This window comes from Thamnophis sirtalis, unplaced genomic scaffold, assembly GCF_051295495.1.
Source record: "Thamnophis sirtalis isolate CommonGarterSnake01/CBP01778 unplaced genomic scaffold, rThaSir2_p1.2 scaffold_10, whole genome shotgun sequence".
NCBI classification, from domain to species: Eukaryota; Metazoa; Chordata; class Lepidosauria; order Squamata; family Natricidae; genus Thamnophis; species Thamnophis sirtalis.
Genome location: NW_028261390.1, coordinates 63,109,665 through 63,181,753, shown reverse-complemented (window position 1 = coordinate 63,181,753; position 72,089 = coordinate 63,109,665).

The window sequence follows — 72,089 nt, the reverse complement described above, 5'->3', positions numbered from 1 at the left end:
AATGTCTTTTATAGCCGCGAACGCGTGCGCTTCACGGCTACCCCATTGCCAGGCCGCTGACCGGTCAAGCAGTCGGTGTAGCGGCTCAGCTAGCGACGCCTTGTGGGGAATAAAAGGGGCGTAGAAGTTTAAAAGCCCCAGGAACGCCTGCAATTCCGCCCTAGAGGTGGGTGCAGGTGCGTTTTTGATGGCGGCAACTTTGGAAGGAGTGGGGTGGATGCCTTGGGCATCAATGAGGAACCCCAAGAATTCTACTTTGGGAACAGCAATTTCGCATTTGCTGCGCTTTAGTTTCAGTCCTGCCTCCCTAAAACGTGTGAGAACCTCCCGCAGTATTTTCAGGAGTTCCGAGTGGCTGGGGGCTGCGACCAGGACGTCGTCGAAGTAGGGAACGACGCCTGGGAGCCCGTGGAGCAACCGCTCCATGAGGCTCTGAAAAATCCCTGGGGCAACCGAAACGCCGAATTGGAGGCGGCGGCAACGGAAGGCCCCGCGGTGGGTGACGATGGTCTGGGCTGTAGCCGCATCGTCGTCTACGGGAAGCTGCTGGTAGGCCTGTGCCATATCTAGCTTGGCGAAAATGCGGCCTTGCCCTAAGGAGTGGAGTAGGTGTTGCACTACGGGAACCGGATATGGATTTGCCTGCAGGGCCAAATTGATGGTCGACTTATAGTCGGCACATATTCTCACCGATCCGTCGGGTTTGACCGGGAGGACTATGGGGGTTTCCCAACGGGCGTGATCTACGGGCTCGATTACCCCCTGCTCTATAAGCTTATCAAGTTCAGCGTCTACCTTTGCCCTCAATGCGAAGGGGACCCTGCGTGCCTTCAGCCTAATGGGAGCGACCTGGGGATCGAGGCAGAGGGAAATGGGGGTGCCCTTATAACAGCCCAATTTCCCATCGAACACATCTGCGAACTCATCTAGAACGCTATCTACGGTGAGGGGGACTACCCTGTGCACCCCCTCTATGGTGAGGCCCAAGGCGGGAAACCAATCCAACCCAAGGAGAGCGGGCAGATCGTTCCTGACGATTAGAACTGGGAGTTTCCCCTTAAAGTCTCCGTATTCCACCTGGATGTGGAATATTCCTGCCGTGGGAATCCCATTTCCCTGGTAGTCTAGGAGGGAGACCCCGACGGGGCGCAAATGGCTCTGGGGAACCCCGGGACAAAGGCGGGAAAACAGGGCCCAAGATAGGAGAGAACGGGAAGACCCGGAGTCCACCTCCATTCGGCAAAGCTGACCTTCGAGTCGGACGGCGGTGCTGATTTTGCGATCGCCGGCGGGAACGTGGGAAGCCTGGTAGACCACGCAGTCGGCGCTGGAGGGCTGGTAGGTTGAGTGGCAGTCCTCAGCTCGCCTCGCAGGACGTGGCTGTTGCCGGCGTTGCGGTGCCTGGCGCTGGTCGCTGGGCTGCATGAACGATGGGGCTGGCACGAGAGCCCGGCAGACCCTGGCGAGGTGTCCTTCTCCTCGGCAGCGGCGGCAGACGGCGGAACGGAACGGGCAGGATGCGCGGCTGTGGCGGCCGCCGCATCCGCGGCAAGGTGCGTTTGAGACTGGCTGAGCGGGCGTCGGTGGTTGCTGGTGTGGCCTCCGCTTCGGCTGCGTCCTCATTTGTCCGACGGTTTCCTCCTCCTCGTCTTCAGCAGGAGAGAGGTCGTCGACGAGGTTCGTCTGGGTGGAAGGCCCCGCGGCGGTTTGCGCGGGGGTTTTCAGCTGGAGGCGTTCGATGTCGGCCGTGGATTGTTCGGAGAGCTCCGCTGCTCGCGCGGTCTCCACGGCTTGCACCAAGGTGATTTTGTGGTTCCGGAGCATGCGGCTGCGCAAATGCACGTCGCGGACCCCGCATACAAACTGCTCCACGAGGTTCTCCTCCAGGTCTGCAAAATCGCACTGGGCGGCCACTGTGCGCAAAACCTCTAGAAACTGGCTGATGGATTCGTTGGGCTTCTGCACTCGGCGGCGGAAGGTGAAGCGGCGTGCGATCAGAGAGGGTGAGGGAGCGTAGTGGTTCCTCAGCCTGGACATCAGCTCGTCCCACCCAAGTTTGTAGGCTGGCCTCGGGGCGGCCAGAGCTCTCGCAGAGGCGAACATGGAAGGCTCACAGCAGGACAAGAAGAAGCTGCATTTCTCCTCATCGGTCTGTGCCTGGTTCTTCGATGCGATTAAGTAGCACTCGAAGCGCTCCATGAAGCCGTCCCATGATTCTCCGGTGGATCCGAATGGCGCGAAAGGAGGAAGCGCTGATGCCATCGTGGTGTGGAGCCAGAGAGGGGGAGGAAGAGGGCGGAGAAAATTTTGCGTTCGCTGCCGGAGTTCTCAGCCTGAGGATAGCGTTCGTGCTCGTTCAGACGCGGTGGCAGCTGGCTTGTTCTTCTCCGTGGTCGCGGGAATCGGAATCCCACCTTCGTCGCCAGTTTTGCATCTTGGAGCGAAGGGAAAGGACGCGACAAGCGGGTATGCAAACAGCAACCTTTATTGAGAACAGAGTGACTACGATTCAACGTGGCGTGGTTCGCGCCAAACATTTATACCTCCGGGTTTGAACGAGGAGCCAATGGGGCGTCGAGTAGCTCGACCAATCGGGGCGAGGATTGAACCGGCTCCGCCCGGGAACCAATCAGAAGGGAGTCCTTTATTCCCGCGCTTGTATTTCCCGCGCTAGTATTCAACAGATAAGGCAGCAAAAACTTATTGTGTTGCTATTTACCAGATTGGGAAAAAGTATCTGTGTGTGTGGCCACTGGCCAATTCTCGAACCATTGTTTGTCTTTCGGCAAACAGCTATTCTTGGTGACCATTTCTTTAAGACTTGTTTACAGTAATCAACATACCTGACTTTCTTTCCAGTTGAACAAGAAGATAGTCTGGATGAATCTAGTTTCACATCCAGTAGAAACCAAAGCTAAGCCAGCAATCTTAGGAAATGCATCTAGGCAAAACAGGTTTTCCTTTCTACTATTCATTTCCACTGCAGATCCTAACAGGTTCTGCAAACATGTGGATAGCTCTCCAATTTTCAACAAAATCCTGAAAAACCATACGTTTATTTGTGTTTTGAAGTTACAACCTAGAGCAAATTCATCCTGAGCTTGTCATACTTAGTTAAGTGTTCTAAGGGCTACTAAACAGAGGCGAGGCATAGCACCTACTAAAATCTCAATTTTTCTCACGATTCTTTATATAATACAAATAAAAAATGTAGAAAGAGTGTAGAGAAGAGCAACAAAGATGATTAGGGGATCAAAGGCTAAAACATATGAAGAACAGTTGCAGGAACTGGGTATGTCTAGTTGAATGAAAAGAAGGACTAGGGGAGACATGATAGCAGTCTTCCAATACCTCAGGGGTTGCCACAAAGAAGAGGGAGTCAAATTATTCTCCAAGACATCTGAGGGTAGGACAAGAAGCAATGGATGGAAACTAATCAAGGAGAGAAGCAACTGAGAACTAAGTAGAAATTTCCTGACAGTTAGAACAATTAATCAATGGGACAACTTGCCTCCAGAAGTTGGGAATGTTCCAACACTGGACATTTTAAAGAAGATGTTGCATAACCATTTGTCTGAAGTTGTGTAGGGTTTCCTGCCTAGCCAGGGGGTTGAACTAGAAGACCTCCAAGGTCCCTTCCAACTCTGTTATTCTATTCTATTCTATTCTGTTCTGTTCTGTTCTATTCTATTCTATTCTATTCTATTCTATTCTATTCTATTCTATTCTATTCTATTCTATTCTATTCTATTCTATTCTATTCTATTCTATTCCATTCCATTCCATTCCATTCTAATTCTTCATTCCTCTATTCTACTCTACTCCTGTTCTATTTCTGTTCTAATTCTTCATTCCTCTATTCTACTCTACTCTACTCTACTCTACTCTACTCTACTCTACTCTACTCTACTCTACTCTACTCTACTCTACTCTACTCTACTCTACTCTACTCTACTCTACTCTACTCTACTCTACTCTACTCTACCCCTGTTCCGTTCTGTTCTATTCTATTGGGGTGAGGTCCATGGTAGATAGTTTAAGGTTAAAGTTATGGGGATTAGAGGATGTAACAATGGAGTCAGGTAGAGCATTCCAGGCATTAATCACTTGGAGGTCCTATTTTCTGCAATTGACTTTGGAGCTGTTTACCTTGAGTTTTTATCTATTGTTTGCCGGTGTATTATTGTGATTGAACCTGAAGTAGTGGTTGACAGGTAGGATGTTGTAGCAGACAATTTTGTGTACTATGCTTAGGTCAGAACATAGGTGGCGTAGTTCCAGGTTGTATAAGCCCAAAATTTCAAGCCTGGTGGCATAAGGGATTCTATTGTAACTTCTAGTATCTACTGGCCAAGATCTTCAGGCAGCATCACTAATATCTATAAATAAATAAATCTACAATCTACAATATCTGGAGTTAATGGGAGGGTATGACAGGATACGGATTATTCCTGAGAGTCAGACCGCATCTCCCTCTACCATAAAGGGTGAATGAAAAATCCCTCTATCCTTTTTTTTTTTACAAGCCTTTTTTTTTTTTTTACATTGTCCTTTGTTTCCCCATGATCCTCACAAGGCTCTAGGAACCCATCATCCATACCCAAGCTAGTCATGATGGCTCTCGTGTTCCCTCACATCTCTCAACCGAAAAAAAAAGGGATCATTTTATTTAAATTGCGGTAGAGGAAACGGAGCCATGATAAGAGACTAGATGGCACATCAGCTGCGCTGAACCAAGCCAGTTTGCCAACACAAATAACAGCAATGAAATGGACATTCAACCATCTGTCAGCTGTTCAGCATATGGAGAATGAGTCATTGTCTATTTCGGATATTTTTAGAGTCTCCACCACCATCGCTGCTCTTGCTCCGAAGTTTTCCTTCTGACAATTCTTTTATTTCTTGAAAGGTGATGTCTTGTCTCTCTGGACCCAACCTCACCCTTTCCCCCACATCACTAGATACCCATGAGTTGTCATGGGTCATGAATGAACTCATAAAAACCTTATGTAGAAGTTATAGCTCAAGCCAATTTATTTTGGCTAAGTCCCAAGTAAAGATTAGCCTTAAGGGAAAAATAATGGTTTTGTATTTTCTCCACGTAGTTTGCCACAACCGAAAGCTTGTCAGTTCTTGATCAGCTCTCTTTAAAGACTCTGCATCCTATCTTCAATAATATTTACCAATGTTTTAGAATCCAAAAGAGGGAATTAATCAAACTAGATATCACACGTACTTATTGGAGGAAAGAACCACTAAATTATGCAAAACATACCTACGATCTTGGACTTTTATCCCAACAACCTGATCGATAATTGAAGTGAAATGAAAAAATAAGAACAAGGAATCAAAGAAAAAAGGATGCCTTTTTATTATTTTCCTAAATTCATGCTTTTAAAAACTTTGCATAAAGTGACTGTAATAGAAGCAAATGAGGATATTTGCTTCAAAGCCTCCGGTTCTGAGTGATCTAGGAATATTTTCCTTCTTCTAGAAAATAGCTGAGAACAGTTGGATTTGAAGGCTGCTTATAATTTTAAGACTCTTAGCTTTTCTCCACGGATGGGGGTGCAAATGGGATCAGAGTCCTATTGGGGTAGCCAAGGGCCTCCTCTATATTCCAAACTACCATATTTTTCGGAGTATAAGATGCACCTTTTTCCCTCAAAAAAGAGGCTGAAAATTTGGGTGCATCTTATACACTGAATACAGCATTTTTTGCCTCCAGAAACCCTGCCCCCTTCACCAAAATGGCCATGTATAGCTTATAGGAGGCTTTCAGAGAGGTCCTGGGGGCTGGGGAGGGCAGAAATGAGCAAAAAACGGGCACGGCTTAGTCGAGCGCGGTTTTGACGGGTCACGGATGGCAAGCTGTCCATCTAGCCAGGAAACATGCCAGTTTACCAGTGATGGGATTCAAATAATTTAACAATTGGTTCTCTGCCCTAATGATTTCTTCCAACAACCAGTTCACCAAACTGCTCAGACAGTTAACAACCGGTTCTCCCGAAGTGGTGCGAACTGGCTGAATCCCACCACTGCAGTTTACCCACCAGAGGTGCTTAATTCTTTGTGGAGGGAGGAAGGTGATGGAGCAATAAGGCCTATGAACATGAATGGAATGTCTGCTTTTTGGGCTGTGGAATGTGTGCTCCACTATTACCATATTTTTTAGAGTATAAGACGCACCTTTCCCCCTCAAAATAGAGGGTGAAAATCTGGGTGCATCTTATACACTGAATACAGCATTTTTGGCCTACCGACCCCCCCCCCTCTTTGCAAAAATGGATGTGCAGAGGTTGGGGGGGCTGCAAAGTGTTGCTGGGGGCTGGGGAAGGCAAAAATGAGCAAAAAATAGGCCGTTTTTGCTCGTTTTTGCCCCCCCCCCAGCCGCCAGGAGCATTCTACAAGCCTCCCAAAACTTTGCATGCATTTTTGTGTGTGTGCAAAAAATAGGCGTTCAGAGGGTTTGGGAGGCCTGCAGAGTGCAAAAACCATTTTTTTAATAAAAAAAATTACCCCTTCAAAATCATCGTGCGTCTTATATTCCGGTGCGTCTTACAGTCCAAAAAATACGGTAAATCACTTTTGGTCTTGGACACACAGGCACAAAATCATAGACACCAACCTGTCATTTTCTCCTCCACCCCCGCCCCCTTGCAAAAGGGCCAGAAAGCACCATGCTCAGCCATGCTTTGGGTAGATGGCGTGCTTGTATGCATATTTGTTTGCTTTGTTTATTTTTATTACATGCTGTGGTTCACTGAACAAATGTTTGTTCAGCTTGTGATTTTATTTCTGCAGGCATTTGCACAGTCCTGCGAAGGACTTAAACATGCTCCCAAGGGAAGAAACTTGAGAATGTGATTGACATAAAGGCCCATCAATTAGCAACATGCAGAGCCAGATAAATGGACACTCGTTGTAACGGGTTGGCTGGACGGAGCTGAAAAGGAGGAGAGGAATTTTCTCTGGCAAAGGCGAACAGGACTGAGTCCCCTGAACCATATACACATAGTCCTTGGCTCAAAACAGTTCATTTAGTGACCATTTGAAGTTACGACGGCACTGAAAACAGTATCTTATAACCATTAAGAGCAGTGGTGGCGCAGTGGTTAGAATGCAGCATTGCAGGCTAATTCTGTCAGCTGCCAGCAGTTCGATTTTGACCGGCTCAAGGTTGACTCAGCCTTCCATCCTTCAGAGGTGGGTAAAATGAGGACCCAGATTTTTTTTTTTTGGGGGGGGGGCAATAGACTGACTCTATAAACCGCTTAGAGAGCGCAGTAAAGCACTGTGAAGCGGTATATAAGTCTAAGTGCTAGTGCTATTTTTCACACATGTGTCTATTGCATGTCGCTTGACCCCATGGTCACATGATCAAAATTCAGATGCTTGGCAACTGACTCATTTAAAAAGAAAAAAGAATTTATTGATTTTCTGTTGTTTACATTTTGTTAGTGCTTAATAAACATCGGTATTTAATTTGCCTAACAATATACTGTATTTTTGGAGTATAAAATACACCTTCCCCCCCTTAAAAGAGCATGGAAATGTTGTGTCTTATACATCGAATACAGCCATTTTTGATCTCCTGAAGCCCTGCCCCCCGCATCCCGTTTTTGTGAAAAATGGGCCGGTTTTTGCAAAAACGGGTGCATTTTTGCCTTCCTTCAGCCCCCAGAAGTACTATGCAGGCTTCAGGAAGGTTGGGGGAAAGGCAAAAATGCCCATTTCTGGGGAAAAAACAGGTGAAAAATGGGCTGTTTTTCAAAAAAACTGAAGCGTTTTTGCCTTTCCCCAGCTCCCAAAAACACTGCAGGCTTCAGCAGGGCTGGGGGGAGTCAAAAATGTCCCTGTTTTTGCAAAAAACAGCCCATTTTCTGCCTTTTTTTTTGCAAAAACGAGGGCATTTGTGCCTTCCCCCAGCCCTGCTGAAGCCTGCAGAGTGCTCCCGGGGGCCAGGGAGGACAAAAACTTTTTTTTCTTACTTACCTCTTCGAAATCTTGGTGCATCTTATACACCATTGCGTCTTATAGTCCGAAAAATATGGTAGATTACATTCTTAATCACCACCTCTTTTTTCCCAACCACTGATAAAATAAAGTCCAATAAAGTTTGATAATATTCTGCGTTTTCTTTCTGTTTCATCTTCAGCGTAAGTCTGTCCATTTCTGCGCATTCTAGTATCTTCCTAATTATTTCTTTCTTGCGGTGTTTCTTCGTTTTTTCCCAATATTGCGCAACTGAATCATATTTATGACGGTTACAGTGTCCTTGGGTCACTTTTGTGCCTTTCCGGCAAGTAAAGTCAATGGGGAAGCCAGGTTCACTTAATAACCGTGTTGCTAAAGTAACCTCTCTGATGACTCGCTTAACAACTGTGGCCAGAAAGGTTCCATGGGCCAAAATTCACTCCACAAATGTCTCCCTTGTGGGGCTCACTTGTGGTCCGCCTGTGGGCTGGGCCCTGAAGTTTTCTGACTCCAGGCTTAATAAATTTAAAGCAGGGGTATCAAACTCAAGGCTCGTGGGCCGGATCCACAGTGCCTCTGCCAGTGAAAACAGCGTGACCCTCCCGAGCTCCGTTTTCGCTGGCAGAGGGTTGCAGGAAGCTGTCGCAGCTGAAAATGGAGCTCAGGAGCCCATGGTATTGGACCTGGGTACTTGAGAGACCGCCTGCTGCCAATTACCTCCCAAAGACCCATTAGATCTCACAGGGTCGGCCTCCTCCGGGTTCCGTCCACCAGCCAATGCCATCTGGCTACTACTCGGGGGAGGGCCTTCTCTGTAGCAGCTCCGGCCCTTTGGAATGAACTCCCTGCAGAGATCCGGACCCTCACCTCTCTCCAGGCCTTCCGGAAAGCTGTCAAAACCTGGCTGTGCCGGCAGGCCTGGGGTTGATGAGTTCCCCTCCCCTCTCGACTGGTATGGTTGTGTGATTTTCGTGTATTTTAATTATGTGTACTGTGTTTATGTTCCCTTTCCCCCCCTGAGTTGTTCGCCGCCCTGAGTCCCTCCTGGAGAAGGGCGGCATACAAATAAACCAAATACAATACAATACAATACAATTTTTGTTGGCAGAGTGCTCGGGCCACCACAGGCACCCCTAACAATGAGCAATGACGAGTTTGACACCCCTGATCTAAAGCATCACAATGTGCTATGAATATCAGTTGGACGAAATGTGTTCCTCCTTGGCTATCAGGAATTTGGGAAAGTGGCGAAAACTTTTGTCTCTTCCTCGCCTTCTCTTTCCTCGTTCGAAACCCAGGGCGAAGGCCTCAGGAATCGCTTGGCTAAGAGGAAACGCAGCGTTTCAACAAATTGTCTTTGTTTGTTTTCCTTGGGCCTCAGCTGGCATTCAGACTGGCTCTGGATCAGCCCAGCAGAGGGAGAAAGTTTTTTTTAAAGAAGGGACTTCAGTAAATAATCAGCAAAAACATTACTACCACGTGCCTGGAGGGTGGGTGTTGGTGATGACTCCAGAGATTTGCAAAACAATTCCTGTGCTTGTATGCCAAATCCATTTACTGGCCCCATCCATTTTTCAAAAAGCACTTAAAAGACAGATTTCCATTTTTCTTTTTAAAGAAAACAAAGCATCTCTCTCTCTCTCTCCCTCCCCTCTCCCTTCCCCTTGCCCTCTCTCTGTGTCTTTCTTCCTCCCCCTCTCTTTCTCCCTTTCTCCCCCCTTCCTCCCTCTCTCTCCCCTCCCTCTCTCCCCTCCCTCCCTCTCTCTTGCCCCCTCTCTTTCTTCCTCTTTATCTCTCTCCCCCTCTGCCTCCATCCCTCTCCCCCTCTCCCATCTCTTTCTCCCTCTCCCTTTCTTTCCATCTCTCCCCCTCTCTTCCTCTCTTCCTCTCTCTCTGTCTCTCCCTCTCTCATCTCTCTCTTTCTCCCTCTCCCTTTTTTTCCCTTTCCCCCTCTCTTCCTCTCTCTCCTCTCTCTCTTTCTCCCTCTCTCATCTCTCTCTCCTTCTCTCTCCCCTCCCTCTCTCCCCTCCCTCCCTCCCTCTCTCTTGCCCCCTTTCTTTCTCCCTCTTTATCTCTCTCCCCCCTCTGCCTCCATCCCTCTCCCCCTCTCCCATCTCTTTTCCCTCTCCCTTTCTTTCCATCTCTCCCCCTCTCTTCCTCTCTCCCTCTCTCTCTGTCTCTCCCTCTCTCATCTCTCTCCCTCTCCCTTTCTTTCCCTCTCCCCCCTCTCTTCCTCTCTCTCCTCTCTATCTTTCTCCCTCTCCCTCTCTCATCTCTCTCTCCTTCTCCCTCTCTCTCCTCTCTCTTTTTCTCCCTCTCCCTCTCCCTCTCTCTCTCCTTCTCCCTTTCTCTCTCCTCTCCCCCCTCTCTCACACACACACACCAGATTGTTGTGAAGACAAATACAATTTTTTAAAAAAATCTCATCTCTTATTGGCAGTTGTGATCTTTGGGAAATTTCCTTCCGACTCAGAGGAAATATATCCATTTTTGGATGCTGCGAAAACAAAGAGAAACATGTGTGCATACCCAGAGGAAAAATTATTCATTCTCAAAACTTGCATAATTATTCAAAGTCCTGCCTGCTAGCTATGCCCATCTGCAGCAGACTCCATTCCCAGATGTCTTTTCTTTCTCCAATTTATTCAACCTTCTTCGGCTATTGAAAATACCCCACCCTTACTGAGCAGATCCGTTTGGGGAGTCTCCACTTCCTTTTGTAGGCACCAACAAACATATATACCCATACATGAACACCTGCAAATATTAGGGTTTTTCTGGCTATAATAAGATGGGATCGGGAGGCCCTTCAGACAGTCACTCATGCCCTTGTGACCTCAAGACTGGATTATTGTAATGCGCTCTACATGGGGCTGCCCTTGAAGAGTGTTCGAAGACTCCAATTAGTCCAGAATGCAGCCACGTGAGCGATTGTGGGTGCACCAAGGTACACCCACGTTACACCTATCCTCCGCGAGCTGCACTGGCTACCTATTAGTCTCCGAATCCGCTTCAAGGTGCTGGTCGCTACCTATAAAGCCCTACATGGCATCGGACCTGGGTACCTGAGAGACCGCCTCCTGCCGATTACCTCCCATAGACCAATTAGATCACACAGGTTGGGTCTCCTCCGGATTCCATCTGCCAGCCAATGTCGGCTGGCGACTCCCCGAGGGAGAGCCTTCTCTGTTGCAGCTCCGGCCCTCTGGAATGAGCTCCCCATGGAGATCCGGACCCTTACGACCCTCCCGGCCTTCCGCAAAGCCACCAAGTCCTGGCTGTTCCAGCAGGCTGGGGGGAGCTGAGAAGCATTTACCTCCACAGAAATTGTGAATGTTGGTTTTATTTTTAATATGTTGTCTTTGTCTCGCTCCCCCCTTTCCCTTGTCTTTTGTGAGCCGCCCGGAGTCCTCCGGGAGTGGGCGGCATACAAGACAAACAAACAAACAAACAAATAAATAAATAAGATCCCCCTCCCCATTCTTCTTAGAAATTTCATTGGATTCCTTATTGTTAATATTTGCTGAATTCTCTCGGGCTGATAAAAGCAGGTGACCAGGTATGAAAGCCAGCTGGGTGACTTTGGGCCCATGACAAAGTTGTTGTGGCAAAAAAATATGAGACAGCAGCATTATGTGAATTGTACAAAATACAGAGCTATTTCTCCTTCTTCCAACCCAGCTGTTTATTTTATGCCTTTAAACAATATTTATTGGCTGGAAACAGTATTACCAGACTCTTTATATTGTTGCTACCTTCTTAGACTAACATGGTTTTTCTCCTACACTGGATTAGCTGTAAATCAGGGGTTGCCAAACTTGGCAACTTTAAGACCTGTGGCCATGGCCGTCTGGGGAATTCTGGGAGTTGAAGTTCACAGGTCTTACAGTTGCCAAAGTTGGATACCTTTGTTATAAATGTTTAGGAAAAGGGAGGCGAAGTTTAATCCCTTTATCATCTCAACTAGGAATAATAGAAAAAGAAATTAGAATGGAATGGATATGGGTATAAGTATAGTCATGGACACGGATACAGGAAATGGGTACAAATAAATGGGGACAGTAGGACAGGGACGGTAGCAGTGGTGGGTTTCAAATTTTTTAGAACCTCTTCGGTAGGTATGGCCTGCTTTGTGGGAGTGGCTTGCCGGCCATGTGACTGGGTGGGAGTGGCTTGCCAGCCGTGTGACTGGGTGGGCGTGGCCAACTTGTAAAATGTGGTGAAACTCACTCAACGACGCTCTTGCTTAGCAACCAAAATGTTGGCTCAGAAACTCTGACATTTGAAGCACGCAAGTCTTAAAGCTGTCAAGTTACAAGACCCTTGCACCCCTAACCCTTTAGAAAAAAAAAACCCAGGGGTGTTCAAACTTGACAGCTTTAAGACTTGTGGACTTCAACTCCCAGAATTCCTCCTCTCGCTCTTCTTCTTGATGATGTGTGGATGGGCAGGGGGAAGGGAGATGGAACTGGTTCTAAACGGCACTGTAGATTTGTGGAACCTCTTCTATAGAAGAGGTTAGAACTGGCAGGAACCCACCCCTGGATGGTAGGCATTCTGGTGCACTTATGCACGCCCCCTTACAGACCTCTTAGGAATGGGGTGAGGTCCACTGATCTTCTCTACCTATTTCTGCATCTGGAAGGAACAGTTTGCAAGTGTGCTACATCAGTGGGTCAAATTAGATTTAATTAAAAGCCGTGCATTGAGGTTTTCTTTTATTTTTTATTTTTTGCAGAGTTAATGCACGATTAACCCTGCTTGGGACAGAGCCAGACCATGTATTTCTTAAAACTGATTTTCAACTTGAATATCCTGAAAATATAAACAATGAGGAATATTTCCTTTCTTTTTTTAAAAAAAAATTGTCAAGCTCTAATTCTTCCTAGCTGGAACCTTTCCATATTTGGCCTACATCCCCTACATTTAGAGACTTCAGACATGCATTTTACATGTATAGGTACCGAAAAGCTGAGGAAGTTTGGAATATATTTTAAACACTTGTCCTTCTGTTTACTTCTCACCTGTTGCTGTGAATTATGAGTAGATGAAATACATAATTCAGCACACTGACTTCCTATCCAGCCCTAAACTTTTGGTTTGTAGAAATGTTCCTTTTCAGGGGATTAAATAACGCTGACTTCAATTGATGTTGTTTTTATTACATAATATAATGTAATGTAATGTAAGGTAATGTAATGTAAGGTAAGGTAAGGTAAGTAAGGTACCGTACCATACCGTACCGTACCCTACCGTACCGTACCGTACCATACCATACCATACCATACCATACCATACCATACCATACCATACCATACCATACCATACCATACCATACCATACCATACTATACTATACTATACTATCAGGGCTGGGTTCCTGTTAGTTCTAACCTCTTCTATAGAAGAGGTTCCACAAATCTACTGTGCCGTTCAGAACCGGTTCCAGCTCCCTCCCCCCACCCATCTGCATAACACTTGCCCACCTGCCGCTCACTGATTGGCTGGCTCAGCAATCACCCCGCCCACCTCTAAGAGTCCTATCTAATCCTTAAAATCTTAAAGCTGTCAAGTTTGAACACCCCTGGAAGTTTTTTTTTCTAAATGGTTAGGGGTGCAAGCAGTGCTGGGTTTCAAAAATTGTTCGAACCTACTCTGTGGGTGTGGCCTCCTTTGTGGGAGTGGCTTGCCGCCCATGTGACCAGATGGGAGTGGCTTGCCGCCCATGTGACTGGATATGAAGATGCCGATGACACTTGTCAGAACCACCTTAAATTACCTCACACACAGCACTGGCATGCATAAGAATAGGATGTAAACTTGTTTTTTAAAAGGCATCTTTGGTTTGCGTTAAAACAACTTCAACACACACACAATATTCTGATTGCACCACAAACGCAGTAGTCATCCTTACCTTTCACAGAGGCACTGAGTTTTATAAATATGAGCATGATAGTGTAGAATAATCATATCCAAGGACCAGTGGTGGGTTTAAAATTTTTTGGAACCTCTTCTGTAGGTGTGGCCTGCTTTCCGGGTCCACTGGTGGAACTTCTTATAACCGGTTCTACCGAATAGGTGCGAACTGGTAGGAACCCACCTCTGAGAGCAAGGGTCTTGTAACTTGACAGCTTTAAGACTTGCGTGCTTCAAATGCCAGAGTTTCTGAGCCAACATTTTGGTTGCTAAGCAAGAGCGTTGTTAAGCGAGTTTCACCACATTTTACAAGTTGACCATGCCCACCCAGTCACATGGCTGGTAAGCCACTCCCACCTGGTCACATGGCTGGCAAGCCACTCCCACACAGTCACATGGCCAGGAAGCCACTCCCACAAAGCAGGCCACACCTACAGAAGAGGTTCTAAAGAAATTTGAAACCCACCACTGTATACTATCCTATACTATGGTTTCAGACAATTTTATCTTATTTATTTTACCAGTTTGTTGGATTGTTGTATGTCACCCAGAGTCCCTTCTTGTGAAGTGGGTGGCCCTCTACATTTGATATTAAATAAACGATTTAATATCAATACAAAATCGATTTGTACCTGCAGGCATGAACAGATTGGGAGGGTGCACAGCTGAAAGTTATGTCCCAGTTCAGTCTGTGGGAACAGTTCCTGGTCCAGCATGGAACTCTCTGCAGATGGCTGCTTTGGTCTGCCAGTTCTTTCTTTTGTGGCATTTTATTGTTCAGTTGCTATTGCTACTGTCTGCCTGCGTGTAGATCCAACAGCCGTTCTCTTCACTAAACCAAGCTATCACTAAGCTACTTTCCAAAGCACCTGAAGGCCAGAAAAGGAATAATGGATGAAAACTGAACAAGGAGACATTCAACCTGGAAATAAGGAGAAATTTTTCTGACAGAATAACTTGCCTTCGGAAATTGTGGGAGCTTCATCACTGGAGGTTTTCAAGAAGAGACTGGACTGGCCTCTTCCAGAAATGGTGTAGGGTCTCCTGCTTGGGTGGAGGGTTGGACTAGATGTCCTACAAGGTACCAACTCTGTTAATCTGTAAATAAAGCAAAGGAAAAGACCAGGCTCTCTCCTCATTCTACCTGCAAAGGTTTTCAAGATTTGTTGTGGCCCACCAGCGGCCAACGGAGCTGGCAGCAGAGTCGGACAGTGAGGAGGTTGGGGAGGAGCATGGGCCAGTCCTGGAGGCTGGGGAAGGCTCGGACGAGGGATCTGCGTCGGAGGCAGAGAAGGGGCTGAGGCTGTCTGGCTGTGTTCAGGTGCCTATGGAGCTAGACAGCAGTGATGCAGAGGAACAGCAGGAGCCTGTTCCCAGTATGTGCATGCGCAGAGCTGCCAGAAGAAAAGAACAACTCAGAAATCAGTAGACTTAGAAGTAAAGTCACAGATGGACGGTGATTGGCCCCTCCCATAGAAAATAAAAGAGGGGCAAAAGGGGAGTGGGCTTTTGCAGGAAACAATTTGTTCGTTCGGTCATTAGATTTGTTTCAGGAGTGTGAAGATCTGTCCGTGAATCTCAGAGACTCTGTGCCCAGCCTTTCCTTGCACAGCACCTCATTTTGGAAAATATCTACATGGCAGCTTTCAAGCTAGATAAGGTCTGTAGTCGTAAATATTCCTTTGAAAGACTGTTTGCCAGGCCTTTGCTGAATGTGAATGAGAGAAATTCACATTCGTTTAATGAAAGGGGTTTATGTCAGGACCTCTGCCTTGTGCTTTTTGGCGAAGTGTAGGTCAGAACAAGATCGTCCACTATGTGATTGCATTTCCTGGGGTTGTGCGTTTTTGGGAGCTCAAGTCAGACTTTGTGATGTGATTGCTACGATCACCAAAGCAGGAAGCTCAGAAGGAACTCCCCGAGCAATTAAATTTGTAGCTTTCCCTTCCGGCTAGAAAGCCCACCAATAAGGTAGGCCAGTTGGATAACTAAAGTTTCATCTGGAAGCATCACAGGCTCCCTTTTTACGTGAACTTTCCTAGCCAGTGGGGGTTCTGCCTTAATCACCAACTTCTTTTATTCTTCAAGAACGAACAAACGTTTCCACAATAAACATCTCCTATCTAAAGCCAAGCGTTGCTCAGTGGCTAAGACGCTAAGATTGTCAATCAGAAAGTCCGACAGTTCGAATCCCTACTGCCACATAATGGAGTGAGCTCCCGTTACTTGTCCCAGCTTCTGCCAACCTATCCTCCTGTCCTCTACCATTTTCTGGCATCCATTTAAGTTCACACCTACTGCTTCGGTGATTCCATCCAGCCACCTCATTCTCTGTAATCCCCTTCTTCTTTTGCCCTCCATCATTCCCAGCATTAGGCTCTTCTCCAGAGAGTCTTAATTCTAAGAGCCCTCTAAGAGGGGACGCCGTGGCTCAGTGGCTAAGATGCTGAGCTTGTCGATCAGGTGGTCAGCAGTTCGGTGGTCGAATTCTAGGTACTGCGTCACAGAGTGAGCTCCCGTGACTTGTCCCAGCTTCTGCCAACTTAGCAGTTCGAAAGCAGGTAAAAATGCAAGTAGAAAAATAGGAACCACCTTTGGTGGGAAGGTAACAATGTTCCGTGCACCTTCGGCGTTGAGTCATTCTGGCCACATGACCATGGAGACATCTTCGGACAGTGCTGGCTCTTCGGCTTTGAAACGGAGATGAGCACCGCCCCTTAGAGTCGGGAACGACTAGCACACATGTGCGAGGGGAACCTTTACCTTAACTAAACTTGATTAACTTCCTTGCCCAATGCAGATAGTCCTAAACTTACGACAGTTCATTTAGTGACCGTTCAAAGTTACGACGACCATTTTTCATTCTTACGACCATTGCACCATCCCTACGGCCACGTGATCAAAATTTGGACACATGTCAACTGATTCATATGTGCAACCGTTGTGGTATCAAGTGATGAGCTTTTGCGACCGCCTGGCCAGCCAAATGAAGGGGGAAGACAGATTCACAAAACAGCCGTTTTACTAATGTAACAACTGCAGCCCCCCACTTAACAACTGTGGCGAGAAAGGTCGTAAAATGGGGCAAAAGGTCCCTTAATGAATGTTTCGCTTAGCAGCATAAATGTGGGGCTCAATTGTGGTCATAAGTTGAGGACTACCTGTCTTGCACTTTATCATGTGGATAAATATGCTCCACCGACAGGTGAAATTTGGATGGAAACTGTGGCAAGTCCAATTGAAAGCAAACGATCAATCAAAGCGTCTAATCTACGTGGCAATGGAATCCCTTTGAGGTACAGAAAAACCTCTTTTAAAGCCTCATTTTAGAATCGTTCTGCCGAGTGCACAGCTGCCTTTTATTAAGGAGATGTTAGGGATCAATATTTAAAAGTGTTTGTAGCAACAAAAGGGACACAAATATTTTCTTTTGCTTTCCATGCAGGCACATATTCCGGTATGAGAGCCTGAGGTCAGGGCTAATGATTACCCTTACTAAACTGTCAAGCATGAATTATAATGGGAGTAGCAATAGCACTTAAACTTATATACCTCTTCACAGCCCTTTCTAAGTGCTTTACAGAGTCAGCCTCTCGCCCCCAACAATCTGGGTCCTCATTTTACTGATCTCGGAAGGATGGAAGGCTGAGTCAACCTTGACCCTGGTGAGATTCGAACTGCCAAATTGCAGGCAGCCGGCAGTCAGCAGAAGAAGCCTGCGGTACTGCACTCTAACCACTGCGCCACCGTGGCTCTGTAAATATGGTCATGGGCTACTTCAATGGTCCCCAACCAGTCCATTTTTTTTACTACCAGCTCTGTGGGCGTGGCTTTGTGGGCGTGGCAGGGGAAGGATACTGCAAAATCCCCATTCCCTCCCCACTCTCAAAATGTCCGCTACCGGTTCTCCAGAACCTGTCAGAACTGGCTGAATGCCATCTCTGTCCCCAACCCAGAGGTGGGTTCCTACCAGTTCACACCAGTTCGGTAGAACCGGTTCGTCAAATCTACTGAACCGGTTAGAAGAGGTTCCACCAGTGGACCCGGAAAGCAGGCCACACCTACAGAAGAGGTCCCAAAATTTTTTGAAACCCACCACTCACACACACACAAACACACACATACACACACAGAGAGAGACTCACACAGAGAGAAAGAGAAAGAAAAGAAGAAAGAAATGTATAAAAAAAGAAAAAAAGAAAGAAAAAGTGGGAGAGAGATGAAAGAAAAAAAGGAAAAAGTGACAGAGAGACAAAAGAAAGGAGAGAGAGAGAGAGAGAGAGAAAGAAAGAAAGAAAGAAAGAAAGAAAGAACGAACGAACAAACAAAAGAAAGAAAGAAAGAAAGAAAGAAAGAAAGAAAGAAAGAAAGAAAGAAAACACATGGCCGGCAAGCCACTCCCACCAGGTCAAATGGCCGGCAAGCCACTCCCACAAAAGAGGCCACACCCACAGATTTGGTTCAAAATTTTTTTGAAACCCACCACTCACACACACACACACACACACACACACACAGAGACTCAGAGAGAGAGAGAAAGAGAAAGAAAAGAAGAAAGAAATGTATAAAAAAAGAAAAAAAAGAAAGAAATAGTGGGAGATGAAAGAAAAAAGGAAAAAGTGACAGAGAGACAAAAGAAAGGAAAGAGAGAGAGAGAGAGAAAGAGAGAGAGAGAGAGAGAGAGAGAGAAAGAAAGAAAGAAAGAAAGAAAACACATGGCCGGCAAGCCACTCCCACCAGGTCACATGCGCGGAAAGCCACTCCCACAAAGGAGGCCACACCCACAGAGTAGGTTCGAAATTTTTTTGAAACCCACCACTGCCTCAACCTTTCCACCTTGGCAGCCCAGTGCAGGGATTACAGGTATGTGAGTGGCAGGCCGACGAGCACGCACACTTCCATTGGTGCAAGTGGCGTGCGTGCCTGCCCTCTGCTCGTGCGAATGGAGCTTCTCACATGAGTGGAGGGCACTTGAGCTCCGTTTGTGTGAACGGAGCTTCGGGTGTGAGCTCCCTCTACTCGCAAGTGGAGCTTCGCGTGCAAGCACAAATGCCCTCCACTCATGCAAGTACAGCATTACACACGAGTGCAAGGGCTCACTGCTCGTGTGAAGGGAGACTTGTGCGTGCGTGCTTGCCCATCATGTGGCCCGATTTATAACAGGCCATGACTTGGTAGTCAGCCGCGCACAGTGGTGGGATTCAACCAGTTGGCACCACTACAGGAGAACCGGTTGTTAATTTTCTGAGCAGTTTCAAGAATCAAGATCACAGAAAGTGTTAATACTACTTTATAAGGCCTTGGTAAGGCCACACTTGGAAGATGTCATTCAGTTTTGGTCGCTACGATGTAGAAAAGATGTGGATACTCTAGAAAGAGTGCAGAGAAGAGCAACAAAGACGATTAGGGGACTCGAGGCTAAAACATATAAAGAACTGTTGCAGGAATTGGCTATGTCTAGTTTAATGAAAAGAAGGACTAGGGGAGACATGATGGGAGTCTTCCAATATCTCGGGGGCTGCCACAAAGAAGAGGGAGTCAAACTATTCTCCAAGGCACCTGAGGCTAGAACAAGAAGCAATGGGTGGAAACTAATCAAGGAGAGAAGCAACTTAAAACTAAGGAGAAATTTCCTGACAGTTAGAACAATGAATCAGTGGAACAGCTTGCCTCCAGAAGTTGTGAATGCCCAATACTAGAAGTCTTTAAGAAGATGTTGAATAGCCATTTGTCTGAAACGGTATAGGGTTTCCTGCCTAGGCAGGGGGTTGGACTAGAAGACTTCCAAGGTCCCTTCCAACTCTGCTATTGTATTGTAATATTGTATTGTTTGGTGAACTGGTTGTTGGAAGAAATCATTAGGGCAGAGAACCAGTGGTTAGTTTGTTTGAATCCCACCACTGGTCGTGGCCTAGTGGTTGAGGAGCCCTGGGTTATTTCTACTGCATTTAGGTTCTGCTTGCTTGCTTTCATGAATGTGTTGCTGGTTATCTTTTAGAAGAAGAATCTCTCTCAAGACGAAATAGGCCACTTCTGATTTGTGTCACAAGTTCCAACTGAAAACCTCTATCTCTTCAAAGAACCTTTTCCTTAGGCATTTATATCAGTTGTGGCAAAGGCGGAAGAACATAAATCAACCAAAGATTAAAGCAGAAAATAAACACTGTGATGTGACGAATCCAGTATCTGCCATGCATGCAATTCTACTCAGGCTTCCTGTAAGATTGTTAACTATCGCAAACGATGGTTATTAACTATAACAATCAGTATCCGCAATGACGGTGCTCACACTTCTGTTCACCTGCTCTTAAAATATCAGTGGGCAAGGGTATTCCAACTGTTCAAGATCACAGAACATGAACAGTAAGGGATCCAAAAACAAAATGTGAACTTGAAGCAGCTTTTGAAAAATAGCAATAGTTAGACTTATATACCGCTTTATAGGGTTTTCAGCCCTCTCTAAGCGGTTTTACAGAGTCAGCATATTGCCCCCAACAACAATCTGGGTCCTCTTTTTACCCACCTCGGAAGGATGGAAGGCTGAGTCAACCCTGAGTCTGGTGGGATTTGAACAGCCGAACTGCTGAACTGCAGTCAGCTGAAGTAGCCTGCAGTGCTGCATTTAACCACTGTGCCACCTCGACACAACCTTCCTAGTGTAGATCGTGAGAGGAAGGCAAAATAAAATAAAATAAATGAGAGAAGAAAATTGATTTGGGTACAAAAGTTCTCCCTGTAAACTTAGCTTAGCTTCTGTTGTTGTTGTCAGTTGCGAAGTCGTGTCCAACCCATCGTGACCCCATGGACAACATTCCTCCAGCCTTCCTGTCCTCTACCATCCACTGGAGTCCATTTAAGTTCACACCAGTGGTGGGATTCAAATAATTTAACAACCGGTTCTCTACCCTAATGACCAGCATGGTAGGTGGGGCTTGGTGGTCATGTGACTGGGTGGGCATGGCCAACTCAACATCACTCACTTTGATGGGCGCTTCGCCTTAGCTGTTACAATGTAATAAGGGTTAATGGGAGAGGCAGTTTCTGTAAGCAGGGCAATAAAGATTAGGCTAGAAACAACACCAGAATGTTTCCTTTCTGCCTTCCTTACAGGATTATTCCTGCAAAGTGGAAAAAAACAAACTGGTTCTCCCAACTGCTTAGAAAGTTATCAACCGGTTCTCCTGAATAGGTGCGAACTGGCTGAATCCTACCACTGGTTCACACCTACTGCTTCGATGACTCCATCCAGCCACCTCATTCTCTGTAATCCCCTTCTTGTTTTGCCCTCCATCATTCCCAGCATTAGGCTCTTCTCCAGGGAGTCTTATCTCTAAGAGCCCTCTAAGAGGGGACGCGGTGGCTCAGTGGCTAAGATGCTGAGCTTGTCAATCAGAAGGTCGGCAGTTCAGTGATCAAATTCTAGGTACTGTGTAACAGAGTGAGCTCCCGTGACTTGTCCCAGCTTCTGCCAACCTAGCAGTTCGAAAGCAGGTAAAGATGCAAGTAGAAAAATAGGGACCACCTTTGGTGGGAAGGTAACAGCGTTCCGTGCGCCTTCGGCATTTAGTCATGCTGGCCACATGACCATGGAGACGTCTTCGGACAGCGCTGGCTCTTCGGCTTTGAAATGGAAATGAGTACCGCCCCCTAGAGTCGGGAACAACTAGCACATATGTATGAGGGGAACCTTTACCTTTAAGAGCCATAGTATCACTCTTAAAATTCTGCAATTGTGTTTTAAATATCTTCATTCAGGAAATATATCTGCTGCTTTTTCTTTTAATAACCACAGAGCTTTAATTGTTACAGCAGCCAAAATTAAACCTAACTTATTGCTGCCAATTTTATGGAAATATGTGTCCTCTTGGTTTTCACTCTATCTTCATTCATTCATTCATTCATTCATTCATTCATTCATTCATTCATTTCCAGCTTTTATTATTTTTATTAATAACTCAGGATGGCAAACAAAGCCAACCCACCTTCCTCCTCCTATTTTCCTCACTGTAACTGTGTGAGTTGAGCTGAGTTAAGAGAGAGTCCTGTAAGTATCTTTATTATAGACACTACAGTATACAATCGTTGGAAGAAATATCCATCTGGTTCAGTTCCAGTCTGGGAGAAAGACACTGGAAACATGGAGCCTGATTGGAAAGATGGTTTAATGATAAAGCAGAACCACCAAGCCCATGGTTCTCTGGTGCAGCTGAACACATGGAGTTGAGAGTGGGCGGGGGGGGGGAGCTTTTATACCTTCTCTTGAGCTTCCTGTTCCTGTGCAAGAACATGTATTCTAATGGCTGTTGTCAGACAACACCCATGGAGCCCTGTCGGGGTCATGTTGTTTGTCTGAGCTAAGATTGGTTGAAGTTTGGACTGTTGATGCAATGTCTTTAGGAGATTGCGCAATGTGGTGCACTCTGTGCCTTCTGCTAAATGGTCCTATGATGCCCTGAAGGCAGTTGTGGGTTCCGGATCCTGTTCCAACCAATACGGTTGGAATGGGCCTGGCAGCGTCCACATGGACGCGTGCAGCACGCACGTGCGCCTTAGCGCCTCTGTGAGCTCCGCGACACTCCAGCTGCTCAGTGGAGCGTCGCGTAGGAGCTGTATGCGCCATGCATGTGCATGGAAGCGTCAAAGACTTAAAAGACCGGTAAGGAGATCGGGAGAACCGGCCCTCTAGAGCACCGTACCAGAACAGTATCTGGTGCTCCGGGCAGGCTCCGGTATGCCTGTATCGGGGAGTACCACCTGCAACCCACCACTGCCTGAAGGTGTCTTAATCCCATCACCCTGCAGCTGAAGGTCTTTTGTCTTGTAGATAGGCTGGCCCAGTCCTGCTTGGGCTATTAAAGAAGGGGAAGGTCTTCTTTCCAAGAGCATGTTTCTCCTTTAGGTAAATATAACATTCTGCCTTTTTAATATTTCTCCAAATATTCCATTCTTCTAGGAGAGGTTGGGTGCTAACCTTCTACACAATGTAACCATCTTTATGAATATTTATCAGTAATCCTATCTTCGCCATCAGCTATGAACTTGCCCTGTTAGACGCATTGTATATCACCGTGATAAGACCGAGTGGCTGGTGTGTTTCCCTTCTACTAATTGGCCAAGTGTTCCATCTCTCAGGCTGGGGGGTCAAACAGTATGCCCCTCAGACCGGGTTTGCAATTTGGGAGTCCTCCTGGAACCACAGCTGACTCTTGAACACTACTTGTCGGCTGTGAGCAGGGGGGCATTTGCCCAGGTTCGCCTGGTGCACCAGTTGCGTCCCTACCTGAACCGGGAGGCCCTCACAACAGTCACTCATGCCCTTGTGACCTCTAGACTGGACTACTGCAACGTGCTGTACATGGGGCAGCCCTTGAAGAGTATTCGGAGACTTCAGCTTGTCCAGAATGCAGCCGCGCGAGCGATCATGGGTGTACCTCGGTTCACCCACGTAACACCTATCCTCCGTGAGCTGCACTGGCTGCCTATTGGTCTCCGGATACGCTTCAAGGCGCTAGTCGTTACTTATAAAGCCCTTCATGGTATTGGACCTGGGTACTTGAGAGACCGCCTGCTGCCAATTACCTCCACTAGACCGATTAGATCCCACAGATTAGGCCTCCTCCGAATCCCATCCACCGGCCAGTGTCGACTGGCGACTACCCGGAGGAGAGCCTTCTCTGTGGCTGCTCCGACCCTCTGGAACGAACTCCCCGTGGAGATTCGAACCCTCACCACCCTCCAGGCCTTCCGCAAAGCCCTCAAAACCTGGTTGTTCCGACAGGCCTGGGGCTAAAGAGCTGTTGCCCCCGTCTCAAATGGTATGACTGCTGTGAGTTTTAAATTATATATTGTTATGTTGTTGTTTTTAAATCTTTTGTCTGTATCCCCCTCCCCGGTTCGAGTTGTGAGCCGCCCTGAGTCCCCTTCGGGGGAAAAGGGCGGTATATAAATTTAATAAACTGAACTGAACTGAACTGATGGCGAACCCATGCGACGCGTGCCAGAGGTGGTACACAGTGCCCTCTCTGATGGCACCTGAGCTGTCGCCCAGTTCCGCCCTGCCGCGCATGCACACGTGTCTCCCACCAGCCAGCTGGTCTTCGTGTCTCTGCCAAATGTGCGCACAAGGGTCAGGGCGAGTGTAGGGAGCTACGCATGCATGCATGGGGGCGGGGCATATGTGTGGGGTGCATGTGCATGTATGGGGGGGGGCGCGTGTGAGCACTGCATTTTGGGGCCCCGGTCTGTAAAAGGTTTGCCATCACTGGTATATCATATGTGCTCTTTCTGTGAAGCTGAATTGTTCAACTCTTCTGACGGATAGTGGGCACATAATAAATTACAGGAAGTATCGGTTCTGGGTGGCAGAAATCCTGCATTAAATCTTTTTGAGGTTTTTTCTTTCTCCCTCCAGTGGTCTACAGGCAGGAAAAGATTTTAGAGCCATTGATTCAAACTGTGTAACTCACATGATCCCCGCCTTTACTGGAGACCCATGCGGGGAAGGGAAATCCTCCAGGCCGATAAGATACCACTTCTGTCATGACCTTTAACAGCCGGCGAAAGCAGGAGGCATTTGAAATGTGGTTAGCTCTGCTTTTGCTGGGCCGTATCTCACTTTGCTGAAAAGCAAGATTTAATGCCAGCTCGAGCTTCCTTTAAACAATCCGTGTATTTCAAGACCTCCTGCCAAGAACAGTAACGGCTTCTTTTTAATATCTGACAATGTTTGAACTAGAAAAGGTAGAAAAACAAAGGAAAACATATACACAGATAACAGTGGTGGGTTTCAGATCCTGTTGCAATCGGTACGCTGAAACGGGGCGTCCACCATGTGCATGCATACTTACCACCACGACACTCCAGCTGTTCGGCGGAGCATCGCACAGGCACCGTACGGGCCATGCACGTAAGTCCCGATCGGCTCAAATACAGGTAAGGAAAGCGGGGGGCAGTGGTGGGTTTCAAAAATTGTTCAAACCTACTCTGTGGGTGTGGCCTCCTTTGTGGGAGTGGCTTGCCACCCATGTGACCAGATGGGAGTGGCTTGCTGCCCATGTGACCAGATATGAAGATGCCGATGACACTTGTCAGAACCACCTTAAATTACCTCCCACACAGCACTGGCATGCATAAGAATATGATGTAAACTTGTTTTTTAAAAGGCATCTTTGGCTTGCGTTAAAACAACTTCAACACACGCAATGTTCTGATTGCACCACAAACGCAGTAGTCATCCTTACCTTTCACAGAGGCACTGAGTTTTATAAATAGGAGCATGATAGTGTAGAATAATCATATCCAAGGACCAGTGGTGGGTTTCAAAAAATTTTGGAACCTCTTCTGTAGGTGTGGCCTGCTTTCCGGGTCCACTGGTGAAAACTCTTCTAACCGGTTCGGTAGATTTGACGAACCGGTTCTACCGAATAGGTGTGAACTCGTAGAAACCCACCTCTGGTGGGGGGGGGGGGAAGGTGCGCCCTCTGGAGCACTGTACTGGAACGGTACCTGGTGCTCCCAGCAGGCACCGGTATGCCCGTACCGGTCGTATCTCACCACTGATATATAATGAAACAACGGCCATTCCCTCAACAATGATTTAAAGGATTTTAAGGGTAAAGGTTCCCCTCACACAAATGTGCTAGTCATTCCTGACACTAGAGGGCGGTGCTCATCTCCGTTTCAAAGCCGAAGAGCCAGCGTTGTCCGAAGACGTCTCCATGGTCATGTGGCCGGATGACTAAACCAGAGGTGGGTTCTGGCAGTCACTACTGCCAGTTTGCTCATGGGTGTGCTGCACGCACACACACTTTGCATGCTTGATGCGTGCTGTTTGTGCATGCGCAGTATAATACAAATTTTGTGCATGTGCAGAAGCAAAAAACAAGATGGTGGCACCTATGGCGCCACTCGGAGAACCACTTCAGGGGCATGGCAGGCCTCGGTGGCTGCCGGTTCCAGAGACACAGGCAGCCAAACCACTACTGATTCGGCCAAACCAGGCCAAACTGGTAGGAACCCATCACTGGACTAAACACTGAAGGCGCACAGAACACTGTTACCTTCCCACCAGAGGTGGGTTCATACCAGTTCGCACCTATTCGGTAGAACCGGTTCGTCAAATCTACCGAACCGGTTAGAAGAGGTTCCACCAGTGGACCCAGAAAGCAGGCCACACCTACAGAAGAGGTTCCAAAATTTTTTGAAACCCACCACTGGTCCTTGGATATGATTATTCTACTCTATCATGCTCATATTTATAAAACTCAGTGCCTCTGTGAAAGGTAAGGATGACTACTGCGTTTGTGGTGCAATCAGAACATTGCGTGTGTTGAAGTTGTTTTAATGCAAACCAAAGATGCCTTTTAAAAAACAAGTTTACATCCTATTCTTATGCATGCCAGTGCTGTGTGTGAGGTAATTTAAGGTGGTTCTGACAAGTGTCATCGGCATCTTCATATCTGGTCACATGGGCAGCAAGCCACTCCCATCTGGTCACATGGGTGGCAAGCCACTCCCACAAAGGAGGCCACATCCACAGAGTAGGTTCGAACAATTTTTGAAACCCACCACTGCTTCCCACCAAAGGTGGTCCCTATTTTTTAACTTGCATTTTTATGTGCTTTCGAACTGCTAGGTTGGCAGAAGTTGGGACAAGTAACGGGAGGTCACTCCATAATGCGGCACTAGGGATTCGAACCGCTGAACTGCTGACCTTTCTTATCAACAAACTCAGCGACTTATAATCTGGTGAGCAGGAAGGTTTCCTCCCCGTAGAGGTAGGATATTTGTTTTTGTAGATTTTCATATATATATATCACACTTCAGGCCTCCCAAATCCTCTGCACACCTTGGTTTTTTTTGCAAAAAGGTGTGTGGGGGGGTGCATGCAGGTTTGAAGAGTGCTCCGGGAGCTGCGAGGGGCAAAAATGAGCAAAAACGGCCCTCCCCGGCCCTCAGGAGCACTTTGCAAGCCTTCCAAACCCTCTGCATGTCCATTTTTGCAAAGGGGGCGGGGTTTCAGTAGGCCAAAAATGCTGTATTCAGTGTATAAGACGCACCCAGATTTTTCACTCTCTTTTTTGAGGGATAAAGGTGCATCTTATACTCTGAAAAATACGGTATATATTCATTTGTATTCCACCCATATTATTTTTACAAGTAACTCAAGACAGCAAACGTATCCAACACACCTTCTTCCTTCTATTTTCCCGACAACAACGTCATACAAAAAGTGAGTCTTGAGTATTTTACAGCTGCAGAGGTTATTTTTATTATGGTGTAAATATTGTGACTCCACGGGATTGGGAATTAACAAACTAGTTCATTCCTTGGTGGCTTACAATCACATTCAGCTGAACACGGTTACTCTTCAAAACAAAAGAAGGCCACGTTTTTAGGCTGATACCCAAATTTTGCTATTTTACAGCAAGTCGGGAACACTCTTGCAAAATGGATTTTGCAAGAAGGCAATTGTGTTGTGGGATTGCTTTTCTGCAAATCATCTAGACTTCCATAATGTGCTTACCTTTATCTATCGATGTAGGAAGTTTTCCTGGCACCAACTGATGAATAAGTGGATTCTAGGAGTTTTTTTGAGCAAATGATGGGCACAGCACCAGAGAAAGTAGTGAGCAAGACTATACTCCCCACCTATTGATAGGGCCTAGATCAGAGATCCACAACACCCAGTCTGTGGACTGGCATTGGGCTGCGGCACTCCAGAAACTGGTCAGGCAAACAAGTGAAGTCCCATCTGTGGGATGCAGGCGGCATGTGAAATCAGGCCCCCTCCAGTCCATGGAAAAATGTGTTGCCACAGAACTGGTCCCTGGTGCCCAAAAGGTTGGGGGCAGTGGTGGGTTGTGGGTGGTACACCCTGGTACGGGCATACCGGAGCCTGCCCTGCGCACTGGATACCATTCTGGTACGGTGCTCCGGAGGGCTCACCCGTCTGCCCGAGCTCCTTACCAGTCCTTTAAGTCTTCCGCACTTTTGCGCACAGCACGTACAGTGCCAGCATGACGCTCCGCTGAGCAGCTGGAGAATCACAGAGGCGCTAAGACAGTACCGGTTGGAACAGGATCCACAACCCACCACCTGTTGGGGGCCACACATCTAGATCATGGCCCAGGACTGGGGATTGGATCTAGCCCATGGGGTGTTTAAATCTGGCCTGTGGGGCCTGTCTGGAAACAGTGAAGGACAGCCTGTGGTACCTCTGCCTGAGAAAACAGAGCAGGTGGCCTTCCCGAGCTACATTTTTGCTGTCAGAGGTTTGCAGGAGGCTGTCGGAGCTGAAAACAGAGCTTGGGAGCCTATTTTCACTGGCAGAGCACTCGGGCCATCACAGGGGCCTCCGACACGATTGACATCGAGCTGGCCATGCCCATCCTAGCCACACCCACTCCGGCCCTCTGAGGTGAAACACAACCCTGATACAGCCCTCAATGAAATTGAGTGTGACCCCCCCCTATCCCAGAGGAGATTTTGGAAATAAGAATCATCCTGGAAATTAGAACTTGACTTAATTGTATGCCAATTTTCTCCTTCCTTTCTTTTTAATTCAAGATTTTTTATTGTTTTTAATACAAATTATACATATCATAGGAACAAAGCATTGTCCAGGTCTTTTCTTTTACACAGTTTCATTTACATAGTCCATTTTACATCATGGTTTTGTTTTCACTATCAGCCAAATTCTTCTCTTCTATTATTTTCATCTTTGTACTTATTTTTCTTAATACATAAACAAGATCTTCAATTGCCCCTTCAAAGTTACACCAAAGTTTCATTTCTTATTTTCTCCATTTATATATTTTACTATAAACAACATATATCTTCTAATTCAATTTAAAGAGAGAGAGCATTTCTTTTGATTTTTCTACAATTCACAATATGCTATAATTTCTTCCTAATAATTTATTATAATTTTTTTATTTCTTAATTAATTACATAACAGTAACAATCTTATTACTATTTTCTCCTTCCTGTCTTGCTTAAAACAGTTGGATAGGATGGATGCAATAGGAATAGCAGTTAGACTTATATACCGCTTCATAGGGCTTTCAGCCCTCTCTAAGCGGTTTACAGAGTCATCATATCGCCCCCACAGTCTGGGTCTTCATTTCACCCACCTCGGAAGGATGGAAGGCTGAGTCGACCTTGAGCCGGTGAGATTTGAACAGCCGAACTGCAGAACTGCAGTCAGCTGAAGTAGCCTGCAGTGCTGCACTCTAACCACTGCGCCACCTCGGCTCATGAATGGATGCCAAAGAATGTCATTCCGAGATCAAGTTGCTAACTTAACCAATGCAATGATTCACTTAACAACTGCGGCAAGCAAAGTTGTAAAATGGGGCAAAGCTCTCTTAACAAATGTTTTACTTAGCAATGTAAGTGAGGGCTTACATTGGGGCTCAGTGGTGGCTGTAACTCGAGGACTACCTGTAGCTGCTTGGCTGCCTAAGACTGATAGTCCTTTCGGTTCACGCTTTTGCACTATCCACAAGGGCACCCAGGGGATGAACTCCTCCTCTCTCAGAATGGCTAACAGTATCCTGCAGCACCATCTGGGGGCTTTCTCCCTCCACTGATTTTGCTTTGCATTCGGGCATCGCATTCAGGCATCTCCCGCACCATTTGGTTCGTAGTTCCAGACAAAGCGCCATTATTTTTCCCACCGAAGTGGTACCCGTTTATCTACTTGCACGTAGCATGCTTTTGAGTGTTGCCGTGGCCTAGAGGTGGAGCTCTCGTCTCCCAATCAGGAGGCTGTGAGTTCAATCCTAGGTAGAGGCAGATATTTCTCTCTCTGGGCCCAATGAGATTATATTTGCTGAACAAAAAATCCGCATTGGCGACAGGAAGGGCATCCGGCTAATAAACACTCACCTCCATTCAGTTGCCCCGACTCCACCCTGCAAGGAATTATGCAGTCATTAAAAGAAGAAGAAGATGATGCAGCATGCTTTTGAACTACTAGGTTGGCAGAAGTCAAGTGATGGGACTCGAACTGCTGGAGCGCAGACCTTCTCCATCATCTTTAAACGCCTGGACCAGGGGTGGGTTCCTGCCAGTTCTAACCTCTTCTATAGAAGAGGTTCCACAAATCTACAGTGCCATTTAGAACCGGTTCCAGCTCCCTCCCCCCGCCCATCCTCACATCATCAAGAAGAAGAGCGAGAGGAGGAATTCTGGGAGTTGAAGTCCACAAGTCTTAAAGCTGTCAAGTTTGAACACCCCTGGGTTTTTTTTTTCTAAAGGGTTAGGGGTGCAAGGGTCTTGTAACTTGACAGCTTTAAGACTTGCGTGCTTCAAATGCCAGAGTTTCTGAGCCAACCTTTTGGTTGCTAAGCAAGAGCGTTGTTAAGTGAGTTTCAGCACATTTTACAAGTTGGCCACTCCCACTCAGTCACATGGCTGGCAAGCCACTCCCACCTGGTCACATGGCCAGCAAGCCATTCCCACCCAGTCACATGGCCAGCAAGCCACTCCCACAAAGCAGGCCACACCTGCAGAAGAGGTTCTAAAAAAATTTGAAACCCACCACTGGGCTGGCAGTGCTGTATTGGACAATGGGACTCTAAAAGGTTGATAGTACTATTCTAAATTGTGATTTAACCTTATGTGCAAATCACTGCTTTGCAAGTTAGCCAGAGCATGTATACGGTGCTTTTTCACAATGTTGGTTAAGTAGCTATCATATTTTTGATTGAGCATATACCAGCATTAACATCTAAAAATACATCAGACAGAAACCAGGCTACAATGTCTAAAATACATATCCCTTCCTGTTCCTTCTGTAATCTTATATCCTGTAATATAGACAAAAGTCCTTGATTTCTTTCAGTGCTGTTCTTCTGCGAAGCTAAAAAAAAAAAAAAGAGTCTAAACCATATTAGAAGAAAAATTAACTATTTGAAACATCCTTAAAAAAATTGAATGAAACAAGCCGAGGCATTGTTTCATACACCTGAATGCAATACCACGTTTTACTGATACAGCGCAGATGTCATTTTCCTATAAATATTTAAATTTAGATCCTCCTGTGCGAATTTCTTTTGTGTTATGGCATTGTTTCCAGTGGATTTTTCCCATGACAGACCATGATTTTTTAATCCACGAGAAAGGAATATAGCAAAAGGTACTTCATAAATCTGTGTGCCCGTTCTCTTAGCCTTGAACGGGATTGCCTCTTTAAAGATGGCATTGTGTGTCTGTTAATGATATTTAAATTTATGTGTGCAAAACAAAGTAAAAAGTATGCATATCTACATAAATCCATCCCAAACTGGTCTTATCAGTTGGATCTCGCATCTAACACGTCTTAACAAAAAGTAGAAGAGATCAAAGTTACCGCAATAGCTCACGTACTGTACATCACTTGCACATTTTCTGCGAGGCTATAGCTTGGCAGCACCAGCTCCAGATATGCTTCAAAGTGCTAGTCGTAACTTATAAAGCCCTTCATGGTGTTGGACCTGGGTACTTGAGAGACCGCTTGCTGCCAATTACCTCCCACAGACCCATTAGATCACACAGAGTCGGCCTCCTCCAGGTTCCGTCTACCAGCCAATGTCATCTGGCTACTACCCGGGGGAGGGCCTTCTCTGTGGCAGCTCCGGCCCTCTGGAATGAACTCCTCGCAGAGATTCGGACCCTCACCTCTCTCCAGGCCTTCCGAAAAGCCGTCAAAACCTGGCTTTGCTGGCAGGCCTGGGGTTGATGAATTCCCTTCCCCTCTCGACCTGTGTGGTTGTGTGATTCTTGGCTATTTTAACTATTTGTATTGTGTTCTATGTTTCCCCTTTCTTCTTTTGAGTTGTTCGCCGCCCTGAGTCCCTCCCGGAAAAGGGTGGCATATAAATAAAACAAATCTAATCTAATCTAATCTAGCAAAAAATTTATTTATTTGTTTGTTTGTTTCTTTTGTCAAGCGTGTATAAGATAATAGATATAAGTATATACAAGATTATGAATGCATGGATACTAATAAATGGGGTTGTTAGGAGAGGGACGGTAGGCACATTGGTGCGCTTATGCACGCCCCTTACAGACCTCTTAGGAATGGGGTGAGGTCAACAGTAGACAGTCTCAGGTTAAAATTATGGGGGTTTGGAGAAGAAACCACTGATTCAAGTAACACATTCCAGGCATTGACCACTGTTGCTGAAGTCATATTTTCTGCAATTGAGTTTAGTACAGTATACCTTAAGTTTGTATCTATTGGGTGTTCGGGTATTGTTATGGTTGAAGCTGAAGTAGTCATTGACAGGTAGAACATTGTAGTAGATAATTTTATGTACTATGTTTAGGCGTAGTTCTAAGTTGTCTTAAGCCCAAAATTTCAAGGCTGGTGGCATAAGGGATTCTGTTGCAAGCAGAGGAGTGGAGGACTCTTCTCGTGAAATATCTCTGGACTCCCTCAATTGTGTTAATGTCCGATATGCAGTGCAGGTTCCAGACAGATGAGCTGTATTCAAGAATTGGTCCAGCAAATGTTTTGTATGCTCTGGTTAGTAGTAGTGTTACCAGGGAAGAAGCTACGCAGGATTAGGTTAATAACTTTTAATGCCTTTTTGGCAGACAGACAGACAGACAGACAGACAGACAGACAGACAGACAGACACATAGATAGATAGATAGATGATAGATAGATAGATAGATAGATAGATAGATAGAGATAGATGATAGATAGATGATAGATGATGATGATGATGATAGATAGATGATAGATAGATGATAGATGATAGATAGATGATAGATAGATGATGATGATGATAGATAGATAGATAGATGATAGATGATAGATGATAGATGATAGATAGATAGATAGATAGATAGATAGATAGATGATAGATAGATAGACAGACAGACAGACAGACGTGTAAGCAGGCAGACAGGTAGATGGATATCTATCTATCTATCATCTATCTATCATCATTTATCTATCTATCATCTATCTATCATCTATCATCTATCTATATCTATCCATCTATCTGTCTGTCTGTCTGTATCTATCTATCTATCTATCTATCTATCTATCTATCTATCTATCATCTATCTATCTATCATCTGTCTATCTATCTATCTATCTATCTATCTATCTATCTATCTATCTATCTATCTATCTATCTATCTATCTATCTATCTATCTATCTATCTATCTATCAATGGCTGTGTCTGTATATGTTCCAGCATAACTCTGGAACGCCTCAAGCAATTTCAACCAAACTTATTCGCTGGAAACAAATACTATGGGGGTAAGACACCCCTAACACCCCTCGTGTGTGTGTGTGTGTGTGTTATGTTAAGATACATCCTGTTGTGCCGTACTGCCATACTGGCTTCTACTATACAGCGCAGTGGAATTGCCATGGTAATGGCTTCACAGTACTCCACAAGGGAGTTCCCTCTGGTAAGGGGGAAAATCCAACATTAGAAATTACGTTTGGTCCGGGCATTTCCCCCCTATAAATAAATACCCAGGCAACGCCGGGTTATCGGCTAGTATCCAATAAAAAACAAAAGTGAAAATAGAAAAGCAAATATCTTGTTTACGAAAGCACTATTGCTATTGTAGAAGTGTAGAAGGCAGGGATCTTTGTTCTTAGATTTTAAGGCCCATCAATAGAAATGCCCTAGAGCAGTGTTTCCCAACCTTGGTGACTTTAAGTCCTGTGGACTTCAACTCCCAGAATTCCCCAGCCAGCAGAGCTGGCTGGGGGATTCTGGGAGTTGAAGTCCACAGGACTTAAAGTCACCAAGGTTGGGAAACACTGCCCTAGAGGAACAAAAATAATATTTTTGAATGGACATCAAATGCTGAATGTGCCTTGCAATACTTGACATTTGGAATTAAAATAGATAAATAAATAACCCGAGTTTAAGCAAGCAAACTCTTCTTGTTTAACCAAGGCTTTGCATCTCTTTAACTGGCTTTTCTCTCCAAATTTATGTGAAGTTGTTTGTTTGCTTTTTAACTTGCGGTTTTGGTGGTTTAGGAATTTTAAGACTGTTGCCTTTTCTAGAGAAGGGAAAGATAAGGTAAATGTTCACCTCCAGGTGAACCTCCTCGCACATATGTGCTAGTCGTTCCCGGCTCTAGGGGGCGGTGCTCATCTCCATTTCAAAGCCGAAGAGCCAGCGCTGTCTGAAGACGTCTCCATGGTCATGTGGCCAGAATGACTCAATGCCAAAGGTGCATGGAACATTGTTACCTTCCCACCAGGGGTGGGTTTCTCGCCCCGTTCCAACCGGTTCAGCTGGCGTCGTCCTTGTGCACGCGCGTGGTACACGCATGCGTACTAGCGTCTGTGCGATGCTCCAGCAGCTCCTGGAGGATTGCGCAGGCGCTGTATGCATCCTGTGCATGCGTGGAAGCGCAGAACTCGTCAAAACCGGGTAAGGAGCGCGGGCAGGCGGGTGGGCCCTTCGCCGTTCCCGGAAGTTACTTACTTCCGGGTTCGCCGACCAACTGGTTCGCGGGGACCGCCGCGAACCGGTTGAAACCCACCCTTGCTTCCCACCAAAGGTGGTATCTATTTTTCTACTTGCATTTTTACATGCTTTCGAACTGCTAGGTTGGCAGAAGCTGGGACAAGTAACAGGAGCTCACTCCGTTACGTGGTGCTAGGGATTTGAACCGGCAACCTTTCTGATCGACAAACTCAGCATCTTACCCACTGAGCCACCATGCCCCTTAAGGGAAATATGAGAAAGTAAAATATAAGTTTAATAGAAATAACGTCAAGTCCAATAACTTAATCTGTAGATTTTTTTTTAAAAAAAATGTATTTGTATTTGTGTTTATTTGTATGCCGCCCTTTTCCCTGGGGGGACTCAGGGCGGCTCACAATCCAAAGGAGGGGGGAAAACAGACTTTTACATATAAGACAGTACATGATTAAAACGCAACATTCATACCATTCGGGTGGGTTACACTCTTAGCCCCAGGCCTGACGGGATAGCCAGATTCTAAGGGCTGTGCGGAAGGTCTGGAGGGTGGTGAGGGTATGAAGCTCCACGGGGAGATCGTTCCATTGGGTCGGGGCTACCACCGAAAAGGCTCTCCTCTGCGTGGTGGCCAGTCGGCATTGGCCAGCGGATGGAACTCGGAGGAGGCCTAGACGATGAGATCTAATGGGTCGTGTGGAGGTGATCGGCAGTAGGCGGTCTCTCAAGTAACCAGATCCACTACCATGAAGGGCTTTATAGGTGGCAAGTAGCACCTTGAAGCGTATCCGGAGATCGACAGGTAGCCAGCGCAGCTCGCAGAGGATAGGTGTTACGCGGGTGAAGCGAGGTGCACCCACAAAATGACAATATGAGTACAGCAACTCAAAAATAATGCTATGATAAAATTTTATTATGACTAAAAATAATACCATAATAAATGATATAATCAATTTCAATAGCATTTCTCCTCTCCTCTTCCGTAGCAGATGCTAGCTATATACAATTGATATCGATTTCTGGTTCTTAATTATTTTGTTTGTAGTTATTCCCATGAGGAGCGACCTCCAAAAAATTACGCTTCCAGTGCAACTGAGATGAGTTCCAACAGCAGCAAAGGTTTCTTCACCTGCCTGTCCAGTGAACTGGATATGCAGCTGCAAGAAAGAATCAAACAGAATTAGCAACTGTTAGCAAATAAAATAAATATTTATACTCCCTCTACCTCGGGTTTCTTTTACAGTTGGCCAGGGTGAATGGAAATTTCTTCTGAAATTAGACAATTTGCCAGCATGATGAGCTGGTTTGAGGAAAAAGCACACCGAAATATGCCGGACGCCACTTTAGCATATCCGTTCTCACCATCTGGGCTCCCAAATGAGTGTCGCTGAGAGAAAACTTTCCTTCTCCATCTTGTCAATAAACTAACTGCAGGCCCTCAAGCTGTGAGACCTGCCTGTGAAACAGAAGGGAGGAATCTTGGGCGGAGGCAAGATATTTTTAGGAGAATAGAATAATAAGAGTTGGAAGGGACCGCGGAGGTCTTCCAGTCCAAACCCCTGCACAAGCAGGAGACATACCCAATTCTTGTAACCGTTCTTCATACGTTTTAGCCTCCAGACTCCTAATTATTGTTGCTCTTCTCTGCATTCTTTCCAGAATCTCAAGATCTTTTTTGTATTGTGATGACCAGAACTGGATGCAGTATTCCAGGTGTGGCCTTACTAAGGCATTGTAAAGTGGTACTAACACTTAGGTGATCTTGATTTTATCCCTCTGTTAATGCAGCCTAGAACTGTGTTGGCTTTGTTTGGCTGCCGCCGCAAACTGCTAGCTATTATTCAAGCAATTGTCCATCAGGACTCCATGATCCCTCAAATTACTGGCATTAAGCCAGATTTCACCTAGCCTATACCTATACTATTGGTTTTTCTTACCTAAGTGTAAAACTTTATTTTTATTAGATAGGGCCCATTGTTCAACTCTTCTCTTCTCTTCTCTTTCTTCTCTTCTTTTCTCTTTTCCTCTCCCCCTCCCTTCCCTTTCCCTTCTCTCCATATCCGTCTACCTGTCTGCCAGCTTACATGTCTGTCTGTCTGTCTGTCTGTCTGTCTGTCTGTCTATCAATCTATCAATCTATCAATCTATCAATCTATCAATCTATCAATCTATCAATCTATCAATCAATCTATCAATCAATCAATCAATCAATCAATCAATCAATCAATCAATCTATCCATCTATCCATCTATCCATCTATCCATCCATGCATCCATGCATCCATGCATCCATGCATCCATGCATCCATGCATCCATGCATCCATGCATCCATGCATCCATGCATCCATCCATCCATCCATCCATCCATCCATCCATCCATCCATCCATCCATCCATCTATCTATCTATCTATCTATCCATGCATCCATCTCTCTCATCATCTTCTTCTCCCTCCCTCCCTCCTCCTCCCTCCCCCCATCTCTCCCTCTCTCTCGTCATTTATCTATCTCCTTTCTTGTTTCCTACTTTTTTGATTGTCAAATTGCCGAGGTGGCGCAGTGGTTAAATGCAGCACTGCAGGCTACTGCTAGATCAGCAGTTCAGCGGTTCAAATCTCACCGGCTCAGGGTTGACTCAGCCTTCCATCCTTCCGAGGTGGGTAAAATGAGGACCCAGATTGTTGGGGGCAATATGCTGACTCTCTGTAAACCGCTTAGAGAGGGCTGAAAGCCCTATGAAGCGGTATATAAGTCTACTGCTATTGCTATTGCTATATTGTCAATCTGACTGCAGGATGTCAGAGATCAATATGGCATGTAGAAAGTACAACGTTTATTTACTTATTCATATCTCGCCTTATTTATTTATTTTTTTTACAAAAAACACAAGGCGGTGAACATATCCAGTACATCTTCCTATTGTTATGTTATTCTTAGGCCCATTTTGTACCTTAACCGCTCTACTAAACTGGCTCACCATATGTGTTTACTGTCTTAAAGTAATAATATACTGGTGACATCCAACACAGGCCCATAATGAACCGTAGGGTTAATTCTGTTAATAAAATGCCGTTGACATCTAGCAGCCTGAACCACATTTGGCCTCGCAAATGAAGATGTGATCGTTGTGCCCACCTGCAGAGCAATCCCGATTTTCATAAAGGTTTCCGTAGGATATTAGTTTAAATAATTAGATTTGACATTTTACTTGATCAACAAAATAGAGCCCTATTTTTTCCCCTAAAGAAAACTACCAGCATCAACATATATTTATACTAAGGAGTGTATTGACATCAAAATGATCTGATTTGGGTATTCTGTTTCCATATATTTGCATATTGTTTGGCTATAAAGTTTCTTTCTCTCTTTTTTTGGCAAAAAGAACCTCAGAATTTGCCTGGCCATTAAACTTTCTTAATGCAAATAAGGGGGACGCGGTGGCTCAGTGGCTAAGACGATAAGCTTGCCGATCGAAAAATTGGCAGTTTGGCGGTTCGAATCCTTAGCGCTGCATAACAGAGTGAGCTTCCGTGACTTGTCCCAGCTTCTGCCAACCTAGCAGTTCGAAAGCACGTAAAAATGCAAGTAGAAAAATAGGAAACACTTTTGGTGGGAAGGGAACAGCATTCCGTGAGCCTTCAGCATTTAGTCATGCCGGCCACATGACCACGGAGACGTCTTTGGATGGCGATGGCTCTTTGGCTTTGAAACGGAGATGAGCACCACCCCCTAGAGTCGGGAACAACTAGCACATATGTGCGAAGGGAACCTTTACCTTTATCTTTAATGCAAATAGTACCTGTTTTTATAGAACCTTCTCTTCACTTGTGTTTTAATATCATAAATATAGTATCTAAAATACCTTGCCTTGTGTGGCTTTTTTAGTCAATGACTTAAATTAAAGTTTACAGGCCAAAAAAAAATCCCTATAATTCCCTCTAATTTTCATCTAATATGTAAGACAACCTGAAATATTTTAAGATTTTGGTGTGAAGAACTTATTTGTAGCAGACCACCCATTTTTAATTGATGGGTGAATTAATTGATTTAATTAATGAAGTGGCACTTCATTTTCATGTATATGTTTTTATTAAAACCGCTATTTAAACTAAGATAAGAACCAGTGAGTATAAGCTTTACAGTGAGAAATCCAAATTTGAACCAAAGAGGAATTTCTTGACTGTGGGAAATATTAAGTCATTGAGTTGTTTGTCTTCTGGAACCATGGATGCTCCATCATTGGAGGGTTTCAAGAAAAGTGTAGATAGCCATTTGTTTGAGAGGGTCAGGAAGGAATTTGGACTAGAAGATCCCTGAGGTCTTTTGCAAACCTATGATTGTGTACCCTTCCTCTCTGAATGTCTGCATTTTAAATTTAAAGTTAATAAGGGCTTTAAAATATATCTACCTTCTTACCTACCTAATATATCATCTCTCTCCCCCTCTCTCATCTCTCTCTCATCTCCCTGTCATCTCTCTCTCATTTCTCTCTCTCCATCACCTCTCTTCTCTCTCTCATTTCTCTCTCTCTCCCTCTCATCTCTCTCGTCTGCCTGCCTGCCTGCCTGCCTGCCTGCCTGCCTGCCTGCCTGCCTCTATCTATCTATCTATCTATCTATCTATCTATCTATCTATCTATCTATCTATCTATCTATCCATCTATCCATCTATCCATCTATCCATCTATCCATCTATCCATCTATCCATCTATCCATCTATCCATCTATCCATCTATCCATCTATCCATCTATCCATCTATCAATCCATCCATCCATCCATCCATCCATCCATCCATCCATCCATCCATCCATCCATCCATCCATCCATCCATCCATCCATCCATCCATCCATCCATCTATCTATCTATCTATCTATCTATCTATCTATCTATCTATCTATCCATCTATCTACAGTATCTATCATCTCTCTCTCCCTCTATCATCTCCCTCTCCCTTTGTCATCTCCCTCTCTCCCTCTCTCATCTCTCTCTCTCTCATTTTTCTCTCTCTCCATCAGCTCTCTTTCTCTCCCTCTCTCTCATTTCTCTCTCCCTCTCCCTCTCTCTTCTCTCTCATTTATCTCCCTCTCCCATCTCCGTCTCTCATCTCTCTCCCATCCATCCATCCATCCATCCATCCATCCATCCATCCATCCATCCATCATCTATCATCTATCTATCTATCTATCTATCTATCTATCTATCTATCTATCTATCTATCTATCTATCTATCTATCTATCTATCTATCTATCTATCTATCTACAGTATCTATCATCTCTTTCCCCCTATATTCTCTCTCTCCCTCTGTCATCTCTCTGTCATTTCTCTCTCCTGCTCTCATCTCCCTCTCTCATCTCTCCGTCTCTCATCTCTCTCTCATCTGTCTGTCTGTCTGTCTGTCTGTCTGTCTGTCTATCCATCCATCCATCCATCCATCCATCCATCCATCCATCCATCCATCCATCCATCCATCCATCTATCTATCTATCTATCTATCTATCTATCTAATCTATCATTTCTCCCCCCTCTATTGTATCTATCTATCATCTAGTTTCCTTTGACTCAAGATTTCGTTGTCTCAAGTTTTATTTCTCTTTGTTTCACTAAACAGCTAGAGGTTTGCACTGTTGAAATGATTATGGTTGGTCACACAATCATTCAGGGTTCAGATTGGATTTGGCATTTTTATGCACCTATTATGGGAAGGAAATAATGAAAGAAAAAAAGAAAGATTTATATAACACCAACACCTCATTAGATCAATCCCATGCTGGTCTCTGAATAATAAACAATCATTCAGCAATTCTTCAGCATATTAAATCTGGGCCACAGATAAATATAGTGTTGCATTTTAGAATACTTCTTATAAAACACATTGGTGGTTTCACTTCAAACATAGTGTCTCTTAAAACCCCTAATATTCCAGGTATCTTTGAAGCTCCTAAGATGATCCAGCCTATATCCTTTTGTCAAGACAGACTTTAATATATTGCCAAGTGCTTATTTCATAAGCATAGTTTTCTGGACAATAGTGCACAAGTGGTTTGCCCCTGCCTTGTTTTGGATCTTTTTCTTTTATTTCCAAATCTAACGTAATAACTCTCAGTTTCCCAGAACCTATTTAGGGCTTGTAATAACACCAAGATTGCTTAGCATCTAAGCCAGGTGGAATCAGTCAAGAACTGTCATTTTTAAGGTCGCATTTAGTGTATCTTAAACAACAAAAACCACAATTGCCCAACTCCACAATCTTGAAGAAAATATCAGCTTCGTCTTGTCAGAATAAACAAAAGGAAACGCAGACTGTATTTTATCACCCAAATGAAATAGATGGTCTCTGAAATGAAATTTATGACTGGATTAAGGCAACACAGAAAATCCGGCTGAGTCTTTGTTTACAAACCAAAGACTAAGATCACGCCAGCGACGGGCTGCTGGGGGCTCACAGGGGTTTGGGAGAACCTCTAGCTAAGATTCCGTGCAGTTCAGAGAACCCCCAAATCCCACTCCTGGCTGGCCCTGCCCTTCCCCACCCAGGAGTCCCCCATGCGGCCTGTTTTGTATGCAGGTAAATGCAGGGTGCATGCAGGGATTCGGGAAGGGAGAAAAACGGGCCACTGGAAGTTTGGGGAGTCTGGAATCGGGCCCATTTCCAGCCTCCAGAGGGCCTCCAGAACCTGGGGGGGGGGCGTTTTTGCCCTCCTGGAGGCGCGAGAAAAGTCTCCAGAGCCTGGGGAGGGCAAAAATGCCCCCCCCCATGGTGCAGGAGGTGACTAAGCCATGCCCACTATGGCTATGCCCACGCAGCAACCAGGCAGAGAACCCCTTGCTAAATTTTTGAGAGCCCAACCCTTGTTCTCGCTAAATATTAAACTAAACCAAATAATCCCCATTATAGTTTAATCTATCAGACAGACTAATCACTGGTTTCACACAGCATATGGAGTATATATATTGTATTCAAAACACTGCACAAAATTATCTTGAATCTATTTTATTTTGTTTTTGCAGCTAATATGTACTGCAAATACAGCCGGCTGTATTAGCTTCCGTCTCTATGTATTCCCCAGAACCCAGAAAAAAGATCAGTTCATTAACTAGATTACGGTAAGTATATTGGATGAATATGTGAATGCAACACATTGAATCGATGCTTCCATTTGTTGTTGCAAGAAAAACTGCTGAAAATGGAATTAGACATTTTCAAAGCTCAGTGTATCCCTTTATAATACTATGCTGAAGGTGCCTTTTTTTTCATTTATTAGTAGTTTGGTGTTTGATTTCAATCATATATATGCAAAGCTGTACATTAGCATCTTATTAGAAGTAGTACCAGTAGGTTCACCGACAAAAGGGCGAACGACGAAACCGCGCCTGACTAAACCGCAGTGACAAAACCGCGTGTTCTAAAGCGCTCTGATGAATGAGCGCTGAATCGCGCCGACAACAGCGTGGCGACAGAAGCGCGCTGTAAAACTAACCCTAACCCTAAACCTAACCCCTAACCCTAAACGTAACCCTAAACGTAATGCTAAACCTAACACTAAACCTAACGCTAACGCTAACGCTAACCCTAACCCTAACCCTAACCCTAAACCTAAACCTAAACCTGAACCTAACCCTGAACCTAACCCTAACCCTAACCCTGACCCTGACCCTGAACCTGAACCTGAACCTAACCCTAACCCTAACCCTAACCCTAACCCTAACCCTAACCCTAAACCTAAACCTAAACCTAAACCTAAACCTAAACCTAACCCTTACCTTAAATTAAGTTGGCTTTCTGTTGACGCGCTGTTGTAAAGTGCCCTTCTGTCTCCACGCTGTTGTCACCGTGCTGTGGTCGCCGCGCTGATGACGTCGCGGTTTTAGCGACGTGGTTTAGTCGGCCGCAGTTTTGTCGTTCGGCCTTTTGTCGGGTCATGGTACCAATATTAGTATCGTCATTATCATCTTTTAAAATTGATTAATAATATACCAGTGCCAATCAGCTATCAACGAACCAGTCATTAAAAGAAAACTAGGCATGTGTCCTATTTCTGCTTCGTTAAATCTCAGATGGAAATCTTTAAAAGATTTTATGTATCTTTTGAGAGTTTGACATGTTTTTCTTTCCCAGAGCTTGCATGCATGTTCTGAGAGTAAGGATCCCTGACGTAGCTGGGAGACAGCAGCATCAGCAGTTAAGCAAAACCATTTTTTTTCCCAGATGCAGAAACTTGTAAATTACCCTTTTCAAAGCCCCGTAATCTTATTTACAAGCTCTAATTAGACAACCTTGTTTGTCAAAAGCACCAAAGCCACATTTGGGGAGAGGGAGCCTGGTTCATCAGCTTCAGAGGGATTAAAAGTGCTGTTTTGTTTACATTCGCTATCAAACCAAATTCAAAAGGACTTTATTAAGTTTGTTCTAATGTCAAAACGAGCATTGAAGTTAAAGTGAAACTGTCTCTGCCTTTTGGTGGAATTATCACGGCAAATTAAACACAGTTAAAAAGCACATGTACACACTCGACAAACGAACGAGTGGGCAAGCACAAGAAAGTAGAAAGCTCTGTTTATTGCAATGGTGGGGAAATTTGAAAAACAGGTGATCAGCTATTATTAGAGTTTGCTTCCTAATTTATTACCTGCAACAGAGAAGTTGGTAGGATAAGCCGTATATAGGATAAACACATTAAATTTTTTATAACTTTCAATTAGGGGGGGGGGGAAAGAACCAGGTCACCCCCTGAAGAGGAGAATATGTAAACACAACAACGGATAGAGTGGATGGAAGGAGGAGTAGAAGGAAAGATAGGAAGGTGAGGAGAAAGGAGAGGAATAGGAGAGCGGGAAATGCAGAGGAAGAATTGGAGGGAATGTAAGAGTAGGAGAGAGGGGAGATAAGGGAGGATGAGGGGAAGGGTAAAGAGGAGGAAGGGGAAAGAGAGAAGGGAAAGGAGAGGAGGAAGGAAGGAAGGAGAGAAGAAAGAGAAGAAAGGGGGGAAGGAAGGAGGGAAGGAAGGAGGGAGGGAAGCAAGGAGGGAAGGAAGGAGGGAAGGAAGGAGAGAAGGAGAGAAGAAAGGAGGGAAGGAAGGAGGGAAGGAAGGAGAGAAGGAGAGAAGAAAGGAAGGAGGGAATGTAGGAGAGAAGGAAGGGGGGAAGGTAGGAGGAAAGGAAGGGGGAAAGAAAGGAGAGGAGGAGAGAAGAAGGGAGGGAAGGAAGGAGGGAAGGAAGCAGGGAAGGAGGAGGGAAGGAGAGAAGGAGAGAAGAAAGGGGGAGGGAAGGAGGGAAGGGGGAAGGAGAGAAGAAAGGAGGGAAGGAAGGAGGAAAGGAAGGGGGAAAGAAAGGAGAGAAAAAGAGAAGAAAGGGGGGAAGGAAAGAGGGAAGGAAGGAAGAAGAAGAGGAATGTTGTAAGATAAGATGGAGTTATGGGATAGTAAGAAAGTAATTTCAAGTATATTGTCAACTTTAGGGGAAAAATTGTTATAAATACATATTATTAATAACAGTTATGGGATCATATAATTGTGAATGTATATATGAAATTAATAAAATAAAAAAAAATAAAAAAAATTTTTTTTAAAAAAGGTACACTAATATGGTTGCTCCTGGACAGAAATAGTCTGGCCATTGTTAGCTGCTACTTTGTGAAATTCTAGAAGTGAACTTTGAATGAAAATGGTCTGATATTAGTGTCCACTTAACTGCATTATACAAATGGCATCGTTTTTAAGATGTTAAGAGCTTTCCCTTCATCTAGTTAGCTTCCTTGCTTTGCTAGCTGAGAGTTATATAGGCATAGCATTGTTGGAAGAAATGTCCTTCTGGGTTCGGCTCCAAGTGGGGAAAAAGACACTGGAGACATGGAGGCTGCTTGGAAAGATGGTTTTAATGGTGGACAGGGCCACATGTCTTGCGTCCTGAACAGAAAAGGTGATCACATGCTCTGTTATCAGCTGCAGAGACCTTCAGGAAATCCTTGCCAGATGCAGAAGAAGTTCCTAAAAACCTCTGAAAGCAAAAAGGAGACAATGTGCTTAAGTGAAGCAAATCAGTGGACGACATCCCCCCCCCCAAAATAAGACCTGGTCCTTTTTTGGTGGGCAAAAATATAAGACAGAGTCTTATTTTTGGGGAAACACAGTGTCTTTATATTTATTACCTCTCATTAACACTGTAATTATTAGCATCGAACCATTAGATGTCTGAGCCACCATCATTAGGTTCATATCAGATATGTTTTTATATCCTTGCCAGCCGAACTGGGTTTTTAGTATTTGCATTTTCACAAAACAACCATTCACACATCATGCAACTTTTTGTGGTTGTCAGTCTCTCTCAGTCACACACCGAGACCATGAATGATTGCTTTTCGTGGATTATCGTCTCTCTGAAAATTCATTATCTCACCCCCGTCTCATTAATTAATATAATTAATTCAGTTCTGGACTGACTCACTTCCACATACAGTTGGGCTCCAGAGTTTTTTGTGTGTCTGTGTGTGTGTTCTTCCTGTGTCTTGGAACAACAGAGTATGAAATCCCAAGGAAGTGCTAGAAATACTCTGGCTGGGATCTTCTTTCTTCCCCATGGATGGAAGGAAACGTAAAGATGAAAGCAAGCAGCATCTTTGTTCTCTGGCAAGTTCAAGGAACTTGCTAACTAATAAGAATGCGCGACCCAACAAATGCGCGCCCGACAACAGTGCGCCGACAAAACCATGGGGATAAAATCGCGACATCGACAGTGCTCCCACAAAGGCGCTCTGACAAAAGAGCGGTGACAGAAGTGTGATTACGGTTAAGATAAGGGTTAGGGTAAGGGTAAGGGTAAGGGTAAGGGTTAGGGTTAGGGTTAGGGTTAGGGTTAGGGTTAGGGTTAGGGTTAGGGTTAGGGTTAGGTTCAGGGTTAAGTTTAGGGTTAGGGTTAGGGTTAGGGTTAGGGTTAGATTCAGGGTAAGATTCAGGATTAGGTTTAGGGTTAGGTTTAGGGTTAGGGTTAGGGTTAGAGCGCGTTTCTGTCGGCGCGTTGTTGTCGGCGTGCTTCTGCGCTTATTCGTCAGTGTGATTTCGAACTCACGTTTTTTTCCCCGCGGTTTCTTCAGCGCGCTTTTGTCCAGCATGCATTTGTTGATGAACCATAAGAATGGATGGATTATATGCTATCAAGTCAGTGTCAGTCTTAATTATCACATATTCTGCATAATCATCTGTCTCTAACTTGGTCTTTCAAGACTTTCAATGGGGCTCCCATCAGTATTGTAACTGAAGTAGGGTCTCCTGACTGGGCAGAGTTAGGGTTAGGGTATGAATCCACCCAAAATGCTACGCTTTCCCCCCCTTTGCTAGCATTAGGGCTTTCCCCAAAGAGTTAGGTCTTCTTCACATAACAGAAAAACAGAATTGGAAGGGACCTTGGAGGTCTTGTAGTCCAACCCCCTGCTCAAGCAGGAGACTCTATACCTTTCTAGACAAGTGGCTCTCTAACCTCTTCTTAAAAACCTCCAATGATGGCAACTTCTGAAGGCAGGTTAATTGGTTAATTGTTCTAACTGTCAGTAACTTTCTCCTTAGTTCTAGGTTGCTTCTCTCCTTGATTAGTTTCCATTCATTGCTTCTTGTGCTGAATTCTGGTCTTTTGGAAAATAGGTTCGTTGTGGCAGCAACTCAAATATTGGGGCACTGCTACCATGTCCTTCCTTTCACTACACTAGATGTACCCAATTCCTGCAACTGGTCTTCATATGTTTTAGCCTCCTGCCTTCTAATCATCTTCGTTGCTCTTTTCTCCTCTCTTTCCAGGGTCTCTACCAGGGGTGGGTTTCAACCAGTTCGCGGCGGTCCCTGCGAACCGGTTGGTCGGCGAACCCGGAAGTAAGTAACTTCCGGGAACGGCGAAGGGCCCACCCGCGCGCCCGCGCTCCTTACCCGGTTTTGACGAGTTCTGCGCTTCCACGCATGCGCAGGACGTATACAGCGCCTGCGCGATCCTCCAGGAGCAGCTGGAGCATCGCATAGATGCTAGTACGCATGCGTGCGACGCGCGCATGCACGTGCACGCCGCACGCGTGCGCGAGGACGCAGCCGGCCCCGTTCCAACCGAACCAGTTGGAACGGGGCGAGAAACCCACCCCTGGTCTCTACATCTTTTTTTAAATAATATGATAACCAAAAGTGGATGCAGTATTCTAAGTGTGGATTTACTAAGGATTTATAAAGCGGTATTAGTACTTCACGTGATCTTGATTCTATCCCTCGGTTAATGCAGCCTAGGATCGCATTGGCTTTTTCTGGCTGCCGCTGCACACTACTGGCTTATATTTAAATGATTGTCCACTAAGACTCGGAGATCCCTCTCGCAGTCACTGCAATGGAGCCAGGTTTCATCTAATCTATACCTGCACATTTGGTTTTTCTTGCCTAACACAATGGGTCTGAGTAATATCTTGCATGACACAGGTAACAGATACCTGAAGTAGGGTTATTTGAGTCTGACCATTTATATCTCCAGGGTGAACTATGAGTTGAAATATGAAATAGACAGAGCAAACAGAAAAAGTTATGCAAGCCAAATGAAGGCTTATATAATTATTAAGGCATTCAGAAGTTTAATAGCAGTAGACTTATATACCGCTTCATAGGCCTTTCAGGCCTCTCTAAGCGGTTTACAGAGAGTCAGCATATTGCCCCCAACAATCTGGGTCCTCATTTTACCCACCTCGGAAGGATGGAAGGCTGAGTCAACCCTGAGCCGGTGAGATTTGAACCGCTGACCTGCTGATCTAGCAGTAGCCTGCAGTGCTGCATTTAACCACTGCACCACCTTGGCTCATAATTCATCTCCTGCACCCCCTGACAAAAATGGCTAGTCCAGTGAAGAGAAGGACCAGGGGGGACATGATAGCAGTCTTCCAATATCTGAGGGGCTGCCACAGAGAGGAGAGGTTCAAGCTATTTTCCAAGGCCAGAGAAGGAATCATGGATGGAAACTGAACAAGGAGAGATCCAACCTGGACATAAGGAGGAATTTTCTGACAGTGAGAACAATCAACCAATGGAACAGAAGTTGCCTTCGGAAGTTGTGGGAGTTTCATCACTGGAGGCTTTCAAGAAGAGACTGGATAGCCATTTGTCAGAAATGGTGTAGGGTCTGCTTGGGTGGGGGTTTGGACTAGTGGTGAAATCCTCCCAGTTTGGCCCAGTTCGACCAGACCCTAATAGGGACGATTGTCCTTGGTTCAGCAAACTGGTAGTAGAAAAAAAAGCTTCTGAGGATCGCACGGCTCAGCTGTGAGCCGCGCGATTGTTGGAAGCTTTCTCTCTGACTTTTTAAAGCATTTCCCCGCTTCCGGTTTGGGTGAACAGGCAGGGGAAAAATGCTTTAAAAAGCGGTGGGGAGCTGCTGCGAAAGAAAGAGAGAGAGAGAGACATAGAGGGAGGGAGGGAAAAATGAGAGGGAGGAAGGACGACAAACCTGACGCTAGACGCAGCTTTGAAAGAGCACAGCAATCTAGGGATGGAAGGGACCTGGAGGTCACCAAGCCAGGCCTACAGAACCAGTAGGAAAAAAATTTAGATTTCACCGCTGGCTTGGACTAGATGACCTACAAGGTCCCTTCCAATTCTGTTATTCTGTATCTGTAACTATCACGCCACCACGGCTCTGGATGAAGGGTGTTATCACTTTCCAGAATTATTATTCGCCAATTCCAAGTCCCTTCCAGTGATGGTGTGCAAAGCAACAACTAAGGCTTTTGTCTGAGCTGTAATCCAAGAGCATCTGAAGTGTGCAGACGTTACGTTGCGCTGATCTGTGAACCCTTGGTATCTCCTGACTCTTCTGGAGGTGACTCACTTGAGCACATAAGGGGCTCCATCGTCCAGGTGTGAAGAGTGCTCTTCAAAGGCAGCAAAGCCAAACTCCTTGGTAACAAAATACTCAGCCACCACAGTAACATGAAGAGGCTTATTTGCTCAGGGAACCAGAAGGAAGTTCAAACTTGAGATTATGAAGTCATCTCTTTAAACTCAAGGTGAAGCGTGAGGTTTAAGTGCTTTCCTGGAATGCAATTAGGCTGAAGTGCCTCCAAGCTGGCTCTTAGCCGGTGCGATTTGTCTGATCTCTTGACCCCCTTGAGAGATTTGGGAAGGGCCATCCTTTCCCTCCTGCTAGTTCTAGGGTTTCTGAGGTCCAGAAAGAGGGAAGGGATTTGGCAATTCGCTATTTCAACAGATTCCTGAAGGAGAGCTCACAACGTATCCTTCTCATCTTTTCCACCACATTCTCTTATTGGTATCATTGTGATGAGGAGGAATATTTTGATATTTTGCATGTACAGTAAGATCTTCTGGAAATGAATTCCTTCTGTGTCCAATCACACTTGGCAATAAAGTATTCTGTTCTGTTCTGTTCCATTCCGTTCCATTCTATTCTTCATTCTTCATTATTCTATTCTATTCTATTCTATCCTATCCTATCCTATCCCATCCCATCCCGTCCCATTCTTCATTATTCTATTCTATTCTATTCTATCCCATCCCATCACATCTCATTCCACTCTTCATTATTCCATTCCATTCCATTCCATTCTATTCTATTCCATCCCATCCCATCCCATTCCACTCTTCATGATTCCATTCCATTCTATTCTATTCCATCCCATCCCATCCCATCCCATTCTTCATTATTCCATTCCATTCCATTCTATTCCATCCCATCCCATCCCATCCCATTCTTCATTATTCCATTCCATTCCGTTCTATTCTATTCCATCCCATCCCATCCCATCCCATTCTTCATTATTCCATTCCGTTCCGTTCCATTCCATTCCATTCCATTCCATCCCATCCCATCCCATCCCATCCCATCCTTCATTATTCTATTCTATTCTATTCTATTCTATTCTATTCTATTCTATTCTATTCTATTCTATTCTATTCTATTCTATTCTATTCCATTCCATTCCATTCCATTCCATTCCATTCTCTTCCATCTCATCCTATCCTATTCTTCATTATTCTATTCTATTCTATTCTATTCCATCCCATCCCATCCAATTCCACTCTTCATTATTCCATTCCATTCCATTTTATTCTATTCCATCCCATCCCATCCTCCATTATTCTATTCTATTCTATTCTATTCTATTCTATTCTATTCTATTCTATTCTATTCTATTCTATTCTATTCTATTCTATTCTATTCTATTCTATTCTATTCTATTCTATTCTATTCTATTCTATTCTATTCTATTCCATCTTATCCCATCCCATCCCATCCCATCCAATTCCACTCTTCATTATTCCATTCCATTCCATTTTATTCTATTCCATCCCATCCCATCCTTCATTATTCTATTCTATTCTATTCCATCTCATCCCATCCCATCCCATCCAATTCCACTCTTCATTATTCCATTCCATTTTATTCTATTCCATCCCATCCCATCCTCCATTATTCTATTCTATTCTATTCTATTCTATTCTATTCTATTCTATTCTATTCTATTCTATTCTATTCTATTCTATTCTATTCTATTCTATCCCATCCATTCCCATCCCATCCCATCCCACTCTTCATTATTCATTCTATTCCATTCCATTCTATTCCGTTCTATTCTGTTCCATTCCACTGCATTCCATTCCATTCTGTTCTTTAGACTTATAGGCTTGGGACCAGCAGAGAACACCTTGGGCAATTGTCAGGGTGCCCACTCAAGAGTTAGACAATGGAAGGCAATGTCTAAGTAGAAAGGATGACTCAGACCGAGCTCTGGGGTGATCTGAAATGTCATTTCAACCGCAGACCTAAATGAGTAATAAAAAGTAGCTCAACCTTACAATTTTTTTTTCTTACATTAAGAAGATTGAAAACCCGAATTTGAGGATTTGGAAATGGTGGGAGTATAACTTCTGTGCCTGTTGGTAGAACTACAAAACTGTTCTATGCTGGCATGGAGATGCCTCGCTCTCTCATTCTTGATTCCTATGACGCATTCCCCAACCTGTCATTCTGGCACTATTTCTCTGGGGGGGAAACATTCGTTTCTTTGCCTGCTTTTAGGATGATGCTCTCCGAAGCATTTCCAGCTACCATGTGCTGCTTGGAGAAAGTTTTTTCCCCCCAGTCTGTGGAATATTAACTGCCTGGTAGGAACTGTTTCTCCAATGAACATGACTGAAGGGACAGAATCGCCTTGAGAAAGTTGAGAAAGTTGCCTCTCAGTGCTGAGAAGGGACCAACACAATGAAAAAATGATTCTTAGTGTGATTGGGCGACGAGAAGGGTGTTCTGATCTAGGCTTCCCAAGATCACGAAGCACACTCTTTGCCCCGATAAAACCTCTTTTATTTAGGTTAAAGGGAATTCCTCTCCAGCAAAGTCCCAGCCAACAGTCTTTCATGAGATTTCACAACTGCTGACCTTTATCAGGCTTGGAGAGCTGCCAGGCCGATATCTTGCATACGCCACTCTGTAGCAGACAATACTTGGCAAGAAGTCAGGAACAGATCTTCACCCTAATGAATTGAACTGTCTCCTGCAAACTTCCCTCCCCTTTCGCTCCCCTTTATTGCCTATGGGAGGGGCCATTCACTGACCACCTGTGGCTTTACTCCTGAGTTGGCCCTTGTTCCTTAGCTGTTCCTTTCTTCTGGCAGCTCTGTGCATGGACACACTGGGAATAGTCTCCAGCTGTTCTTCTGCCCCATTGATACCTGACTCCAAAGGAAGCCGAGGTGGCACAGTGGTTAAATGCAGCACTGCAGGCTACTGCTAGATCAGCAGTTCAGCGGTTCAAATCTCACCGGCTCAGGGTTGACTCAGCCTTCCATCCTTCCGAGGTGGGTAAAATGAGGACCCAGATTGTTGGGGGCAATATGCTGACTCTCTGTAAACTGCTTAGAGAGGGCTGAAAGTCCTATGAAGCGGTATATAAGTCTACTGCTATTGCTATTGCTATTGCTAATTGTTCGATGGCCCTGGCCTCATCTCTGCCTCCGACACAGAGTCCTCATCAGAGCCTTCCCCAGATTCCAGGACTGGCCCATCTTCCTCCCCAACCTCCTCACTGTCTGAGACTGCCACCAGCTCCGCTGGCCACTGGTGAGCCACAACAAAGGGAAGAAGAGAGAAACGTGAAAAAAAAAGCACTTAAAATATGGAGAAGCCGAGTTTAAATATATTCAACCACGCAGATTATTTATTTACAGAAATATTTTAGGTGGACAGAAACGACTGGATCTGAAAACAAATATAGCTGCCAAATACAATACAGCATATCGTAATACAAATACAGTACAAAAATACAAATACAGCAGCCAAAACAAATACAGGGGAAAAAAAGGAATTGCTTTGCAAAAATAAATTCCAATAATTTTTCTAGCACTTTCTGCTTCTTCCACAGTTGGCATTCTCCGGTGGTACCTGCCCAGAGATCATGTATTAAATACCACGGATGCAGTAGCTTATTCTGTCTCATGTAGAAAATTGATGTTGAATACCAGTTTCTGGAACTCAAAAACTTACACAGATGTCAAGGACTCAGGGATAAAGAAAATTTATTTGTTTAGAGTATGGTCCATATCATACATAGACTAGCAACATATATTAACCTTTCATTAAGTAGAAAAGATGGAGGATTGCAGATATAAGCAATCTTGGTAAAGTGAAGAGCATTTTATGAATCTGATTCTCTATATGCATACTATCTCAAGATTTAAATCCCAAGATTATTTTTCTGATGGCCTGATTGTAGTCCAGTTCTCATGCTGCCTTTCTGTTGGCATCTGGTTTGTTACAGTGGTGGGTTCTGGATTCCCCTCGCAACCAGTATGCTGCAATGGGGCCGAACGTCCACTTTGGGCACGTGTGCTGTGCAGGCATACACATGCCACTGCCCTACGACACACCAGCTGCTCGGAGAGGTCACGCAGGTGTCATATGCTGGGCATGCGTGCGCAGTTGGCCTGTTTCCCTCAAAAAGCGGTAAGGAATGCGGGTGGGCAGGTAGGCTCAACGAACCACCATAGCAATAGCAATAGCAGTTAGACTTATATACCGCTTCATAGGGCTTTCAGCCCTCTCTAAATGGTTTACAGAGTCAGCATATTGCCCCCACAGTCTGGGTCCTCATTTCACCTACCTCGGAAGGATGGAAGGCTGAGTCAACCTTGAGCCGGTGAGATTTGAACCGCTGAACTGCAGATAACAGTCAGCTGTAGTGGCCTTCAGTACTGCACCCTAACCACTGCGCCACCTCGGCTTGCCACCTCATTCCGGTATGGTGGCCACTGCTCCCAACAGTTATTGGTACACCCGTACTGGGCCATACTGTCTGGAACCCACCACTGGGTTGATGGAATGGAACAACTTGCCATGACCAACTCAACATGGCCAACTCGCCATAGCCAACTCACCATTACCAACCCACCATGGTCAACTCACCGTGGCCAACTCACCATTGCCAACCAACCATGGCCAACTCACCATTGCCAACCAACCATGGCTAACTCACCATGGCCAACCCACCATAACCAACTCACCATTGCCAACCAACCATGGCTAACTCACCATGGCCAACCCACCATAACCAACTCATCATTGCCAACTCACCATGGCCAACTCACTGCGGCCAACTCATCATGGCCAACACCATGGCCAACTCATTGCGGCCAATTCACTGTGGCCAACTCATCATGGCCAACTTACCATGGCCAACTCACTGCAGCCAATTCATCATGGCCAACTCACCATTGTCAACTCGCCATGGCCAGCTCACCATGGCCAACTCACTGCGGCCAACTCGTCGTGGGACAACTCACTTTGGCTCACACACCACAGGCCAATTCACTATGGATAATTCAATAATCTACTCATTTAAAATAATTAAAAACTTACTTTAATGTTTGTCATTCAGATTCCATTGTGACCCTCCTTTTTCATCCTTTCTTTGATATTGGTGTAACTCTTGTTTCATGGAGAGTTGTCCCATGGCAAGATGACTGTGGCGAGTTATCCCATGGCAAGTTGACCATGGCAGGTTGGCCATGGTGAGTTGGCCATGGCAAGTTGTCCCATAGATACCCTGCCTGATGCATGGTCACCTTCCACTTTGTCAGGTCCAGCTTCCCCAGAACTGAAGATTTGTTCTCTTAGGAGATTTGTTCCCTTTAAATTGGGCCTTTCAAGAAAAAAAGAAGAAGCTACAAACAGACCATAAATGATGCAGTTGTGGGAATCAGCTCGCAGTTCCAGGTGCTTTGATGTAGTACAAAATTTGAGTCTTGCAGATTTTCAGATGGATCAAAGGCAGTGGCACTGCTCCCAAACATTCAATTGGCGCATCTAAGAAACCGCATTGAGGTTTTACTCTTTCCTGGAAGAATTTTAGGGTGCCAATGACTCCCTGGGAACTGACATTGCATGAACAAAGGTCCAATTCAGTACAAGCAGTTTCTCATGTTCATTTTGTAGGGCGGGGGGGGGGGGAGAGCCTATCTTGCAAATGAATCATGTGAAGTTTTCAAATTGAGGCGGAAAGAGTGGCGTTATCCAAAAAATGCCCAATAGCACGCATACAGGAAATGTGGTGTGTAAATGTGTCTGGATGTGTTGTATTGGCACACATTGTGATCTCAACCTTATTGCAGATTTTCCTGGAAATGTTCTTGGGGATCCCAATGTCTAGGTATGGGGCCGCATACGCAGAGTTTACAGTGGGGAAAGAAGAATTAACGTTTCCATCAATTACGTACAGTAATTGATTCTTTTCTGCTCGCTAAACTCCTTCCTGAAACATTCAAAAGGCATATTCTTTATAACAAGAACAGGACACTTTGAGAAGAAAAGGGCATCCTATAATGCTGTGAAAAGATAGAAGCCACAGAATAACAGAGTTGGAAGGGACCTTGGAGGTCTTCTAGTCCAACCCCCTGCTCAAAGAGGAGACCCTATACCATTTCAGACAAATGGTTGTCCAGTCTCTTCTTCAAAACCTCCAGCGTTGGGACATTCATTCTGAAGGCAAGTGCTTCCACTGATTAATTGTTCCCCGACAATTCCCCAACTTATGCCTTTCAGGGTGTGTTGGGACTAAACTTTCTGGAATCCTTCCATGGCCTTTGTCTAAGAGTCCCGGTGTTGACAGAATAACAGAACAGAATAACAGAGTTGGAAGGGACCTTAAAGGTCTTCTAGTCCATCCCCCTGAACAAGCAGGAGACCCCTTATATACCATTTCAGACAAGTGGCTGTCCAGTCTCTTCTTAAAAGCCTCAGTGAGGGAGCACCCACAACTTCTGAGGGCAATTGGTTAATTGTTGTCACTGTCAGGAAAGTTCTCCTTAATTCTAGGTTGCTTCTCCCCTTGATTAGTTTCCATCCATTGCTTCTTCTCCTGCCTTCTGGTGCTTTGGAGAATAGCTTGACTTCCTCTTCTTTGTGGCAGCCCCTCAGATATTGGAACACTGCTGATATATCTCCCCTAGTCCTTCTTTTCATTAAACTAGGCATACCCAGTGTTCTGTCCCCCCTTCTCGGCTCGTTAACAAACGGCAAGCAGACAAACTTAAAAGGAACTTTATTTATCAGTTCTCGGCTCAGACTGGCTTCGAGCCCAAAAATAACATAAATACAGTCTCTGACCAGATAACGGAATGAAAACAAATCTTACGGCAACACAAGTTGAACAAAACGAAAGCAAAACATGTCTTCCAAAGTCTCTAAGAATCAGGGTTACAGAAAACAAAGCACTTTTCCAAGTGTATCTTACATAAACCACGATTGATGATCCATCAATGTTGTCCGAACCAAGGTGCGTACGTTGACTCCTGCCACCAGGGCGTGGCACTATCCGTTCTTTTATCACCAGAACCCCACTAACGAGCCCCAGCTGCATCGTTGACCTTGCATCCTGAAAAGACTCACAGAAGACGTCTGCTGAGTCACAACACCCAGTTCCTGCAACCGTTCTTCGTATGTTTTAGCCTCCAACCCCCTTGCACACACTCTTCCACGGCAGAATCTCACATGTACAACTACTAGCCCCTTAACTGTACTGTAGCACACAACAGCTGTGAATGCGTAAAAGTCTCAAGTCAGAAAAAATAGGGGGGGGGGAATATGTTAAAAAAACATGTTTTTTTTAAAAAGAGAATAGCTGGAAGATGCACAATGTCTTACATGGCTAAGGCAACTGTCATTCTGTAATGATGTGATCCACACAATCGTGAGCTAAGCAAGAGGTCAGCAACCTTTAATACTCAAAGGGCCACAAAGGTCCTAACTGGAAGACCCGCGTTCAATTCTGGAGCTGACCTGAAGTCTCACCATAGAGTCTCCTCATAGCGCGCCGTCCTTTTTCCTCCATCTGTCCTAACCAAAATCCCTATCAATTGTGGAGCCAACTGGTGACAGGGAGCCACAGCAGAGGGATGAAAGAGCCACATGTGGCTCGCAGGTTGCCAACCCCTGAGCCAGTGGTGGCTTTCAAAAATTGTTGGAACCTACTCTGTGGGTGTGGCCTCCTTTGTGGGAGTGGCTTGCCACCCATGTGACCGGATGGGAGTGGCTTGCTGCCCATGTGACCGGATGGGAGTGGCTTGCTGCCCATGTGACCTGATATGAAATTATGAATTAGTACTTAGGTCGGTCCAAGTAGCTATTCAGAAGTTAGTGGTTAGAAGCAATCGTGAAGCAAAATATGGAATTAAAACCAGAAATATTTTGTTGGCTATTTGAAAGGGAGTATAATATATATTTAATTTTACACATGCTAGCAGCTGCTGGAATTGTGTTTGCACAACAGTGGAAAAACAGAGATATGTAAATGAATAAATATTACAATGTGCAGGAATAAATAAATTGACAGTTAAAATCAAGAAGGCTTTGAATACTTTTTCACGTGGGATTGGTCTTAGCAATTGCCAACTAACGGAAACAGAAATTAGAAACCCAAAAGTATGAAAGAAAACACCAATTATGTAAGGAAAGGTCCCTAAAATGTATAAGGAAATATTACTAGATCATTATTAATGCATAGATAACTGCAGGACATTACATACCCACCAGTGGTGGGTTTCAAAAATTGTTGGAACCTCTTCTGTAGGTGTGGCCTGCTTTCCGGGTCCACTGGTGGAACCTCTTCTAACTGGTTCGGTAGATTTGACAAACCGGTTCTACCGAATAGGTGCGAACTGGTAGGAACCCACCTTTGCCCTGAGCTAAGCTCAAGGGAAAACCGGCGATGGAGGAAAAGAGTGGTTTTAGACACAGAATGATTCCTTGCTTGGCTCTGCTTGAAATTATGAACAATTATAGAATCATTATTGTCAGTGAATAGAATAGAATCATTAATTATATGATTATGATTATAATATAATGTTTATAATTACAATGTAAAATGTTCATAATTATGGAAACTATGAACAATTATAGAATCGTAATTCATACTGAATAGAATAGAATCTCGATTATAGAACCAATTATAGAATCAAAATTCATACCGAAAACAAGCATTATTGATTACTGAGAACGTTATTGATATGCCTAGTTAAAATTAATTTTTTTAAAAAGTCCAAAAATGGTTATTAATGCCCTGGAAGTACTTACATATTGAAAATATAACTTAACAGTAAATAAATTATGGCTGCAATCCTTTATGCCTTTACCTGGAATTACGTTTAGTTAAATGTATTTGTTATCTTATATTTTCAGCTAGGTTTATTCCCGAGAGGACTATGCAGGATTACGCTGTATCAGAAGTGGTATTCAGCAGGTTCTGACCAGTTCCGGAGAACCGGTAGCGGAAATTTTGAGTAGTTCGGAGAACCTGTAAATACCACCTCTGACTGGTCCCGCCGCCATCTATTCTCTGCCTCTCGAGTCCCAGCTGATTGGAAGGAAATGGGAATTTTACAGTATCCTTTCCCTGGAGTGGGGAGGAAATGGGGACTTTGCAGTGTCCTTCCCCTGCCACACCCACCAAGGCACACCCACCAAGCCACTCCCACAGAGCCAGTAGTAAAAAAATAATAATCCCACCACTGCTCTGTATGTTTGGTAAGTGAAAAAATATTGTGAAATAGACAGTGATAATGTTTTGTTCTTTTTTTTTAAAAAAGGGGGGGGAATCCACCTTTTAGCTGGAAAAAAATAGATTCCCCTAGACCAGTGATGGCTAACCTTTTTCTAAAGGTGTGCCAAAACATGTGGTTATGCGGGCTATCATGCGCATACGTGTGCCCACCCACCTGCACATGTGCGAGCGACACCCCACCACGCATATCTGAGTGTCCCCCCACGTGGGTGGGGGTCACCCTCCTCAGGCTCCAGAGGCTTTTCTGAAGCCTGGAGAGGGCGAAAAACAACCCAACGGCCCAACCGGAAGTTCAAGAACAAACTTCCGGTTTGCCCGTTGGACCATTTTTTGCCCTCCCCAGGCTTCAGAAAAGCCTCCAGGGCATCGAGAAGGCAAAAAACAGACCCAACTGGATGTTTTTCGCCCTCTCTAGGCTCCAGAAGCTTTCCTGAAGCCTAGGGGGGGGGGGGGCGAAAAACAGCCCAATGGCCCAACCAGAAGTTCAAGAACAAACTTCCGGTTTGCCCATTGGACCGTTTTTTGCCCTCCCCAGGCTTCAGAAAAGCCTCCAGGGCCTTGAGAAGGCAAAAAACAGGCCCAACTGGATGTTTTTCACCCTCTCTAGGCTCCAGAAGCTTTCCTGAAGCCTAGGGAGGGCGAAAAACAGCCCAATGGCCCAACCGGAAGTTCAAGAACAAACTTCCGGTTTGCCCGTTGGACCGTTTTTTGCCCTCCCCAGGCTTCAGAAAAGCCTCCAGGGCCTCGAGAAGGCAAAAAACAGGCCCAACTGGATGTTTTTCACCCTCTCTAGGCTCCAGAAGCTTTCCTGAAGCCTAGGGAGGGCAAAAACAGCCTCCTCCGGCCCTCCAGAAGGCCAAAAATCAGCTGGCTGGTGCGGCGGTGTGCCGGTGCGGAGGGCTGCCAAGGGCTGCCGTGCCAGCAAATAGGTGTGTCATAGGTTCGCCATTACGGCCCTAGACAGTTTCTCATTTTTCACGCCGATGGCCAAGAAATAAATGGAGAATAAAGCAAATGTCGCTGACAACTTAACCTCTGTTTTTGGAAAAACCTGAACATGTCTATGTATTTAAATATCTGGGAAACCAAATCATCAAAAATGGGAGATCCAGAAGAGCCTACAAGGGAAACAGCGACTGACCTGAGAGAGAGAGAGAGAGAGAGAGAGAGAGAGAGAGAGAGAGAGAGAGAGAGAGAGAGAGAGAGAGAGAGAGAGAGAGAGAGAGAGAGAGAGAGAGAGAGAGAGAGAGAGAGAGAGAGAGAAAGTTGAGCCATGAAAAATAAATCCATGCTAACGTATTTGTAACTGATATGCTTGTTTAGCATGAATAGGCACAGTAAAAGCGAGCAGATGCAAACGTCGCAGCTAGGAAAACATGCATGAGTTATCGGACATAAAAGAAAACCAATAATGAAAGTTGAGGCTGAAGAGAGAGGAGAACGTCTGGGACACCTGGAGAGAGGAGATGATCAAATTTACAAACCACTTTCCCCATCCCTGTGGATTAACTCAAGGCATGATTCACAGAGAGAAGAGGTAATGGATATCTACACAGAATATTCTTTATTGGCCAAGTGTGATTGGACACACAAGGAATTTGTCCCCGGTGGATAAGGTCTCAATGTACATACAAACAACCAAGGTAATATAATCATAAGCAGGGATGGGTTTCTCGCCCTGTTCCAACCGGTTCAGTTGGAACGGGGCCGGCGGCGTCCTCGTGCACGTGCGCAGTGCACGCATGCGTACTAGCGTCTGTGCGATACTCCAGCTACTCCTGGAGGATCGCGCAGGCGCTGTATGCGTCCTGCGCATGCGTGGAAGCGCAGAACTCGTCAAAACCAGGTAAGAAACGTGGGCGGGCGGGTGGACCCTTCGGCGTTCTCAGTAGTTACTTACTTCCGGGTTCGCCGATCAACCCGTTCGCGGGGACCGCCACGAACCGCCTGAAACCCACCCCTGATCATAAGATACCAAGAGGAGAAAGTAATTCTCCTGTGGCTGCATGGAGTGGAAATGTTTTTGCCTTAACGAAATAGTTGAAATATCATCTTTGAAGTGCAAAGGGATTGTAACTTTTCAATATGAAACAACATGGCCAGTCGTTTTCCATTCCACTACTGAATAAGGTAAACTCCACGTCTCCCACCTCACTTAAAGTTACAAGAGGGCTGTCTGCATTAATTGGAAATTGGCTAGACATATAATTCCATACACAATGAGAGACCGGAAAAACATATTATGCTAAGTTAAGAGCGGCATCGGTATTAATTCTTCTGCCAATATTTTGCCCAATGTCTTTTCTGAAAGATAAAAAAAAAACCATTCTCCCATTTTATACCTTAGCTTTATCTATGTATATACAACTGTCACATTTGTTCCTGGTTTAGCCGAGATACGCCAGGTATTCAGATGAGAGTACAGGTGATGAAGTATATATTGGTGAGAGGGAACCATTAAAAGGTCTGCATTCATTCCCAATGTCTGAAGTAGTCAAAAACTTCCAAAATGAGAGGAGAGGTCGCTGAGAAAGTGAGACTCTATGCCATAAAAGGCTTTATAGATAACTAGCTGATGACCTGGTATTTATTTAAGGGGGGGGGAGTCTGGACCAAATGTAATTTCTAATGTTAGACTTGCCCCCTTACCAAAGGGAGCCCCCTTGTATAGTACTGTGAAGCTGTTACCATGGCAACTCCATTGCGCTGTACAGTAGAAGCCATTTTATGGCAGTACAGTAGAAGCCATTTTAAGGCACAACGGGCTGTATCTTAACACACCGAGAGGTTTTAGGAGTGTCTTACCCCCATAATATTTTTTTTCCAGAGAGTAAGTTGTTCTGACCCCCTTCGTCCCACCCCAAAACACTCCAAGCCAAAGATACTTTATGGAATTTATTCACAGACAGACAGGTCCTTGGCAGCAAACTGGCACAGATAAGCCGGGGCAGCAATCCAGCACAGATAAGCCCTGGCAACAATTCAGCCTGCCAAGCTCACAATACTGTTCTTCAAACATTAGTTAATGCGTTGACTTCTGCAAAAAGGGCGTGTGCACAAGCCGTCCTTTTCTAGTCTGGAGAGGAGCCTAATGACCACCAGCTGAGTGCAATTACCTCCTGTAAGTGTGCAACTGTTCCTGACACCTATTAGCTCTTCGGTGCTGGGCATCCAGGAACAACTCACTGTTGGCATCCAGATCACTCTCCCTTGTCTCCTCCCCACTGGTCCAAGGCTCAGGCACCTCCTGGTGGCCAACCAGCCTCTTTGCGCCCTGCTTGGAGTCGGAACCCTGTCCAGGGTCCTCCACATCCTCCAGAGCCGACTCATAGGGCCCCTCGCTGTCGGAGTCTGGTAGCAGCTCCAACGGCACCTGCTGGGCCACAATAGTAAGTCATCTGTGTACCATGTTTGAATTGCATATGGAAGTTCACCACTAACCAATCCAACTTACATGGCAGAAATGTTACGTGATCGTACTGTGATATGCCTGTAAATCTTCTGTCACAGCTGTCTGAGACTAGTTGTAGCTTCCATATAAAGCATACAGCAAGTATCCACCTGTGAGGTGAGCAAGGCATGAGTAACCTGGAGAAAGGACTCTTGGTACAATGCAATCACGTGAATGGCATTTGTTCTTTATGGTGAGTCCAGAAGGGCTCTCAAATAATGTATCCGTTTTCTAAGTCAGGGCTGTCAAACTTGATTTCATCGAGGGCTGCGTCAGGGTTGTGTTTGACCTTGAGGGGGTGGGGTGGGTATGGCCATGGTGGGCGTGGCCAGCTCAACATCACTCATGTGGTGGCCTGAGCATTCTGCCAGTGAAAATGGGGTCCCAAGCTCCGTTTATGGCTGCGACGCCCTCCTGCAACTCCCTGCCAGCAAAAGCAGAGCTCAGGAGAGCCGCAGCAGAGGAACTGTGGCCCAGTCCTTGCTACTTCCAGGGCAACCCTGTGGGCCACATCTAAGCACCTCATGGGCCAGATCTGGCCCATGGGCCTTGAGTTCAACACCCCTGCTCTATGTGGAAGAGTCATCCCATTCAGATCCAAAGGTGGAGAATTTCTGGCATTGGAGCAACCATGCGCTCAACGCTGATGACAAGGACAACTTGTCCTTGTCATCAGTGGTGGGATTCAAATAATTTAACAACCGGTTCTCTGCCCTAATGACCAGCTGGGTAGGCGTGGCTCGGTGGTCATGTGACTGGGTGGGCGTGGCCCACTCAATATCACTCACATCGATGGGCGCTTTGGCCTTAGCTGTTACAATGTAATAAGGGTTAACGGGAGAGGCGGTTTCTGTAAGCACATATCCGCGAGGGGAACCTTTACCTTTATCAGCTCTTCAAAGTTTCAGAATGTGGTTTGACTTTGTAGAAAAGTAAAGATCTAAAATCTAAAGTCGGGCATATAAACAAACAAATGGAAGAGATCTTCAATTTTTTTTCCACAAAAGGCAGCAAAACCCAGAGAAACATTAAAACGTCAGACAAGTTAGATAAAATCGTGTATTCATCCAGGTGATATAATGGATGGCCCAGATTGCAGCTTCCAAATCTTGACACTTTTTAATTATATGCAGCGTCAGATGGAGAATGGATAACTGCAAGCTAGTCACCAAATTTGCGTTTGTCATGTATATGAAGGAGGCCAGAGAAATGAATGCCCAGCAACAAAATTGGAAACAGGCACATAAGTCTTTTTCTTGTAAAATGAGCTGTAAAATTTACAGGTGATGCTTTTAAGTGAAGGGCCCTGAATGTATCAATCAAAGGATATTATTAAGGGATTGAATCTGTTCTTTGCATTTGTGTACATCCCTATGTGTGTTTGTGTATAAAATGACAACAGCCCAAAGAAGCTATCAATAGGCATTGGAAATAGAAGTTGATACCTGTCTAAAACCTTGCCCTCTGTAAAATCTTCTCACAAGGAGAATCACAAAATTAAGGTTCCCTTCACACATATGTGCTAGTCCTTCCCGACTCTAGGGGGCGGTGCTCATCTCTGTTTAAAAGCTGAAGAGCCAGCGATGTCCGAAGACGTCTCCATGGTTATGTGGCCGGCATGACTAAACACCAAACACTGTTACCTTCCCACCAAAATCTTTTCCTATTTTTCTACTTGCATTTTTTATAAAATATTTTTTATTCAATTTTCAATTTTCACATTCCATTTGCAATCATTTATACACAGGGTATTTACTATAAGAAAAGAAGAAAAAAAAAAGAAAAAAGGAATAAAACAATCAGATAAAAAGGAAACACAACTCATCATTCACAACCCCACCTAACCCTTGCATCCTCCATACACCCCATCTACCCCCTCCAACTTTCCTTTCTCCCTCTAACACTCCCCTCCTACTTCCCTTTCCCCTCAAACCTTCCTTCTCCCCTTACTCCCCAGACACCCTCCTTACATTCCCCTTACTCCTTACATTCCCCTTACTCCTTCCTTACTCCTCCCTCTTCCTTCCCTCTACCTCCCTCCTTGGTGTATGCCTTTATTCGAGTGTTGTTTGATCTAATAAATGTAAAATGAACCAAGGAAAAAAAAAAGATAATAATAATAATAATAAAAAAAGGAACCACCGTATATAAATACATTCTAGTTCTTATTAAGATTATGTTAACCCCCCCCACCCCACCCCCCACAATCCCCATCCCTAATCTTCCCGGCTTCCCAGGGCCCACACCTGGCACTACCTTCTATCTAAAATATCTTGTATACATATGGATTAAAAAATAAAAGTAATATATAAAAAAGAAAAAAAAAAAAAAAAGAAACCACTCTTTGTGTTGATCTCAGCCCCCCATCTTTATCTATGCTTAAATAGTATAAATCATTCTATCTATATTTTATTCTCGTCTCTTACTTCTTTGCTATTTACCCCGATCTTCTGTAGACTCTCCCGTTCCCTTCCTAAACCTCATGATCCCTTCCAATAGGATTTAAGCAGCATAGTTCCTGCCATATATTCAAATATAACTTTACAGACAAGTAATCAAACTTTCCCTTCTAGTAAAATTTAAACAACGTAAATGATCTTTCTTTACCCCTTTTTCAAACCGTAATTCAAAATAATCTAACCAGATTTCCCCTTCTTAGTAAAGTTAAGCAGCATAGATCAGATATTACTTTACACAGGAATCAATTTCTATCTTAAGATAATTCCAACCGACTTCCCCTTCTAGTAGAATTTAAATAACTTAGTTCATTCCACATGCATTTTACCCTCATCCCCCACTTGTCTGATATTTACCACTATCAAATTTATACTAACATTTGTTTAAAATATAGCTCAGAGCGATTTGTAGCATGAATCATTCCACATATTCCAGTAATACTTTCAACAAGAGTCAGTTAACCTTCTATTTTAAGGTAGTCCCTTCTAACAAAGTTTAAACAACATAAATCATTCCGCATTCTTTTTACAGTTATCTTAAGATAATCCCAAGCAGCTTCCTGTTCTAATAATCTTTAAACAACGTAAATTTTGCCCTCTTCCCTTGCTTGTCTGGTATTTACCACAAATAACGTAATTCATTCCACATGCATTTTACCCTCATCTCTTGCTTGTCTAATATTTACCACTATCAAATTTATACTAGCGTTTATTTAAAAAGTAACTCAGAACTATAACAACCAACTTTCCCTTCAAATAAAAGTTAAATAGCATGGATCATTTTCAAATAATACTTTCAGCAAGAGTCAGTTAACCTTCTATTTTAAAATAGTCCCATCTAACAAAGTTTAAACAACATAAATCATTCCGCATTCTTTTAACCACTATCAAATTTATGCTAACGTTACTTTAGAATCTAGCTCAAAGTAGTTTCGTCCAGCTTTCCCTTCTGATAAGAATTAGTCCACTTTTTCTACCGGAGAGAGGTCTCAAACCCCCATTCAGTCCTCAACTTTAGGAAGTCTTTTGAAGTGTCTAAATTCTCGATCTGCGTTCTTCTGTTTCTCCGAGGGAGGAGGGGCTGCCCCCTCCATCTTGCAGCCGCATGGCCAGCCGTTTGCTTTCTCCTTCCGCTTGTCTCTCCTCTCCTCCAAGCGCGTCAGGAAGTCCCGCCTTCAGAATCCTACAATAGAAATCTTGAGCCTCCGAAACAGAGTTAAGACGAAATCTTTGATTCTCAAATGTAACCGTGATGCCGGCAGGGGCCTCCCATCTGTATCGAATCTGTTGACTCCTAAGCTCTTTAGTTAAAAAGGCGTAGTCCCTTCTTGCTCTCAACATCTGGAAAGGAATATCTTTGAAGACAATCAGGTCCTGGTCATCAATTCGGAGCCTGTTATTATGAAAATTTTGCACAATCGCGTTTCTAGATTCTTTTGTAGAGAAATGTATAATTATGTCCCTCGGGAGCTGTCGCTGTTCCGCTATCAATGAGTTCTGGCGATAGATTTTCCGAATCTGCCAATCAAAGTTAAGTCCCCGGGCTTCCCAGCGCATGGCTGAAGGCTTCAGCAAAGGTCTGTTTTAAATTCTCTTGCTTCTTTTCACGGAATCCTCTGACTCTAATTGCAAATGCCTTCCTATTAAAATTTAGTATCATAAGCTGTTCTTCGTTATTTCTAATTTTTTTCTTGTAAAATTTGAATATTGGTAGTCAAATTAAAATTAGCCTTCTCCAGACTTTCCAATTTGTTTTCTATTTCAGCAGAGTAATCTGACAGGGCAGACACAGCTGCAAAAGTATTCGCCTTCATTTGATTAACTTTAGATTGTAAATCATCAAATAATTCCAATACAAATTCCCTGATTTCTTTCTTAAAAGCGTTAAGCATTTTAAGGAGATATTCCTGTGTTAAAAGTTCCCCAGCAGAAGACATAGGAGACAAAGGCTGTGTTTCCAATGAAAATTCTTTAAATTCTTTTGTAGCAAGACGCTTCTTTGATTTGGGTGGCATAATAAATAAGCAAGTAAGCAGAGCTTCGCTCCCCTCTATTTCCAAAGAAGAAAAATTTATTTTCTTAAGGAGTAGTCTGCAGGAAGATAACACCGGCTAAGTATATCAATCATCCACGGAGAGAAATCGCCATTTTGAGGTCTAATTAGACAAAGAAGTCTCTAAGACGAATGGTGCTGGTATTTACGATAGTACTGAAAACATAAATCTCACAGGGGTGGGACCCGCCCGTATCAATTCTAGCTTGAAAAAACTTTATCTTGTCCTGGGGGGGGCTAGCCTGTCTGGGGCTGCCAAAAGAAAAAAGGCAGCTGAGAAGAAATGGCTGGAGATAAGAGCTCCGCTTCGGCCGGAACTAATCTCTTTCCACAGCCAAAAAAGAAAAAAGGCTGTGGTTTACGATTAGATCCTAACCTACGGGGCTATCCTCCCTGCCCCTTTCTTAGCCAAAAAGGGGTGCTATCTATGATCTTATTTAGATATACAGACCAGATCTCTGAGGAGCTCGGTGGAGCCCTCCTCGGCAACAGGCCACGCCCCCCGGAAGTCCCCTACTTGCATTTTTTAATGTGGTTTCGAACTGCTAGGTTGGCAGAAGCTGGGACAAGTAACGAGAGCTCACTCCGTTAGGTGGCGCTAGGGATTCGAACCGCCGAACTGCCGACCTTTCTGATCGACAAGCTCAGCGTCTTAGCCACTGAGCTACCCTTCAGAATGAAAGCGTCATCTACATTGCCGTGAATCTACATTGCCAGGCAAATTCCATTAGGAAAGGCTGAGATGGTGTCATCATTAAAACACAACCACAATTGCAAAGCTAAAGTGACTCTCAACTTACATAGGGAAAATCCCTTTGAAGATACAGCGGCATTACTTTTTCTCCCTGGTTTGAATCCACCTTTTACAGCTGCAAAGAAAAACCACAGAACTTTGGGATCTGCTGGAGGATATAAAAACACAATAATTCATCTTCCTTTATTCAACGGGACATTCTCTCTCTGTGTGTGTGTCTCTGTGTCTCTGTGTCTCTGTGTCTCTCTGACTCTCTGTCTCTCTGTCTCTGTGTCTCTGTGTCTCTGTGTCTCTCTGACTCTCTGTCTCTGTGTCTCTGTGTCTCTGTGTCTCTGTGTCTCTGTGTCTCTGTGTCTCTGTGTCTCTGTGTCTCTGTGTCTCTGTGTCTCTGTGTCTCTGTGTCTCTGTGTCTCTCTGACTCTCTGTCTCTCTGTCTCTGTGTCTCTTTCTTTCTTTCTTTCTTTCTTTCTTTCTTTCTTTCTTTCTCCTCTCTCTCTCTCTCTCTCTCTCTCTCTCTCTCTCTCTCTCTCTCTCTCTCTCTCTCTCTCTCTCTCTCTCTCTCTCTCTCTCTCTCTCTCTCTCTCTCTCTCAGCTGGGTCATCCATCCCTCAAAACAAAAGGCAAGGATCATATCCATTCACAAAACCCATTCACAATTCCAAGCTATCAAGCTATTTTTCCTTGATTTTATTCAGACACATGTTAATTCGACTTCTATGTACAGGTAGTTTTCAATTTACAACAGTTTGTTTAATGACTGGTCAAAGCAGAGGTGGGTTCCAGATCCCGTCGCAACCAGTACACTGCGATGGGGCCGGGCGCCAGAGGTGGGTTCCTACTAGTTCGCACCTATTCGGTAGAACCGGTTCGTCAAATCTACCGAACCGGTTAGAAGAGGTTCCACCAGTGGACCCAGAAAGCAGGCCATACCTACAGAAGAGGTTCCAAAAATTTTTGAAACCCACCACTGCCGGGCGCCCACCACATGCACTGCCTGCGTTCATATGCGCACCACACTCTGCAATTTTCCACCTCCTCGGCGGAGTATCACACAGTCACTGTACGCTGCATGCACATGCACAAATGGCCCGGTAGGGTCAAATACAGGTAAGGAGGGCGGGCGGGCGGGCTCTCTGCAGCACCGTACTGGAACGGTACCTGCTGTTCCCAGGGGCGTACCGGGTGTAACCCGCCACTGGTTCAAAGTTACAACGTCACTGAAAAATGTGACTTAAAACCATTTTTCACCCTGACGGCTTTTCCAGCATCCTCATGATCAGGTGATCAAAATTTGGATCCTTGGCAACTCCTTCATACTTACGACCGTTGCTGTGTCTCCAAGGTCATGTGATCCCCTTTTGCGACCTTCTGACCAGCCAAGTCAATGGGGAAGCCAGATTCACTTAACGTCCGGTTTACTAACTTATCACCCGCAGTGATTCACTTCACAACCGAGGCAAGGAAGACGAGGGGCGAAATTCACTTAACAAATGTCTCACTGAACAACAGAAACATTGGGCTCAATTGTGGTCGTAAGTTGAGGACGACCAGTATTTAACAATTTTGTGTGATGCCCCCCTCCCCCCCATAAAACCCAAGCAAGAAATACAACGAGGGATGTTATCATTACGAAAATTAGAATATTTTTCAGCGATTAAGTCCAGCAGTTAAAGAAACTGTGTTCTTTCAGTTGGAAAGGACAATACAGCCTCTGTTTCAGTCGGTCAGAGATAATGAATTTCTAACTCATTTGGATGGTCTAACAACAATGTCCCTCTGACTGAGGGACACACACAAAGACACACTGCTTTTAAGACTGCATTTAAAGGGTGTTTAAATCATCGGAGGAAAAAGTAACACGAGAACACTGCCTCTCTCTTCTTTGTCGTCTTATGAAGCACGAGGGCAACGTTTTGGGGACGAAAGAAGGAAGATCACAAGGGATGGGTTTGCCACATAATTGGGATTTTCAGGGGGTTGTTGAATGGGCAAGCTTTCTCCATTGTTTTAAACTGTATTAACTTATTATTATTTTTTTTAAAAAAAAGGGTAGCAGTAACGATTCCCACAGGTTCTGCTTGATTACCAATGGCTTCGTGATCACAACTCATATTTTCAATCAGTGACTATCATGGGTTATTTTTTTTTTAAAAAAAACCTCACATCCATTTTTTAAAAAATATCTCCCTGTAAGGGAAGGGATGGGATGGATGAGTGATTTGAAAAAAACCAAGATGCAGAAGTGAAATGTGAAACTTCTTGTGACCCGACGAATGCGCGCACGACAAAAGTGCGCCGATGAAACTGCGCCGATGTCATCAACGCGCCGACAACAGCGTACCGACAACTGCGTGCCGCCAGAAGTGCGATTTAAGTTCAGGTAAGGGAAATGCGATTTAAGTTAAGGTAAGTGTTAGGTTGAGGGTTAGCTTGAGGGTTAGCTTGAGGGTTAAGTTCAGGGTTAGGTTCAGGGTTAGGTTCAGGATTAGGTTCAGGATTAGGTTGAGGGTTAGGTTGAGGGTTAGGTTGAGGGTTAGGTTGAGGGTTAGGTTGAGGGTTAGGTTGAGGGTTAGGTTGAGGGTTAGGTTGAGGGTTAGGTTGAGGGTTAGGTTGAGGGTTAGGTTCAGGGTTAGGTTCAGGGTTAGGTTGAGGGTTAGGTTGAGGGTTAGGTTGAGGGTTAGGTTCAGGGTTAGGTTCAGGGTTAGGTTCAGGGTTAGGTTCAGGGTTAGGGTTAGGGTTAGGTTTAGAGTTAGGTTTAGAACTCGTGGTTATTATTTGTACATTGAAGGTGCGCTTTTGTCAGCATGCTGTTGTTGGCGCACTTCTGCGCTCATTCGTCGGTGCGATTTAGAACTCGCTGTTTTCTCGCCGCGGTTTTGTCGGCGTGCTTTTGTTGAGTGTGCATTTGTCGGTGAACCGAAACTTCTATCGTCTCTATCCTATATTCAATTCTACAGGGAGTCCTCGACAATTGAGCCCCAAATTTCTGTTGTTAAGTATATATATATATATATATATATATATATATATATATATATATATATATATATATATATATATATATATATATATATATATATATATATATATATATATATATATATATATATATATATTGTTTTTGGCTTAATTAATTTTATTCTTGTTTTGCAGCCATTTGTACCAATTGTTCCAATTGTTCCAAATTTCATAATATTCCAACTCTTCTTTATCTTTTAATTTCAGTGTTAATTTGTCCATCTCTGCACAATCCGAAAAATTTTTTAATCACCAATTCGTCCGAGGGGGTATTATTTTGTTTCCAGCATTGGGCAAATGCTATTCTAGCTGTAGTTAGCAGATGTGTTAATATGTACTTAATTTTCTTTGTATATTTCCCTTTGATTATTCCCAGCAGAAAGATTTCAGGTTTGCATTTTATCTGTTCTCCTGTAATTTCTTGCACCCATTTCCAAATTTTTGTCCAATATTTTTGTGTTTCCGGGCAGGTCCACCATATGTGATAAAAAGTCCCTTGTACTTTTTTTACACTTCCAGCAGGTCGGGTTCAATGTTTGGGAGGACTAACCCTTAAAGCAGTTGTTTCTCAACCTTAGCAACTTGAAGATGTCTGGACTTCAACTCCCAGAATTCCCCAGCCAACATTCGCTGGCTGGGGAATTCTGGGAGTTGAAGTCCAGACATCTTCAAGTTGCCAAGGTTGAGAAACACTGCCTTAAAGTCTTCGAAATGAGAGTGGTGGATCTTTTGATTTTCCAGGCCAGTTGGGCCTGGAATTTGTTTTGACAGACAAGTTTTAAGTAATTGACAAGTCTAGCTTTGTACACATTTCCTCAAGCCACATTGTAGTATTTACACTGCATTTAAAATCCTCTGGTGGGATGAAAAGCCAGCAGGCATTTCTGCAAAGCAGTCACTATTGTCTGGCTGCTGGATAAATGCACAAATAATCATTTAAGAGGGACATAACGGATACGCTTCCCATGGTTCTGGATATTGTATTGAATAAAATAATAGCCTTCATCGTAAATGTTCAGACAGACGAATCCAGAGCTAAATCCATTGTCTTCTACAGCCATAACCCTTGTTTGCAGTAGACTCCATGTTGATAATTTTCCGTTTTGGCTTTGTTTTTTAAACCCTGGCACTAAAAGCTAGAACAGAATCAGGAATCATTGGGCTAGAAGGGACCTTGGAAGTCTTCTAGTCCAACTCCCGGCTCAAGGCAGGAGACATTATTCCATCCTGGATGAACGGAAATATTTAAATATTTGTTTAAATATTCAGCACATTTAAAAAAAAATATCTTTTGAGCTTCTCCATGTTGCTTTTGGAGCAAGTTGCAAAATTCCATAATATCATATATCAGTATCATATAGGGATCAACTTGTGTGAATTCTGCCATCGGCGCCATTTCAGTGCTCCAAAGGCTTTAGCAGATTAACAGAGTTGGGGGGGACCTTGTAGGTCATCTAGTCCAACCCTCCACCCAAGCAGGAGACCCGACATCATTTCTGACAAACGGCAGTCCAGTCTCTTCCTGAAAGCATCCAGTGATGAGGCTACCACAATGTCTGAAGGCAACTTCTGTTCCATTGGTTAATTGCTCTCACTGTCAGAAAATTTCTCCTTATTTCCAGGTTGAATCTCTCCTTGACCAGTTTCCATCCATTATTCCTTGTCTGGCCTTCAGGTGCCTTGGAAAATAGCTTGACTGTCATCCTTTCTGGCTGATTCAACTATGGTCATTGGCTGTGGCAGCTATTTTCTTCCTTGAATAATTGAATTTGAGCAGGTAAGCTGAGCTTGACCAAAGTTTGTGGCAGTGATGAATATCTATAGCTCGGGTGTAGGATGAGGGTGAAGGTTCGTTCTCCGAGCTGGTGGGTTGGTTTCTGCATTGTTTTGTTATCAGGATAAGCATAGAGCGCAGTGGTTAAATGCAGCATTGCAGGCTACTTCAGCTAACTGCAGTTCTGCAGTTCAAATCTCACCGGCTCAGGGTTGACTCAGCCTTCCATCCTTCCGAGGTGGGTAAAATGAGGACCCGGATTGTTGTTGGGGGCAATATGCTGACTCTGTAAACCGCTTAGAGAGGGCTGAAAGCCCTATGAAGCGGTATATAAGTCTAACTGCTATTGCTATTGCTATTGCTAACATCTTCGGCAGAATTTAGGGGATGTTACTGTTGGTCTTCTTTTGAGTATAAGGGCTTCAAGTGGTCAGTAGGTCTTGTGATGGGGAGGTCACGACAGGTGAGGGTCTTGTGATGACTTGTGATATGACCCACACCAGACCTATCATAAGACCCATCCCAAGATCCTCACCTGATGTGACTCTCCCATCGTAAGACCCACTGACCACATGAAGCCTTTACAAGCAGAAAAACACCAACACTGACATCCCCTAAATTCTGCTGAAGATGTTACTTAGCCCAGTAACGAAACGTTTGCAAACCAACCACAAGCACCGAGAACAAACCTTCAAAATCTTCTTGATCCAAGTGGCTGGTTGCTTGCAAACCAGGGGTGGGTTCCTGCCAATTATAACCTCTTCTATAGAAGATGTTCCACAAATCTACAGTGCCGTTTAGAACCGATTCCAGCTCCCTCCCCACACATCATCAAGATGAAGAGCGAGAGGAGGAATTCTGGGAGTTGAAGTCCACAAGTCTTAAAGCTGTCAAGTTTGAACACCCCTGGGTTTTTTTTTTCTAAAGGGTGAGGGGTCTTGTAACTTGACAGCTTTAAGACTTGCGTGCTTCAAATGCCAGAGTTTCTGAGCCAACATTTTGGTTGCTAAGCAAGAGCATTGTTAAGTGAGATTCACCACATTTTACAAGTTGGACACGCCCACCCGGTCACATGGTCGGCAAGCCACTCCCACAAAGCAGGCCACACCTACAGAAGAGGTTCTAAAAAAAATTTGAAACCCACCACTGTTGCAAACCAT